Source organism: Toxotes jaculatrix, chromosome 17, assembly GCF_017976425.1.
Source record: "Toxotes jaculatrix isolate fToxJac2 chromosome 17, fToxJac2.pri, whole genome shotgun sequence".
Classification (NCBI taxonomy): Eukaryota; Metazoa; Chordata; class Actinopteri; family Toxotidae; genus Toxotes; species Toxotes jaculatrix.
The window spans coordinates 901,232-970,000 of NC_054410.1; the positions used below are offsets into that span (position 1 = coordinate 901,232).

Genomic DNA, 68,769 nt, shown 5'->3' on the forward strand with positions numbered 1-68,769 from the left:
ATGCTCCATGAGCAGTGGTCATGACTCACGAATTTCTGCTGACGCCTGTATGGAAAACCAGTCTGTATCCGAGACAGTCAGGGATTCAGCGTCTCCTCTGCAGCACAAACCACAGCAGAGGAAGAATCAAACCTGTGACCTCCACCTGCCTCAGGACCAGCTAATGTTTCCCTGTCAGTGCGTTTGAGCAGCAGCTCGTCTAAATCCCCCGACTCCTTCTGCGGAGCCCCGCGGAGCCCGGAGCAGCCGGTGTCAAAGTAAGCCGTCAGCCGAATGAATGGCCTGCAGCCTTTTGTTCTCCCCCGCTATTAAGAAAGACCACGATGAAATATTATTATTCTGCTGCTCCGAAATATGTCAGATTAAATCGTTACCTTCGCTGAGCCACACACAAAAGGCACAAACACTGAAGCACTTCACAGGCAAAGTCCAAGATGTTTTTTGAGTTTCCTGAAATATTATTGTAAAACCATTGTTAAACTGCTCTGCAACATGACAGCTTAAATCATCACCTTCAGCTGGGGAAAAATAAAAAGCGCAAATGTGCTGCCGAGATTTAAAGTGTAACGCCGGAGTAATTTGGGCTTTTGAATCGCCGTCAGCAGCAGGTTGCACTACTGCATAACCCAAGCTAACGTAACCTCTCTGACTGCAGTTTAACATCCACACAGACCAGCCTGTCTCTCTGTAACAGCATAAATAATAAGTTTAAGGATTTTAAGTGTCAGAGACGGAACAGGAAAGACTGTCTTCTCTTCAGTCATAACCAAAATGCATTTGGAAAGCATCCAGCTGAATAACGTGACGCGTTTCCCTTTTGAAACAGGATGCTGTCGATGCAGGAAGGACTTATTGACAGATCACATGACAACAAAGCATGTTAAACTACAGATTCAGAATAAACTTGCTTTAACGTACAGGAGTTTAAGATTTTCATAAATGGTCTCCCAGTCAAACGATTCCTCTCCAGCTAACAAATCTCTTTCCCAAAAACGACTTGGATAAGGTTCGAGAAATCAGGTTCGAGAAATCAGGTAATCGTGATCAGAGTTTACAGTCGTCATCGCTGTTTAAAGCGTTGGACCAGCACTGCTGTGTTACTATATCTGAAACCAGACACAAAACCAAGCGTTTCAGGTAACAACAACACCTGTCCTCTGGTGCCACTCGTCAAACAAGCTTTACATTAGTCACTTATCAGTGTTTTCATTCATCAGAAAGTTTAGTTTTGTGCTGTGTACTGAGCACTGCAGCCTCACGGTGCTGCCGTGGACCTCTGGTCTTGTTAAAGCTTGTATTTGGTGTTTTTTGTGTTCCTGGTTCTGTTTTCTGCAGCACATGTTTCTACATGAAGACCAAACAGCTATGAAAGGAAACAGTTCTTTTTTCAAAGCTCAGTGTTACGCCTCAGCAACAGCAACTGGCCTGTGAATGAGTCTGGATGCTGTTTGGAGCAGAAAGGCTCAGAGTTCGCCTGCAGACGGGGGTGTGGGGCACAAATTCACACAAACACGTCCTCAATGAAACTCCACAGAGAACACAGATATTACCACAGTTGGCACGAGCTGCATTTTCCGATACAGCTGTCTCTGCGAGAGCCAAGTTTTTAGTGGGAGCTGTGTGTCCAACTGGCTGCACAACAATAAACTCTTCTGCGTCAATCAGCCAATCAACAAATGTCACCTTGTTTTCAGCTGCACACTCTTAGTTCTTCTCTTCTGGGGGCGCTCACTGTCATTTTGCAGTTTTGAAATTGCCAGAATTCAGCAATAGCGAGCTTTGTTCTTTAAAGGAGCATTCACACCATTATCCAAAGCTCTTTACACTGACACATTAGTTTGTCTGCTGCCTCCCAGACTGCCAGTGGTGTCGGTTTATTGCAGCACAGTGCGACAGTCACGCAGAGAGTTGAAACTTGACCGAGTAGGTGGTTCTTTGCAAAAAGTTCAGTGTGAAATGGGGAAAATTCCAGTTTCATTCAGAGAGAGCAGGAGGAAGAGGTTAGGAACCAAAGGATGGATCAGGAGATTTGTCAGCATCTGGCAGAGCTGGAGATTCATCACACAGCCACACTGTGCAGGACAAATTCAAAGATTACAGAATGAGACTGAGAGTTTACGGCCATGCTAGTGTCTCCGTGGGGCCCTGAATCTTTACTGTTCGTCACGTGTGGTTTGTTTGTACCAATCCCTGATTATAGCTGAGCTGCTGATTATGTGTTAGAACCCAATGCTCTGCTGTTTACACAGGACAAGTAAAAGCTTTAAAAGTGCTCGTTTTAACTTCACCATACTGTTACAGCGTCGTTTCATTTCTGTATTTAGAAGGACACAATAATCTTAATCGTGATTCTGGGAGATGTTCTGAGACCAGCACAGACAGTCGATAACAAGGCGTCATGAAGAAATCAGCAGCACATAAACCACGCACAGCAACACGAAGCAACAAAACACAGCTACACAACACTGACTCTAACACACACCAGGTCAAAGTCACGTTGGAAAGCAAACACAAATGTTGGATGTGTTTCTTTTTCCAGTGACCGAAAGGAGACGGAGACAATGTCCGCCCACGTTAAGATGACCCCCACCCCCACCTTACTGGTGGCTGTAGGTTTTGAATGGATGTGAATGGGTTTGGGTTAATGATGTGAAATGTAATGAAGTGCAGAGATGCTATCAGCAGCTGGGTACAGCCCTGAAAGCACTTTTTCTTTTCATGAAACATTTTGATTTGGACATGAGACGTGTGAATCAACTTGTTGGCAAATAAATGAGCAGAGTCACTGCTAACAAACCCTCTATATCTTACTCTGGCTGCTGTGACCTTTGACCCCTGATCTTGCACTGATGTCATCTCTAACCTGTAATACGTGGTACTCTGTTTTTAAATGGTCCTCGTCTCGCCGATCTGCTGCTGTCTGGAATAAAATCATCTCTCACCACTAGTTCGAACGCTGATCTGAGAATTTCAGTTTCCTCTGCTGTTGACCCCCCCTTTCATAACTCTATCAGCTAAAATGATTGAAGTGTAAAATGTAAATTCAAGCGCTGATCTAGCACGCCTCTCTACTTGCAATTTGGAGGGAAAAATTTCTGCACTTTCACCATCAAAAACTCCTTGAAAACTCCTCGAACACACCGCAATCTTTTCAAATCACTGTACTTCTGCTGCATGAAATCAGTCTGATTAATTAAGTCTGCAGACAGCTTCACTGCTAACATCCACCGTTTGTCACGTTTCATTGCCAGAGAATCCCAGGAAACAGCAGTGAAGAGTTAGGGTGAAAAAGTATGAAGAAGTGTTTTGTGTGTTTACAGTGAATGCATCTGTTATTTCAGAGGCCGCGGGGAGAGAGACACACTGGGGCTTCAGTTTGATTGATTCACAGACAGAACCGAACATTAAGCGTAGAAAAAAAAATCTTTGTAAAACAAATTGTATATTAAAATGAAAAACTTTTTTTTTTGCTTTGTTGTCGTTCTGTTTGCCGCTCCGGATGAAGGATCATGTTGCTCTGAAAAAACAACTTCCACTGAACCTTTTCCTGTTTTTCGAATCGTTACAGTCCGCTGACTGGACTCACATCACTCCGTTTATTTTTGTGTGTCTCTCATATCTTTAATTGTCATATTTGTATGTATTATATGCTGGCAGTTCATATTTTTTATTTGGGCAGCGTCATGTGCGTCATCTGTTTCATTTATCTGTCCTGCAAAGCCAAAACACAGTTCATCCAGAGCTGAGCTGCAGACAAATCTGACATCTTCATGCTTTTTCTGCCTCTTTCAGAATGTTTTGCTGGAGAAATGTGTCGTTTCTGTGGGCAAGTTCTGCACAAAACTTTCAAAATAACTACAAAACTGAGCTTAAAGCCGAGACAATGTGCAGTAACTGCACTCTGACTTTGCTGAGGTTAAACTTTGAATTACAAATTTAAGTGGTAAATTTAGATATTACATTACGTCGTATTATTATATATGTCAGGGTTTATTTTATTAGATGAACAGATGTGCAGCAAAACAGAGACATTTGATCCCAAAGAACAAAAAATAATGTTGATAGTTTTTTTGTATCGTGCAGGTTTTATGACATTTTGAGCAAAATGCTCAGAATATAAAACATAAAATGAAAGAATTAAAGAATTCTGAGCTTTCTCTCGATTTATTTGCTGTGCAGCCTGAAAACTTTCCTCCTTTTCTTTCCATGGAACTTTCCTGCCCCTGCAGTTGCTGCTCTCTGCCTCGTCTGTTTTTGTGCTGTTTAACATTTCAAACTAAACTAAACCAGGTCGCTTTGCTCCGAGCGCAGCTGATCCATCACGGCTTCAAGGAACAAGTAAATATTTCAACTGGAAACTGTGTGATGGAAAAATGCATCTAAAGGCCTCATATTCAAAGTCCCAGTCTGACCATTAACTGAACCAGTAGCCTCACTGGTCTTGTGCACTAAGTCCCTTTCACACTCCTCCACAAACACACACACAGCAGCCTGAGGGCTTTATTGAGTTGTCGGTTGTCAAACTGCAGCTCTGTACTCAACAGGTGCCTCCTCTGTATGTTAGAGTGTGTGTGTGTGTGTGTGTGTGTGTGAGACACACACACACACACAGTGGTCCTGAACACCTACTGCCCTCTAGAGGCAGATAACTGACGGGGCAGTCACTCAGAACTTTAAAATCTTCCACATTTGAAAAACTAACCCAAACTCTTCATGTCTTTGTTTCCACTGTGATTTCATGTTTTTTTTAACATTCATATTTCTCATCACGTTTATCAGGATTTTCAGCAGCTGACTGACTCGTTGGCTGAGACAGGACACAGAATTAATCAGAAAAAAAAACAAAATAAAATGTGTTTCACAGGAAGAGGAGGGAAAAATGAGGGCAAGGGGGGATGAGATGAGGAGGTGGAGGATGAAGAGGAGAACAAGGTGATCGGGGAGGAAGAGGAGGAGGATGAAATGAAGACATGATGTTCAGGGGGAAAAGAGGATGAAAGAATGACAGAGAGGAGAAAATGAGAGGTGCTGAATGCAGCACGAGTCAGAAGATGGTAGAAGAGTAGAACGATGAAGATGAGGAGAGGAGGAATAGAGGAAGTGGGAAGGTGATATTGTGGAGACCATAACAGAGGAGAGCTGAAGGAGAATGAGGAGCAGTTCTCATCCCTCTGTAATGCCTCCTCACCTCCTCGTTACACCCTTTCTTATTCCTCTGCTGCTTCCTTACTTCCTTTCCTTCACCCTCCACATCTCCTTCCTCCTCCTCACGCTTTTCCTTCCTTTCCTTCCTTTTGAGGCCTCCTTTCTCCCTCCCTAGCCTCCTCCTCTCTGTCTCCTTGTTTTCCACTATTTTCCATATTTTTCATCTCCGTCTATCTTTCTTTCCCTCGTCCATCTTCTCTCCCTGAGTTCTGCTCTCCTCACAGATCTCAGTATTCTGTGAAACAGACTCCAGCACTGGGTGGGTGGGCCTGTGTGTGTCGGCCTTCCAGTAATTTCCTTCCTGTTGATCAGCCTGAAATGTTTCATTCGCTCTGGTTCACAGTGGCCTCGCTCTCTGGGCTGACTTTGCTCTGACCTGATGTGCTCCCACTCTGCATTCCTCTCCATCTTTATGCAGATGACACTCGGTTCTGTGTCGCGGTAAAACCTGAAAACCTGTCGATGCTAAAACTGGATTTCTGAACATTTTCTGCAGTTAAATTCAGACAAAACTGAAATCATACTGAAACTGAAATTATAAATGCAAGAACAAACAGACTCAAACACAGTTTTTATCCAACCGCAATAACAACCCTCAATACTGCAAAAAAATAATATGCAATACTCTGTTTTTACGCAATGATTTGGTGCGTGTGTATGTCTGTTATGTATGCTGCTAATGTTACAATATGTTTTATTTATTTATTCTTTTTAATATTTTTTTCTTAATGCACTGACTGGAGAGCACTTTAAATTTCGTTGTACCTGTGACAATGACAATAAAGATCTATTCTATTCTATTCTATTCTAAATCCCTTTAAAGTACACCAGCGCAGTCTGCTCTCGTCTCTTCCTCCACAAATAATAAACCTTCTGTTAAAAACCAGGGTCGACTGTTGATTCCATTCACAGTTCTTTCACCTTGTTAACTGGGTTTCTGGTCCTGCTTTTATTATCTTAAAGATGTCGCCTCCTCCTCGAACTCCAAACTGGACAAAATTCAGCAGCTAGATCGTTAAAAGTGAAAAGGATGTGAAGGCAGAGCTTTCCCTGTCAGGCCACGTCCCGGTGAATTCAGATCAACAGGAGAAAAAAAGTTTGAGCTTAAGACTTTTTTTTTTTTTTAACTCAATTTGTTTCTGGTAAATTGTCATTTAAGCATTTCAGTGTGTGTGTGTAAAATACTGTTTATTACTGTTTCATTATCTTATGTTGCAAAGCTCAGGTTTTAAACTGCTCCATCAATAAACCTCATTATTCTTCTGATTTATTTATTTTGGTCTGCCTGCTCTGTGCTCTATCATCTTTCCTACCTTGTCACCTCGGCCTCTCCTTTCTTTCCTCATTCCCTGTCACTTTCTCATCCCTCCTTTTTCCATTTCTGTGCTGCTGAGTCTCCTTTCATCCCTCTTTCTGTCCTCTTATCCTTACTTTCCTCCTTCCTGGCCACTTTCTCCTCCTAATCTTCTTCTGCCTCCTTTCACCCTTTTTTTTACTTCTTTTCTCTCTTTTTTGCTCCCACTGCTCCCCCACTCCTTTCCCTTTCCATTTCTTTCACTTGTTTTTCCTCCTTTTCTTTCCACCTCTCCTTTATGCCCTCCATATCTTTTTCTCTCTTCCCCCTCATCTCTCTCCTCTTCTTTTTACTCCCTTCTCCCCGTATCCCTCCATCTCTGTCTCCTCTTTGCTTTCCTATCTTCCTCTCCTCCATTTCCTCCTCACCCCCTTTCCTCATCCTTCCCCCTTGTCCCTCTGTCTCCTCCTCACCTTCCTGCAGTTTTCCCTCTCACCTTTCTCTCCTGTCTCTCCTCTTTTCCTCCTCTCTCTGCTTTCTTTCCCCATCACTTCTCCCTCTCTCCCTGTCTGTCTCTCTCCACCTCTTTCCCTCCTCTCTTGCCCCCCCCCCCCCCCCAGTCGGGGGTCTGTATTGTCCCAGTCTCGGCTCTCTGTGGGAACAGCTCCTCTGTTTGTTGGCCAATAGGTCCAATTCAGCCGGGGCCTTTTTAGAAAGAACAGCACCACAAAAGCCAACGGGAAACAACCCCCCCGCTGCCGATCAACGTTTTCTTACCCCCCTGCCCCTCCCACTGAGGCCCTCTAAGTTTGTTTAAGAGATTGAGGGCCCAAAGAAAGAGACAGAAAGAGAGAGGGACGGAGAGAAAGCGTCCGCCCATTAAGGTAATTATATAGAGCCTGTGTTCCCGTGAGGGCCCTTAATTGATGTTAATGTTTGTCTAATTGGGGGGATTGGGGGGAGGAGAAGGAGGGGAGGGTGGGGGAAGCAGAAAGAAGGAGGTGAAGGTCCTCCTCAAAAGGTCCCTCTTCCTTACAGGACAAGGAGCACTTTTCAGTCCTCCCTCCTCCTCTCTTCTCTCTGTCTCTGTCGTTCACACCTTCCCACAATAGCTGTCACCTCCAGCTTTCTCACATTACCTTTTCTTAACCCACTCCCCCACCCCGCCTCCCCCATCCTCACCCCCTCTGGGCAGGCGAGCCAGCTCTCACAGCTCACAGATCTCTGAGGCCTCAAGATGACTTGATTAAACCGCAAACACCCAACCAAAGAACCAGGAACTAAACCAGACACAGCCAGATAACATTAAAGGGTTAGTTCGCTCAAGAAAGAAAAACGTTTCTTCACTTATCTTTAGTGCTAGAATCACTCTTTGGTGCAAAGTTTAGGCGCAGCTGATAATTGTTTTCATTATGGCTTAATCTCCAGATTATTTTCTTCATTAAATTACTGATCGAAGACTTGGTTTGTAGAAATTCAGAAAACGGCCGTCACAAACACCCGGAGCTCGAAGCGACACTGTCACGACGCTGTTTTAGTCCAATCACTGGACGAACTCAAGAAATAAAATTCTGAACATAACTGCAACAAAAACAGAACGTTGGAAACGCTGGAACGGTTTGACACGAAAAATGACTGAAAAGTGATCAAACTGCTTTTTTGTCAATTAATTAATCAGCTAATTATTTTACCTCTCATTGTACTGCAGTGTTGGATAATTTAATCTATAACCAAAATCATCAGATGAACGTGGAGTAGAAGTATACAGTAACATAAAATGAAAAATATAAGTACCTCAAATATTACTTACTCCTTCCTACTCCTACTCCTTTACTTTTCTAACTAACTAACCAACAAACACACCCAGGGTGAGAAACGTCTCATAGCAATCAACAATTCAGGAATGTTCATCTCAAAAAGGAGGCGGACAAAGGTAAAACATGAAATTATCAACAAAACATCAGATCAGATCCACCATCAGTCCCATCAGGACGTCTCATGGTCCAGATTCAACCTGCAGCAGGACAACGAACCCAAACACACAGAGTCCTAAAGAACTGTCCTCAGAGACCAGAAGAAGAAGAAGTCCTGCAGCAGATGGTCTGCCCTCCCCAGAGCCCTGATCTCAGCATCGTGGAGTCAGTCTGGGATCACATGAAGAGACAGAGACACTGAGGCGTGGAGGCTGAAATCCCTCATAAATTAAAGCTAATTTAAAAATTGAAACTTTGTGCTTAGAGTTGACCATCATCCACAAACGTGTGGGTCAGAGGTGGAGGTTCCACTCAAAGCTGGGTTAGAATCCCCCAGTTTCTAAAATGTGTTTTGCAATTGATAAGAGACAAAGGGAAAAGTCTGCTCCGAAAACATCACAGAAACATTCATTCCTTTAAACAGGGCTGACCAGGGCAAATCCATCCAGACTAGTCCAGACCGAACCGAACCGAACCGGATCAGAACGAACCAGATGGGTGATAAAATACTGCAGATGTTTTCATACAAGATACAGTGGTTCACTAAATGGTCTGAATGAAAAAGACGTCACTGGACAGATGTGGTCTTCACAGTCACTCAGACTCTACAGAAAAGGATCATTGGTGATTCTCATCACATGACAACCTGCCGACTGACCCCAGTCCTCCTGAACCAGGAGACCAAGCTAAGAATAAAACCCGTCCACGTTTAATCTTCCAAACCAAATCATCAAACGCTCCAAGGACAAAACGAAGCACATGACAACAAACAAACAAGTCGTCTTTTTCCAAACAAACAAAGTAAACTGAGTTGATCCAGATGAACTGGAGCTAACTGACAGCAGCCATTGTGCTACAGCGACACGCCACTCTGACACAGACTGACAGCGATTGTTGGTTTGTGTAGGCCCTGACGATGATGACGATGAAGGTGAGGATGATGATGGCGGAGGGTGAAAGCCACCGTCAGCCTCCGCTGTTCCTCCGCTGTCATCTCCACCACCGGCAACCACAACCACTGCCGCCGGGCCTCGTGCTAATTACCGCTACATCTGTCTTTCTGTTTTACTTCTTCCCTCGTTCCGCCGTTGTCTGCCGAACAAATAGTTCATACCACCTCCCTCCCCTCCTCCGTCTTTCCTCTTTACTCCTCCTGACACCTCCCTGCGTCTCCTCACAGCTGGAGGCAGTGTCAGCGCCGCTCTATTGTGAATTGTATTTGCATGTTTTTGTGCGACGCATGTGTGTGTTGCGAGAGAGTGCGAGGGAGAGTTTGGTATTAAACACTGGTGCATTTTTCTCTCTTCCCACATCCTCTCTGTATATATTTGTGTATGCTAATGAGGGATTTCTGTGCTGCCAGCCATAATGGAGCTGCTGGATAATAACCCTGCAAAACAAACTGAGCCACAAACCAACAAACCAATTATCTCTGCTCTTGTTTTTTTCAATCCCACTGTAATTACTGTACGCAGAAAAAAAAGAGAAAAAGCAGAAGAATTTGCGTTCGGTGTGTTTTCACCGTCAACGAGAGCGAGACGAAAACGGGGTGACCCAACACAAATCATGGGAAATGATCAGGTTTGATTTCATTTTTCAGTCTAAACTCCTTCTGCTTGGAGCAAAGTCACCCCCGTCCCCACCCTCCCCCCTTCTTCTTCTGTTCAAATTTACCCATCATTCCCATGGAGGGGGCTGCGAGGATCGACAGACAGACGACGAGACGGGCGTTAAAAAAAGAAGAAAAAAATGACAGCGCGACAAATAACCTTCCTCGCTTTCTGCCCACAAATTCGACCAAAGACAGAAAAAAAGCCTCTAAACTATGTCCTGCGGCCAAATGAGACACCTGTCCAAACCTCTAAAGACCTTTTGTGTCTTTCACAGATTCTTTGCGCTGCGTTCTAATTGGCTGGCTGGCCTGTGTGTTAGCGTGCATGGCATGCCCGGCTGCCGGGAAGGTAAAATAGGCAGGCGGGGGAGCTGAATAGAAATGTGATTGTGTTGCTGTCAAGCGCTCCCACATGAACTCCCCTTTTCTTTCTCCACCCGGACAGAGAGAAGTGTGAAGGGAGAGGAAGAGGGGGGGAAGGAGGGGGAGAAAGAGAAGAAGAAGAGGAAGGGTGAGAGAGAGTGAGTGAAAGAGACACACTTCATTTGTCATCCAGCGGCCTGATTGGAGTGGCAAAGCCAATTCACATCTCGAGTGGAGTTCCCATCACACAAACCCCCTATACCAAACCTCCACTCCTCCTCCATCACCCCCCCTCCTCACCCCCTCCTCACCCCTTGTATCCTGCCAATCAAGCGCAGCCTGTACAAGCTGCCGGTGTTTCGAGCTGAGAGCTTCATCATCATGGATGGGAGCAGTAATGACTCTCTCTCAGGGGCTGTAATAGCTGCAGCTAATGGGGAAAGGTGGGGGGAGATGGGTAAGGAGGAGGCCGAGGGTCATGTGGAAGGTCGGATGGGTGGATGGATGGATGGATGGGTGGATGGATGGGTGGGGGGGGTGCCTGAGGAGCTGCCGTCACGGCCAGAAGCACATAACTTATTTGGGTGATTTTGGTTGACGGCTTCACAGCAGCGAGCCGTGTCACGTTCAGTGCGTCTGACTGTCCATAAATAATAAAGAAACATATTTATTAAGTCTCTCAGAATCACTGCATGTGTGGTGCTAAAGATTCACCCACAGTAAGACTGAACACACTCCTACCGCAGAGCGAGGCCTGACAGTTACTGATGAAGCTTCAACACTGAGAGTTTTATAACGTTAAACAATCTGAAACACAGAGAATAGAACATTTTTACACGGAGCCTTCATGGGTGTGAAAACAAAACATACATTTTGTTGTACTGTCTAATATACATTGGACAATCAAGTTATCTGGGCCCATATTTATCATTCAGAAATGAGTCCGAAGCTGAAATCCTGCTGATTGTCCTAAATTTGGTCCAAAAGTCAAAGTATTTTTTCAGTTTCATGAGGAATCAGTCCTGTCGCTGCTGTTTAGGAAACTCTGACCTGCTGATGATGGAGCTCGAACAGAGAAACTGAGGAAACGATGCAGATAATGCACAGCAAAATAAACCGCATCAGTACAAATCGGACGTATTCTCCGTTTCCTTTTCATCAAACACCAAAGTTTTTCCTCTTTGATGCTGGGAACAGTTGGAAATGACACGTCTGAGACGTCTTTAGAGAAAACAGTCGCTGACTGTTGAAAGGTTCAACGGCTTTTAAGGTCTTTCATTTATGAAACTAAAGTTAAAGTCTGGTGCTCTTCTGTTTCTTATTGCCAACAAATCCCATGTGCAACACTTCCCGACTTCCCCCCTCCGTCTGTGGCTCTCAGATCAGAGCCCATCGGTTCCTACTGAAGATGCAAATCTTTAAAACTCCCTCACAAATATATATTTCAGTTTTTAAAAAGGTCCCAGTCATTTTCCTCAAACAGCTGCTCACTGTGGTTTTTACCAAACAGGAGGAAATGGTGCATCTGTTGGGGACTATTTTCAGCGGCGGATTAACCTGTGGTGAGTGTTCACGTTAATGAAGGGACGTGTCCCTCAGTGTAACAGTGTGGATCACTGTGTGTTAGTAGGAGACTGTCACTGCTGGTTTGGAGTCGAGGTTTTTCTAAAGCCAGTTAAAGCGAGTTAACCTCCAGAGCAGAGGGACAAAGATGGAGACGATTATTCTAACATGTCTTACACTGCAAATGAAATTCCCTGAGATTCAGCGTCTGGCCTTCGACCTCGTTCAAATTCTTCCCCGCTGTCAGCTCGACTCCCTGCAGATTTGGTTCCACTTTTGGCTTTTCTGCCTCCTTCCAAATACATTTCTAACATGTCTCTTTTAATATTCCTCTGTCTTTCTCTCTGTCACCTTCTCTTCTGTCTGTTTTCACCCCTGAATGATGCTGTCACTCCCATGGATGCAGTGTCTGTGGGCGCTGGATGAGTCATGTGCAGGGGTTTTCTGCAGGTCCTGCACGGCTGCTGGCTCTGCAGATCATCTGGTAAATAGTTGTGTTGTGTCTGTTGCTGCGTGTTTGTGTTGTTTGTGTGGGTGGAAGTGTGAGTCTCGGAGTCTTTGCAGAGGTTACAAGCAGTTTCTCTTTTTGTGTTGTGAAATGCCCCCCCCTCCCTAAAAAACATCATACTCTTATCTCTGAGACAACCAAGAAAAAAATACATACAGATCCTACAGAGAAATCTCATCCCCTCACAGACACCTCTGCAGAATAATCTTCATTCTCGTCCAAACAGAAGAATTTTCACCACGTCACTGCTGTTTGACACAAACCATCCTGTGATGTAGTTTTCTGAAGATTGCTGCTTAAAATGCAGAAAACAGCTCCACTTTTTTTGTGAATAAGCTTTACGTTATATCTGAAGCCTCTCAGAGGAAATCCGTCTTTACTTTCAGAGCGATACATGTTTGGTCCAACTTTTAGGCATGTGAGCATTTTAACAGTTTTCTTAATTTCGGAAATGACTCCTCTGTGTAGTGATGTCGCGGAGCTCGAACCGTGTCCTAATCTGTCTAATCTCTCGTCTTTCAGCTGAAGTAAGGTTTGGTTTTTCTCATAAAACCGTCAAAGCATCTTTACCTCCTGATTCTGGGGCTGCCAGACAGAGTTCCATCTCCTCTGGGAAACTTCTGAGCTCACCAACATGAATTCTCTGTCCTTTCTCATCAGTTGGGTGTCACTAGTCGCCGCCCCTGCCCTTGAGCAAGACACCTAATCCCCACCAGCTCCTGGACGCTGCTGCTCTGTAGCTCACCTTTGACCTCTGACCTCCCTGTGGAGGTTAAACCAAGAGAACCCTAAAGCATCCCATTATCACCTCTCAGAGGAACGCTCTGCAGGCTGGAGGTGTCCTCCAGCAGGATCCAGGGATCCTGTAAGAGGTTCTAGTGAAGAGGTTCTACACAGTACAAGTAGCCTATCAATGCTGACTCTGTCGGTCATGTGACCCCCCCGGTGCATCCACTGACTGCAGCAGTCCTTCCAGTGAGTGGAAGTATTAGAGGAGGTGGACACCACTCTCCTGCTGTGCTGTTTCTTATTTCACTGAGTTTGAAGTTCTTCCTCTTGGAGGTTCTAACAGTCCTTTCAGGGTTTACAGCAGGAAGGACAAGGTTCAGGGAGTCAGTAACGAGGTTAAAGACAGTTAAACATCATCTTACCGAGACTCACCATGGGTTTGATGTGTTTGCTGTCACTGATCACTGTTAAACATAAAATCAGCTGCTTCTTCCAGGTGATTTGTTCCACAGAGTTCTGCTTTGGTTCTGGAGGCCTCGCTGTAACCGAAGGTAAAGGTTCCCTGCTGATGCCTTGCTCTGTCTGTGAACCCTCACGGGGAATTGAACCTCGCTCGGCCCACACAGCAGCTGCAGAGGAAGTCTGAGCGCTGAGTTAAAACTTTTAAAGGATTAGTTCACAATATATTTAAAGTGTTTCTATCAGAGCGTGTAATCTCCCCCTCCACAGGCCTGCTGAGAGTCTGAACTCTCCTCTGCCCAGGATCTGTAGCTCTCTGCTCATCTTTCTCTTCAAAGACCTGAGAGCACACAGAGGTCATGACCTCTGACCTCTGCCAGAGCGTCCCACTCATTGTCCACCTCACCCATTAGGTCTACTTGTTCTCTCTGTAGTTTCAGAGTTAAGTCCATTTCCTGCTGCTGTAGCTGAGGATTTGAATTTTTGGAGACGTTCCTTCACTAAACTTCACGAGCCTGAGTCTCTGAATTGTCTCTTAATCGTCTCCGAAACGTCTCTGAATCGTCTCCGAAACGTCTCTGAATCGTCTCTGAATCATCTCTGAATTGTCTCTGAATCGTCTCTGAATTGTCTCTGAATTGTCTCTGAATCGTCTCTGAATTGTCTCTGAATCGTCTCTGAATTGTCTCTGAATCGTCTCCGAATCATCTCTGATTAATTCAGATGTTTAAACAAAGAGAAATCAAACTGGTTCAACCTGATATTCAAGCTAACAAAAGTTAACATTACAAACAGCAAACTTGTCAAATGACAACTTTTACATTTGACAGGAGATTAATTAAAGATGAATGAGATCAATATCAGGCTGTTAAATAAGATAAGCTAAGATAATGTTTTTAGACTTCCTTCGTTCCTTCCCTCTCTTATCCAACTTGTCTTTCTTCCACCTTCACAGCTTTCTTCTTGTTTCCATCCTTCTGTCTTTTTTCTTACTTTCTCTCCATCTTTTCTTAACTTATTCTTTTCCCTTCTTTTTTGACTTTGCGTTTTCTGTTTTTGTGTGTTTGTTTTTCTGTTCTTCTGCCTCTAACACGTGAATGTTGTCGTTCTGATGTCTGTATTTCAGTGAAAGGTGTGATGCTGTTTACCTGAAGCCTCCACAGGTACAGTTTACGAACCAGAAAAAGAAAACCAACAGTTCTCAGTGCCCTCCTCCTGCTCCATCCCTCTCTTCTCTCCTCCTTCCTTCCTCCTGTTTCCCTCTCGGAGGAGAACTCGACTCCTCGGCGGCTGTAATCACTTTACTACTGTTTTTGTTCGCGGTAAGTGGACTAAATATTTGGATGCTCATAAGCAAAGCAGAATAATTGAACGTGTGATTTGTGGCAGCTGGCTCTGAGTCTATGGGCTTGTCTCGGCATAATGAAAACAGCTAGCGAGCCGCTGTAAACAAAAGCAACTTGTTATGTTGCAAACCCCTCGCTGTGCTTTGCTGTGTGTGGGAAACAACTAATTTTCTTGATGGCGTACTGTAATCATGGCGAAGCTTTACCACGCGCTGTGCTGAGTACTGCACTGCTTATTAATACAGAGAGAGAGAGAGTCGGTCCACTCCTGGCAGAGCTACTATTACTGTAAACACTTTAAAGTATGAAGAGAGAGAGAACAATACACCAACCTGAATAATTATAATTATTAGCTGAGTCCAGAGCGGCGGACTGGGCAGCCTGGAGGACCTCAGCTTGTTTTCAGCCGCCGCTGGAGCTTCAGATTTGGATTCCAGGACTGAAGAGTCGCTCTGATGTGAGAGTACTCAGGCTTTTCTCAAGTCGCACAATAATAACAATTACAATAATAAAAATAATTACAGTAATAATAATGACACAGGTGAAAGAGACCCTCTCCATCAAGCTGTGAAATGGTGCTCATCGACTCGACACAAGGTCTGAGAATTTGGGATTTTTCACCAGAGTGAAGCTGTAGATCAGAAAACAACAGAACTATAATAATATTCAATACGAAATCATCTTCAGTCAGAGTCCAAGCTCTCAGCCTCCTCTCACAGCCTCACTGACAGGCCGAGTTTTCTCTTCACAACTAATTTTGTAAGTTAATGATACGAGTTAAAACAATCAGTCATAAAATAATTCGATCAATTAAAATGCTGATACATGACAGTTAACACTTCTCTGCTTTGCTTTAACGTCTCCGTCCTTCTCCCTACATCTGTCCTCTATCTGTCTCATCCTCTCGCTCTGAGGACAGCGGAGCAACAGACCCTCCACCTCTTCATCCTCTGCCTCATCTGCCTCTCATCTGTCTTCTTTCTCATTTCTCCTCCTTCAGAGGAACAAAGCTGCTCTCCACATCACTTAGGTCTGACCTGCACCTGTGGAGGGGCGAGAGACTAACACACAAACAGGGAGCCAGAGAGAGAGAGAGGGGGGAAGGGGGAGGGGTGCTGTTGCAGGCCGGTCAACCCCTGAGAGGGGTCAAGAGTCAGGGTCAGGGGTCAGATGTCAAGAGGAAGTCCTTTCTGGTGACGGAGAGCCACTTATCATTCTCATCTAATGGAGCAGCCATCTGTCAATCAGGAAGAGAGGGGAGGGGCCAACAGGTATCACTGGCCCCTGACGCTGCTGCTGCTGTCCCCCGAGGGCCTGACTTTCCAGAAGTATGGCTCCAGGGTCTGAATTAGGTCGTGGGATTGTTTATAGTGTCCCTCTGTCCCTCGACCCTGAACGATGGAGACGAACACCAAGTGTTTGTCGTCGTCTTTAATCAAGTTTCACTGACGCAGAAAACGTGAGACCTGACCTGAAGACACTCTGCTGAGTCAAACCGGAGCTGACCCGGGTGTGTGACGTGGCAGGAAGTCCAACGGGACATCTTCAGGCGTCATGTTTATTCAGACCAACAACCCAGAGATCAGAAACCAGATAATATTCAGATTCAGACGCTGTTTCCTCTGAATCTTTTACATTTTTGCTAATAACTGTCATCAACCTACGGAGTCACCGCCTGAAACAACCTGTGAGTACAGGTTATTTTATATCACATATTATTATACTTCACTTCCACATTATATTTTTTCCTGAGAGTTTGCAGAGAGCACTGGACCCACAGACCTGAAGACACTTTTCTTCCTGACAACATGAAATCCACCTTCCTGAAACATGTCCCTGTAAGGACTCCGTAGATAATCACCTCTTTCCTGAGTCACCTGAGATTCTCCATCTTCACCAAAAACAACCCATGTGACTAAAGTGAAAGTGATGACACGTCGTACAAATGACCAACGGTTCAGCTGGACTCATGTGTGACAACAAACCTGAGATCTTTCCCCGCCTCCTCCGAACCTTCTAACTAACTGATCCAGAGTCTGCACCAAAACACGTTTAATCCACTGATCCTTCAATTATCCCGAAACACAATCTGTTGTCACCTGGACTCGCACCGCCTCGGCCAGCTAATACCAAACATTCCCACTGTCAGACAAAGCTGCATGGGACTCCCTGTGGACCTCCTCCTCCTCCCCCTCCTCCTCCTCCTCCATCCTACACCTCCAGCCCACCAGGCACTCCCCTGGATTGTCTTTTTGTAACAAACCAGTTGTTTCTTTGGTTTATTATTATTATGCATTTCTTTGGTGCCAAACGTCTTTTACATGTTTCTTTGCAGCACTTCAGTCACTTTAAAACTTTGAAATGATGAAGCCTGTGTCACGTGAAAGACGCAGACGGAGCGCGGGGTCTGCTGCTGGCCTCTAATGATCAGATCAGTGATTTAATGACAGCCTGGTCGGTCTGGGAGAAACCTCTCCCCATGTTTCTCAGACCTCCGGGCCCAGGAGGGATTACAGAGTCAGGGGCTGCTGCGGTAGCGTGGCCCAAAACCACAGCTGGTCTGTGGGGAGAGCGGTGAGGCAGACACCCAGAGACCTGGAGGAACAGGTGGAGCATGGGAAAAAAATATCTGGAGAGGGAGACGTTTGCTGAATAACTGTACTGACTCACACACACTGTCCTGCTGCCACAAGTACTCACTGCAGTGTGGACAGATTTAGATTAATCCACCGCTGAAAATAGTCCCCAACAAAGTTACTGTTTCCTCTTCTTTGTTTGATGAAAACTACAGTGAGCTGCTGTTTGAGGAAAGTTACTGAACCTTTTTATAAACTACATGTTTGTGAGGAGTCTTAAAGATTTACAGCATCAGCAGGAACCAGTGTGCTCAGAGCTGAGAGCCGCAGACGGAGGAGACTCTGCTCCTGCAGGTCCTGCTGGTTTTAACTCAAATCTGAATCCTGATTAAATCCTCTCTCTTCTTCTTTGGTGTTCTGGGCAGTCTGCTCTATTTACACCACAGTGGAAATGAAATTATCTCTGCTGGAGCAGAGCGTGATGGAGAGAAGAAGGGATGAAAAACAGAATGATGAGTATTTTCAGGCCGAGCTGATCTAAATACTCCCGGCTCCGGGTTTGTGATGTGCAGATTCAGGGCGTTTGTTCCCGCAGAAACACACAATTCCTTTATTTTCTGAACGTCAATCATCGTCTTTTTTATTAAGCGATTAGTTAAGAAAAGAAAAACACAGTGATTCTGCGGCGGGATCTCCAGGAAGCGAGCAGCAGCCTGATTGCGGCGCAGCTCGGCCCCTCGCCGTCGACGGCCCTCGTCGGCTGAATGCCAGTAATCATTTGTCTGATTTGATATGAGGAGGAATGAGCTGAGCCGTGTTGATTAATGCTGATTTGGACGGATGGATGGTTGCATGGACCCCCCCCCCCAGCACACACACCCCACCATCACCAGTAACACCAGCACCGACCCCCCCCCCCCACCGAGGAAACGACGGCCTGCTGAAATATTATTACACATCGACAGCCTCCAATCAGCTGATGGCTGGTTAGCAGACAGGAAAGAGGAGGACCGTCAGAGCTCCGACCTCCGACCTGAGCACTCAGCTGGGCCCCTGTTTGGATCCAAACAGCCACAAAACACCAGGAAACAAGAGAAAAGTGCAGACGCGCCTGTTCTCCGACGGTCGGATGAGACCGATGGTCTTTGACTCTGCAGTCATTCAAATCAAACGTCTCTTTCTATTCACTGGCTCTTCTTTATTATCTGTGACTGCGTTATTTAAAAAAAAAAAAAATAATAATAATAATGCGCAGAAAATTTCTTTTTTCTTCTTTTCTTGAGAAATCCTGACTGATGTGATGAGCCCTGCATGTGGCTTTTGTGGGTTTTTTCCAGATGGTTTGGTTTGAGAAAAGACAAAGCAGCAGACTTTCAAAGCACTTCACAAAATAACATCATCTAATATAAGGTTTGAAATGTATTATACTGTACAGTACTGTACACTACAGGCCTTTCAAGATCACTCAGAACAAAACAGGTGCTCTGCAGATTTACAGAAAAACAACCAAAGCCTTTAAATACTGTGATATGTTACAGTGACCTCTCAGTTAATCCTGTTGTACTGGAAAAGTACTGGAAACAGCTGTTACCATGCTGTTTAAACTCTCTGAGTAATAAAACACAACATGTCTTCCTCATCCATGTTATTTCCACATTCTGACTTACAAGCACATGAAGAAGCTGAAGTCGGAAGAACAACAGCTCAACTCAGGAAATGGGACCGATCTGAGGAACAGGTGACTGAGACGCATCAGCATCATCAGCATCAGCATCAGCATCAGCTTCTGTTCACTGTCTCACATCTTTCACTGCTGCTCTGACGGCAAGAGCGCGTCAACAAATTCACACAGACGGGCAGAAATATTCCAAACAGACACACACTGACCTCAGACCGACGACCACTGGCCATAAAGATCAGCAGAACAACCGTGAAGAGGTGCCACACAACAACCACCACACAACAACCACAACACAACAGTGTATCTCATCATTAAAGAACTAAACACGCGGCGGGTTGGAAATCTGCTGGTGGAGCCCACTGTATTTTCCATCCTGTTAAATTCACTCTGCAGCAGTGGGAGAGCGTGCAGGTGTATCACTGTGCTCCTGTTGTTTAGCGTGGCCTTTGGGTGGAGCAGTGACTCCACTGACAATCAACAACAATCAAACACTGAATGAGAAACACTGAAATCGTTAGTTCTACATGTTCTGAAGTGAGATGAATGAAGTCGGATCTGAGACTTTCACTCAGTCCTGTTTGTCTCTCATGGACGGAGGATGGCAGGTGTAGCCATCCGTCCTCTGTCTCTTTACAAAACCCAGATTCTCATAAACCTGTTGTACGCGTTGGATAAAATCGGAGCTAGTTTTGTTGCTGTTTGTCACATTTCTCGCTCACATGGATCCACGGTTCAGCCTGAGCCTCAGTCAGCTGTCGGTGCCGCGCTCCGCAGAGCGGAATAAACGCCTTCATTTTTTATTCAGGAAACAACTTTGATGAAATTTGCTTTACCCAGTGGTGCTTGAATCAAAGTGCAAATCAGGGACACTGAGAGCAGGCGGCAGGTCGGCGACAGAGACGATGGAAAAGACATCAGATCAGGAAAAATCAAAGTCGCCTCTCAGAGACGGAGAGCTAATTCACCCTGCCTCCTGGAGACTGATGATCTAAAAATATCTCTTTTTGGTTCAGACTCACCTGCACTAACCTGCTTTCTGACTGAAAACCTCCATCAGTGTTACATGACAAACACACAGCACATTTCAAATACCTCTTTCCAAACGGACTCTTCTTCTGTTCCTCCTGCAGCTCGGTTCAAACGATGGCAGGAGTCTCACTTCCTCCAAGAGGCCAAATTAACCTGCCGTCACTCCGTCACACGCTGATTCATAATCCTGAAAAGAAAAAGAAATTTTAGCGCAGGTCTCCACAGGATTTCATGATTGTTTAACAGAAATTATTTTATTTTCACTGACGCACTAACCCTGAACATTATGTTTAGTTTCAGTACATAGGAACTGACACTGAGACAAGGATGAATCTGTCTCCTAACACAAATCACCAAATCTGAGGTTAGAGAGAGAAAAAGCCAAAGACCAGTGTTAAATATGAGAATGTTCTGCTTTTCTCAGTCCTGCAGTCGATTTAAAATCTTTGGGACATTTGATGAAGTCAGCCTGGATTTATGATGTTCTGTCACACCGAACAATTAACGAAGAAAATAACCAGCAGATGAATCAGCACCAGAAACAGCCGTTAGCTGCAGCTCTGCTGTATCTCAGAGAAAATCATCGCTTACCATTTTGTACAAACTGCCAGTTAAACCTCACAGACAGGAGAAGGCCCAGCGAGCCAGGTGTAGGCCACAGCAGAGTGTTAGCTGCGCAGCTAAGCTAGCTTATCTTTGAGGTGCTGTAGCCCAAGAGGCTAAGCATGCTAGCTTTACAGCTGAGCAATGCAACACGTGGGGTTTAAATCACACGGTTAATGAGGACGTCCACATACACGTACCACACACAGTCAAACTCACTCACTGATTCGTTCAGTTAACTGATAATCGGCTTCGTTTACCGAAATGTTTGTTGCACGTGCTCCTGGTCTTGTTACCTGCACATGAAGGTGCAGACTGTCAAACAGGAAGTGAGAGAATCCATCCAGATTTATAGGGAGGGGAACTTGGACTGTACCAAGTGGGTTAGAGTGCGGGGAGTACAGGTTGTTGTCAGGTGTCTTTTTTGGCTTTTAAAAGCAAACGAATGACTGGTGGAGATAAACAGCAGGTGGAGCTGCTTCTCTTTTTTATTGACAGATGTTATTTGTACTTTATTTTGAAGAAAAAAAAAACAGGTAGATGGAAAAAAAAAACAGGTAGATGGAGACTCAGTCAGTTGAAGGGAAACACTGACAGACTTAGCAACAGCAGGTTAGAGGCTGAACTTCCACGTTACACAGACTCCTTTAATTTAAGGTTCAGATCAAAGAGCTTTGAGTAAAGAGTTTTCCACAGCTAAGATTTTTAGAATCAGCATTTCAGAGCCTCAGCACTGTGTGTTTCCGGCATCTGAAGTTAAATATGACTAAACCAGATCATCATGTTCCCTCCTGGTGCATTTCTGTTTCCACCAAACCGAAGCAGTCCGGTGTGAGGACGGTGGAAGGCCCGGCTGAACCTGCCTAAGTCAGCTCCAATCAGCTGCTGGCTGACGGTTGTCAAAGCAGCGAGTTGAGAAGGTGTTTGATGTGGAGAAACACAACAGTAAAGCCGCCCTTATTTAATGAACTGACCAATCAGCTGCTGCCCCAGCCGCTGACATGTGACAGGGCTTAGCCCCGCCCGCCTCAACCAGAGACCTGTCTAAGTGTCACGAGACTTTTTAATCTGGACTCTGTGTGTGTGTGTGTGTGTGTGTGTGTGTTTGTGTGTCTGAATTTGACCAAACGAAAGAGAGGAGCACAGGAAACAAGCAGCATGAAAACAAGATGGAGGAGCTGAGGCAGGAAAAAGTGTGTTTGATGTAAACAGTGAGGAGGAACTAGAGGGAGCAGAGGAGGAGCTCCTGTCCAGCGTCTGCGTCCAGTGGATCTGGGTTTTGGTTTTCTCTGGTTTACTCAGCTCACTGTAGAAAAGCATCAGTCAAAGTGTTCAAAGCTCTTCAACTTCAAAATCCGAGGCAGTTTCAGATCAGACGGAGGAAGTACGACCTCTAACTGATGGTTTGTTGTCATATGGAAAAAGTATGTTTTAGTTTTGCTGGTAGTTTGAGGCCAAATGTGAGAAATATGATTTTTTCCATTATTTTGTGGTTAAACAAACCAACAGACAGACAATGAGACGGCCCAACCAGAAACAAGAAGCTGTCGATTTGAGAGTTTTGATAAATAAAGCACAGCTTATTGTTGTTTATTCTTCTCTGAAATCAACTGACTGGAGCCTGAGTCGAAACAATTTAAAGTCTTAATGTCTCAATTACATTTATTTTCCTGTGTCACCTCAGTTTCTTTTTATTTATATGTGCAAATAAAGCAAACTCTGATAACACATATGGGCGATGTCACATTTAATTATGTACAAAATGACTCCTGTAGAAAGACACGTTCACCACTTCAGAACGGAAAGTGTAAAAAGTAAATGTATAATATTGTTTCTGTGCTTTAAAATATTGAAAGCAGCAGTCTGATAGTGTGATTACAGTCTAATTTCCACCAAACATGCTGTAATTGAGTGAGAATAAGAGGCTGGTGGAGCTTTAATGACCGTGTTGTTTTTCTTCAACTCTTTTCAAAGTCTAAATTTGCTTTTGAAATTACTTTTCAACATGATTTTCAATTAAAGCTGAGAAACACTGAAGCATTGTGACTTCAGCTGTGATATCCAGTTTCCCCACGGGGATCATCGTCTCATCATCTCGGCCCCAAAATAGAACCTGAAAAACATCAACAGCAAACATTCAGCTAAACTCCACGTCTGACATTTATTCACAGAGATCTGGTATTTTAATCCCCTCTGTTTGTTTTTCTGTTGAAACAGTTCAACAGTTTCCTAAATTGTAAAAACTGGGAAATATAGAATGTGCAGTTCAGAATATGTCAGACTTTTCTCTGGTTGTTTTACTGCTGCCAGCACCAAACTAACTGCCTCGAGCATTCTCACTTCAACAGAGATCAAACTCACGTCACCGCTGTAAAAACTAAATTTAAAACTGCTCCACTGTTCACGTCCTGTGCGTCCAACTGTGACTGTTCTGCTGCCAGTCCATGTCTCATGTCACCTGACAGGTAACAGTGTCTTATCCTGATTGGTGCGAGGTTGATTGGCACGACCGGTGCAGGCTTTAGCTTTAGCTGTCCTCTTTGGTAGAGGTGTGCCCCTCGTTTAGTAAAGGCAGGTGCTGTGTGTTTCAGCTTCCTTTCACGCAGCAGATCAGCTGGGACCTCATCACCTGAACACAGGTACTCCAGGAACCACGAGTCTAACAGTTACATGTACAACAAAAGAGCAAATAAACCTCAAAAATCACTCACAAGCCCTTTGAACGAATTCCCAGATAAATTGTGAAACGAAGCAGTGTTTAAATTTCAATATCAAATTCTAATCACTGGTTAAATTTGTCGTGTGTGTGTGTGTGTGTGTGTGTGTGTGTGTGTGTGTGTGTGTGTGTGTGTGTGTGTCTGACAGACGCACAGACCGCTGAAGCGACCGGATGCCAGCCACTGTGAACTGACCCTCTGATCATAAAGTCACCTGACCTTTCTGACAGAGACGAATCTGACTCATCCGAACGAGGCTCGATTCAACTGAGATCAAACAGCGTGTAACAAAGCCATTTTCGACACACACACACAGTAACATGTAGACGTGTGACATCATTCAAATGTCAAAGCGCAGCAAAATGAGCCGAGGCCGCGGACGGCGTCTGATCTGGGAACAGTCAGTCCTGTTAATTCTCCTCCACTCTTGCTGTTTGCACCTCTCCTCTCAGATCACCTCCTCATCCATCTCCATGTTCTCATCGTCTCTCCGTAAAGGTCACATCCAATCGCTTCACTCTTTTCTCTTCTAAATCATTTTTTCACCTCGGCAGCCTCTGAGAACGGAAAGAGGAAAAAAAACCTCCTGAACATCTAATTTAATCATCCCAGCCGCCTTTGAATTTCCTTCATACGCAGCTCATTTGAAATAATGATTTGCTGTGCGATTTAGAGTCGATGCAACAAGTAGTGTGACGGTGAAGTAACCAGAGAAAGGTTCAGCGTGTGGAGCTCATCTGACTTTACTTTCACAAGTCGGTCTTTATTTATCTTTTCAAACATTTAATCCTGACCACAGTTTCTTCAGCTCAATCAAAGGTTGTTAAAGTCCAGATACTAACTCTGTCCTTAGGTCACACGGTGACAGATTAACAAAACAGCTGAAAAGCTCAGTAGATGGACTTGATGTTTGGACATAGATATAGATACAGGCTTGGTCCTTTAACACTTTTATTATAACTAAACTAGAGAGCTGGGTCAAAAATAAAGACCAGTGAGTGAACTGATATGTTGTCCTTCCTTTGCTCACATGCTGAAAGCTGATTGGTTGATCCAAAATCCTGTCGGAAAGTTTCTCTCTTGCTTCTTTCAGAATAACTTTAAATTTCAGCAGAGCGAACTAACTCTGTCCATCTGTCGTTGTCCTGTTGGATGTCACGCTTTGTTTACACAGTTGTCACGGTGACACTGGTTTTGTTTTTCCTCTGTTATTTTTTCACCAGGTATTATTGGCATTTGTTTACCTTTTCATGGAACCGGTCTCATCTTCACGGTGCAGTCAGTTAAATGCTAACGGCCTGTAGCATCAGTGCTGTGTTTACCTGCAGGTACAGTCTATACCTCCAGCTCTGGTTCAGAGTGATGGTGAAACAGAAACCTGCCAGCCTGAATCAGAGACAACTATTTTCTGCAGCCATGGTACAAGTTGGAAACATAATCCCCCCCAAATTGTTTAGCTAATGAAAACTAGTTGGATATGAAAGTAATTCTCAGGAGAAAAGGTTATATTAGCTTTCTAATTTAGCAGCTAGCATCTCTGATTGGTCGGGGGAGTGGAGTCACCCTGAGAGACAGAGAGACAAAGAGTGGTTTAATTCCCTCAGTAAAGGCCGGAGCTGCATGAGAAACCAATCTGAGAGCTATTATCTTCCCTTCTCTCATCAAATTGGAAGCAGGTCTGATTTGGCCTTAATCGAGCTAATCTCCCCCGCTGCTCCTTCACAAAACTGGCTGCAGCTCAAATCATTTCCCTGCCTGAGGAAGAATATTGGTCATTTTCTTTTAGCACCAGGGCTCTTATTAAGAGCCATCTCTAATTTTCTCTCTGTCTCACTGAGGGGTTCACGGGAGGAGGAGGAGGAGGAGGAGGAGGAGGAAGGGGACCGGGCGTCAGCACGGTGATTACAGTTACCTAGACGACGGTCCAGCAGTGCCCCCGGGATCACGGCCGGGCGGGGTGATGGAGAGCAGAGGGAAGAGATGAAATTGCATTCCATTAGTGCTAATACAGAGACATTAAGAGTCTGTCTAAAGCTCGGCCGCTAACGATTACGGTCACTAATTCATCCAATCAGCTCGTGAGCAGACGCTTCGTGAAGTCAGAACGACCTCGGCGCCTCTCCTCGCTGGCGATTACGGCGTGATTGACAGCAGCCAACGCTTTGTTTTAAACAGAGCGAGAGAGGAGAGAAAGGCCAAGAGGAGAAACATCAATGTCACTCTGACGTTTCCAGTTTGATTTCTCCTCCATCCTCACTCTTCTTCCTGTTAAAGGACCACGCCGGTGTTACAGACAGCGCACGTTACCTGTGCTGTGAGGAACTCCTCAGGTGGAGTGACGCACAAGAAGTCACAATAAAATGTATTACACTTGCTTTCTGTTCTGTTGTCCAACTTTTGTGGCAGTCATTAAATGCACCATGCCACACTCCATGGGTTTTTACTTTGCCCCGCGTCTCAGACAGCCTGTGCAGGAGATTTCAGTCACATGGTCTCAATCAGCAACCCGCAGCTGTCGTGAAATTGTGGTGGCTGTTGTTTTGCTGGGTTCGTGGAGGACGAAGCATCTGAAAAACTCACAGCCACACTGTGTCACGACTCAGCAAAAAAACTGAACCTGAAAGCACAAATCTGAGAAACAGGATCAAAAATAAAGTTTTTATTAACAAAGCAACAAATAATAATCACACAAATGGGGAAAAAGGCAAAGAAACAAAAATACAACAGAAGAACCAACAACCACTCGAAACGAGGAAAACACAAAATCACACTTAAAGAGGAAAACTAACAAACTAAACCAAAAGACCAAAACAGGCAAAGCAGCAGCAAAAACAACAAAGGAACAAAGTAAAAAATAATACGAGACCTGGCTTGATGAGCAAGGATGAGACAAACAACGCTTCACTGGACAAGAGACAAGACAAACTGCCACAGAACAAAGGGAGACGCAGACAATATATAGACACCAGGTAATGGGAAACAGGTGGAAACAATCAGGGCGGGGCAAACAATCAGACTGGCGGGAAACATGAAGGAAGGGCAGCAACCTGAAACAAGAGGAGATAAGATTTCAAAATAAAAGCAGAAATCACGAGTCAACATAGACACAAGACAAAAACATAACTTGACATTATTTATGGACTATGACAGTGAAAACTGGACCAACCCCGTCTGCTGATGAGGATCACATGACCTGGTAGAAAGTTTCAGCTGCTAAATGTACTCTGATGACGAGACTCCAGCTAAATCTGAGGGTTTTTTAAATTGATAAATGTTAAATCTTAAAATCTATTATTAAATCAGACAGTAGCTTTGCTCATTGCTGTCCTTGTAAACTCTGATTCACAGAGTGAATCCCCCCCCCCCCCCCCCCCCCCCCCACACACACACACACACACACACACACACACACACAGATCTATAGATTTGCAGTAGAGTTGTTGTGGTGAGTAAACAGCGTAAACTCGGCCGGTGTGTATTCAAAACGGAGAGAGTCCTTTCAGATCCTCCCCCGGGAGCCAAACAGCAGCAGTGACACAAAATCAATCCAGCTGACAGAACATGAAAGAATCTGACCGAGACCGAGACTGAGACTGAGACAGAGACTAATCTGCTTGGAGAAAGTTTGTCTTCACGGAGGGAAGTCGGATTGATGCCCGATGGAAAAAGAAAACTTTTAAACGTTTTCACGTCAGTTTGATTTCACAGGGGGAAACTTGGAGACACATTTAGCCCCGTTTGTGATGATTTTTGCACCATTTTTAATCATAAAAAGACAAAAACAAATCAAAGTGAGGTTTCATTTTCGTGTTCTCCTGAGGCTGTCCTCCTGGCTCATGGCTCGTGTGTGCCCGCAGCTCAATAAGACCCATAGTTATGTTTTATTGTTAGGCGACCCCAGGAGGCCTCAGTAATTATAACAGGAGGAAATCAGCTGATGTGTACACAGGAGGTTGGGCTGGTGAGCTGCTGCTGGAACGCTCCTACAAGTCACATACAAAGCTCATTAAAGTTTTAGGACTTGTTGATCTTCGTTTATGCAGATAGTTATATTATAACTATATGCAGGTTGAGTGGTTACGTGCTGTGGGCTAAAAAGTTTGTGAAACACTGACCTGACCCCCCCAACAAAGACTGAACCTGAACAGATCAGATCAGAGACGCTCATGTGAATCATTTCTGTAAAGGTGATGTAATAAATAAACGACCATAACTCCCAGGAGTCTGTGTGGTAAAGATAAACACAGGTCGCTCAGAGTATTTGAAGTCTGAAGCTGTTGTTTTTGATCAGTTATCAACAGGAAAGAAAAACACGGGAAACAGTTTTTTTTAACAGCGTTTCAGTGTTTGGGGCAGATTCTTCTTTTCAACATGTCCTATCCTGCCTCATTTATTTTCTGTCTTTTGTTCGTGCATCAGGTCGTTTTCTTTGTCTCCCTGCAGCGATCAATAATGTTTCATCTCAGCTCGATGGAACCACAAACAACAAACATCTGAGAGGAGAAGCAGCCGCTCGGAGATGAGAAACGACTCGACGGCAGGGCGATAATTGGGAGGCTCAGTTCATTTGTTTTTACTCGTCTGTTGTCTTTTCTGCCGCTGTGTGTAATCAACATGCGAGCGAGCATGGCGGACAGACGGAGGGAAGAGGGAAGGATGGATGGAGGGATGGATGAAAGGATGGAGGGTGGGATGTTCGTGTTGTCTAATCTCATTTTGTTTCCTAACAGACACAACTAAATCATGTCGACGTGGGAAAGCTGTTGTATTTGTGTGTCGTCATTGGGTGATGCTGCTGGTGCCAACAGAGCTGAATGAAGGAGTTACTACGGCAACAAACCCATCATCCCTCTGTCTGCCAGGGACAGAGAGAGAGAGAGAGAGGAAAAAGTGAAAGACGGCGAGAGGATGAAGAGGAGGGAGAGAAGAAAAGAGCAAGAGATGAAGACAAAGAGACAGTGGAAGAGAGAAAGAGTGTGAGACAGTGACAGTGAGTAAAAAACAGAGAAGTGAAGAGGCTGAAAGGTGCTGAAAACACAGATAAAGAGCCAGAGAGAGAACAGTTCAAGCTGCTTGTCATCATCCCTCTACCTACAATACGAAACATTAAAAAGCACTTCCTGTTAAACTGTGAAAGATTTCAGATTTCACAGACTTGGATGTGTATGTTTGTTTATTTTTATTTTGAATATAAAGGAGCGTGCAGGAGGACGTTTGTATGGATCTTAAGTAACATTAAGAGACATGTACGTGTTTCTTCTTCAGCCTCGTGCCCCTTAAATTTATGTCCAAATTTATGTCCATATCAGACGATTCTGCACCTCACAACTTCCGTCCAGTGCCAAAGTACCAGCGGAGAAAATGTGTCCTTTACACAGAGAGGGGGAAAGTAAAGTGTGTGGAAGTCGAGGTTGGACCGAAGTTGCTGTTGTGTTATAAAGCTGCAGTTACACTTTGTCTTTTTCATTAACACTGACCCTGATCTTTCTTTAACCTGTGTGTAAAATCATCTGCTGTCTCTCTCAGACTGTTTACAGTTTGTGATCGCTCTGATCAATATTTGTTTATTACCTACAGGGCAACCACGAGACCACATCTCTTTTATTGAATGGATGCTAATGCTATCAAATGCTGGTTCTGGGACGTGAACGTTCCCTGTCTTTATAACTTGCGAGTGTTGGTGTTTATCATGTGAGGATCAAAAACACTGTGCATTAAAAAAAGTAAAATTATTGTACAACCAGCGCTGACTTACAAGCAATGTGGGCCCTAACCCCTAACCCTAACCTCCTCTGAGCCCAGGAGGTCCTAAAAGTCCCAGGTCCACTGCTCGTTAATTAGTATTGGTATTTGATTAATTGTACATTTGTTAGCAAATGTTAGCAAAGAGCATTATTCCTGCCTGAGTCACCAGTGTAATGGCTCAGTGTCAGCGTCTAGTTTTACGAGCTGTGTTGTACTAACTTAGCATGTTCCTAATGAAGACGTGTTTGATCAGATTATCATGAACCCACACTGCTCAGGTATGATTTTATAGCAAAGCTCTGGTTTGTTGGGAACCAACCAACATTTTTTAAAAAGGCTCAGTGATTTTCCTCCAACAGCTGCTCACTGGAGGAGATGCTGCGTTTGTTGGGGACTATTTTCAGCGGTGGATTAATCCACATTTGGTGATGTAGTGAGTATTTGGGGCAGCAGGTCGATGTGTGTGTGACTGAGTCAGAATAAACCACAGTGTGTGTGTGTGTGTGTTGATGGTGATGAACATGTGACCCAGTGTAACAGTGTGTATCACTGATGTGTTTTAATAGTTTTTGGAAACAGTGGAGCTGAATGGCTCAGAGGGATCCGATCCATCGGGCTGTGACACACACTCAGCGCTCGTTAGTAGGAGACATGATTTGCTGGTTTGGCTCTGGGAGAAGACAGAAATACACTCACTATCATCACTATCATACACTGTACATTTCTGTTCATTTTCACCGTGTTTTGGTAAAACTGTACCAGAGTTTACAATAAAACACTTTGGAGTTTTAAAATTTGACACTGAAAGAAAGAAAGAGGGAGAAATAAATCAATAAAAGCAAGAAGGATGAAGAAAGAGAAAGGGAATGAAAAGAAAGAGAGAGCGAGTAATGAAGTGAGAAAAGGAGAGGGAGCGAGAGACATATGGTGGCTGCTGGTTTGCAGACTTTTATGCCTCGCGGCGTCGAGCTGACAGCTCACCTCAGCGCTCTGAATAACACGGGAACACAACATGTAAAAATAGAAATAAAAGGCAGAGACAATAGAATCAGGCAGCAGTGAAAAAGTAAAAGCAGCAGCAGAAACACACAGGGAACGATGGAGATGAATACAGATCTGTGTGAAATGTACATACAGGTTTGTGTGTGCAGACTATAACATGAGCTGCGAATACAAAGGAGGAAGGAACGGAATAAATCTGATCATCCACAAACTGAAATCCAAGAAAAAACAGGAATTAAATTAGGATTTAAAATTTAAGGAATTAAAATTAAATCAAAACTACCAGGTAAATTTAAATTAAGCAGCTGCAGAACTCACAGAGATGAAAGCAGGGACATTAAATCTGTTAATTCATCACAGTTAATGTTTATATTTGTAAATATACAATGAAACATTAGCTTTGAATAAATCACAGATTAAACAGTATTAATAAAATATCAGAGCAGGAAAAGACGAAAAAGTTCTCAAACTGAATCAGTAAATAGATTCAAAATAAAACTAAGCACAGACTGAATTTACACATTTAACAATCTGCTTAAGTTTCTTATGAATTATCGTTTTTTATTATTTTTCACGTGTGTATCCAAAAATTCAATGACAAAATAAATTAAAATCATAATTTTTATTTGATCGGTTTCAGAATTGAAGGATAAATCTTGTGCATTAATCATCTCGTGTTTTCATTAAATGACAACAAAGGCAAGAAATAAATAAAAAAGAATCTGAATCTAAAAATAAATCTATAAAATAACACTGAAAAAGAAACAGTACTTTCATCATAACGTTTAAATAACGTTAAAACAATGAGGAAAACTGGTCTCAGTTATAAATGTGGCATTGATCTGTGCTGTGAGCTGGTCTCTATAACTAAGAATAAAACTGTTTTATTTTTTTTTTAAACTTCAGAAAATTAAGAGTCAGAATCGTCATAAATGTGGTGAAAAACACAAAATAATAGAAAACTGAAAGTTGATGCAGTTCACAGAGGAGATGCAGAAATAAGCAGGTGCATACATTTAAACCTACATGGTGTGTGCTGTGTTTGATTGTGTTTGATGGTGAATTGAGCTGAAATCATTTGAAATTTCCCCCTGCTCTTTGTCTGCTCGCTCATTATTTTAATCTAATGAAACGATTCCCTCTGAACGACGATCTACTTCATCCAAACACTACAATGAATAAAAACCTGTTTTCCTTCAAATATTTGATTCATCTTATTTTCTCCTTAAACTTTTTGAGCTTCACCTATTTTTTAATCTCCTGATTAAAGCTGCATCGACGTTTCTGGTCCAACCTGAGTTCTCATGAATGCAGCTTTAATTCCCGTCATGAATTCTTTGTACAAGCTATAGAATAATTGATGAGGTGTTATATGTAGGTTTCTTTATGGTTTGGTAGCTGCCTCAGCAGGCGGACGCTTAACGAGAGTCTCAACACAAAGAATGTGTGTTTTTTTTTTTCTTCAGCTGAACAGACTGAAGCTTCTTTCTGCTCAACTGAAGGAAAAGAGACGGAGGAAGGATCAGAGCACTGAAATACTACAAAAATAAGTCAAATGAAAAAACACAAACAGCTGAATTAAATATAAAACGTGCTTGTTCAGGTAGATTTCATTTATTTCATTATATATTTTCCTGCCCCTCCTGATCCTAATGATAAACATGTTATTGCAAGTTAACTGTTAAATGTTTCTGTGTAAGTGTGGATCTAAATGAAAATGAATAAATAATCTGTGTGAAAGAATAAATGTGGGGATAAAGACTGAGGCTTTGATTTATTTATTATTTTAGTTGTGATAAATATAAACATACATGGTCTAAAAATATTTAAACCAACCAGGTGCAAATTTTCAGCTGCAGAATGAAAAAATACAAAATAAAAAACTGGTTCCTAAAAACTCCAGATTTACAAATTAAACAAATAAATACAAAACACAAATATTCTAATTATTCTAATCTATTAGAATATTAGATTATTCTAATCTTTGTTATACTGCTTTCTATTTATTTTGTATTTTATTTATTTATTTCATTTAAGAACAAGTAGAATAATTGTTCATTTTAACAACAAGCTTCTTGCTTTTTATTCATTTTTATTGTTATGGTTCTGATCAGAAGTGATGGCACTGTCATTAAAATCCAAATCATTTCTTCTGTTATTTGTGCTGGTGGATGTTTAAGTTGGAATTTTTCAGACCTAATTTATATTTGTTTTTTTTTTTTTCTTTTCACCATAAACAGGAAAATGAGCACTGACCACAATAACATGAATATTGGTTCTTTACAGATCAGAATAATTGTCTGACTCTGTCACATTTCAAACATGGAACAAATGTTCAAACATATTATTATTATTATGATTATTAAACTGTATTAATAATTAAACATAGTGACATAAAGCTATTATGACTCATATCACGACTTTTTTAATTGTGTTTTTTTAGCTCAATTTAACTAAATATAATAAAACAATTTAAAACAATAATACAAAAAAAAAATTACAGTGATAACATGTAGTTTCAGTGTTTATTTATTCATTTACAATTCAATGTGCATGTTTGTGGTTTGTAGTGTTTATTATATTTTCCAGTGTGTTTCTATAGTTTTTATCATAATAAATAGTCAGCATATTATTAATGAAAAACAAAAATGAAATTTTATTTATTTAATTAAAGCATTTTTTCACTAAAATACAAACAAACAAACAACAGCTCGTAGATTTAAGTTTTGAAGTCAAATAAATTCACTTGGTGTGAAAGTGAATCCACACAGTTTGTGTGTGTGTGTGTGTGTGTGTGACCAGGTCTTTTATTTGTGTGTCATATTTCACATTGTTTGGTTTTTATTGTTGTTGTTTTGTTTCATCACAGTATTTGTTGATTTTGAGCTGTATGTGTTTTATGTGTACACGAAGACAAGGAAGCTTCAGTTTAGTTTTCCTGCATCTGCTTTGATTCAACACACATAACAGGCTTCACTGTGTGTGTGTGTGTGTGTGTGTGTGTGTGTGTGTGTGTGTGTGCGTGTGTGTGCATCAGTGTGTGTTTTGCTGCAGAAAAACAAAAACTGAGCAAAGTGTCTGCTGTTTGTATTTGACTGGTCAGATAAAATTTGTGTCCCTGTCCCTGTGTCCCTGTCCCTGTGTCCCTGTCCCTTCTCTGCTCTGATCTTTGTCATTTTCTTGTTTCATGTTTCTGATTTTGAGCTGAAATCAGGAGGATTTCAGCCTCGACTCATGCTCGTTGTTCTGGAATCGCTGACTGAGTCTCTGAAATAATTCAGTTTTTGTCTTAAACCCGCCTCTCTCTCGCTCTCTCTCCGTCTCTCTGTTTTTTTAATTGGCATATAGGGAGGCTTGTTTGTTTTTGTTGTCTGCTGTTTCTTAAATGTGTGTGTTCGTGTTCATGTGGCCCCCGGTGTCCCAACAAGCACCGCGGTAGGTGTTGGGAGGCGCTTTCGGCGGCAACAAACACACACAACAAAACAACACCGAAAAAAAAAATAAAAAAAAACGAAAAAAAAAAACCACACACAGAAACACACAACACAAAATAGATGACAGAGACAGAAATACACATACAGGGACAGAAACAGACAAAGACCATGGACCCACACAGACACACACAACTCAGAGACAAAACCTTTGAAAAAACACAAAAAAGACACACATCTGCGCAGAAAGCACACACAAGTAAAATGACACACAAATCACACACACGCTCAAAAACAGTGTAAGTGAGAGTGAGACACACGCTCAGATGAAACCGGTTGCCTCTCATGGGGCGCCATCTTGTGGCGACATCAACCATCAGAGACAACACACAGTTTGGTTATTTCTTCTTTGTGTTGCTGTGTTTGTTGATATTTTTTGTTAACACTGTGAATGCAGTGACATTTGTGTGTGTGTGTGTGTGTGTGTGTGTGACAGTAAATGTGCTGCAATGTACACAAGATAAAAACACAAAGCCCTGAAAGCAACACGTTTCCACTGTGTCCCGCAGCTCTGAGTTTGTTTCATGAAAATAATCCTGTAACGTTTTATCTCGTTGTGTTTGTGTGTCTTCAGTGTGTGAACAGTCACACACACATGTCACAGCCAAACATGTCAAAGCAATTTCTTTTACATTAAACGTTAAACACATCACTCAAACCTACTGATCCTGTCACTATAGGAAATGTAATTGTCTCACTGTCAAAATAAAAGAATAAAATACATGTGCACCACGATACCTCTGATTATTTTAGTTGTGTGTTTGATAATGTTTCATTTTATCGTGTGTGTGTTCTGTGTTTCACACAGCAACAAGAAATTTAACACACGGGGACAATTAAATTAAAGTTGTTTTTAACTAGAGTAAAATAAAAAGTGCAGAGACCGAGGCGACTGTTTGGTTTCTACTGAGTCTGTTCAACATCAGAACAAAGTGTGCGTCAGCAGCGGAGGCAGGCAGGTAGTGTTACACACATCGTGTCGCAGCAGTGCTGGTGACATTCAGGTAAAACTTAGGAACAGATGATAACAGCAGCAGCATCAGTGGGAGAAGCAGCAGCTACCATCTAGTGACAGTAGTAAAATCACCACCACCATCATCATCATCACCATCATCATCACCATCATCATCATCACCATCATCATCATCAGCAGCAGCAGCAGCAGCAGCAGCAGCAGCAGTGTTAGCAGGTTGTTTTACTAAAAGGAGTTAATCACACACAATTTACAGTCCTTATACTTTTGTGATCTCGTCCTCAGTAGCAGGCAGCAGCAGAACAACCAGCCACAGTATGAGCAGTACTGCATGACGAGTGCTGCTGTGCTGAGCAGCTGCTGCACTGGAAGAACTCATCATGTACTAGTTACAGAGCTCGTGTAATACTTAGAATAGCAGCAGTGATGCTAACAGTTCCAGCAGTGGCAGAACTGTAATGCTGAACTGGGCTGTGTGGTTTCAGTAGGAATATTAGCAGTAACAGATACTAACAGCAGTATTAGCAGCAGCAGTAAAATTTAAAAAATCAAGTTGAGTCAAAATTTAATTCTACAACCAAAACATCACAAATCACTGAAGAGGCTGAAGAGTGTGAGCAGCTTCCAACCACACCGAGAAAAACCTTCCACCTTCAACAGCCTCAGAGGACGGACCCGTCCTCCAGGACAGACCCGTCCTCCGGTGACAGAGGCCTATCCTCTGTCACTGACCATCAAACCTGAACAAACACAAAACCTACAGGGAGAGTAACACAGTGATGTGACAGGAAATCTGAGAAAAATCTATAAAAATGAAAACAGAGAACGTGACCCTTCCTGAAAAACTAAAAAAAATCTAAAACTATCTGAAAATATTTGAGGAACAGTTTAAAATTTCGGAAATGACACTGATTCTGTGTGTGAGTGTGAGACGTGGAGGTGAATCGATCTCACGCCAGGGCGTGGGGAACGTTCTGCAGCTTCACTCGCAGGTTCTGTGAACATGTATGAGGTTAATTCTGTCAGAAAACGCCACTGAGAACATCTTCGGATTGCTTTAAAATATCTTTATTTAAACATGTTGCAGAGAAAAATACATCTTTAAAGTTCCTGCAGACAGCAAACACTTTGTGAACACATCAGGCAGGTTGCTGGGAGCACAGACGCCCGAGGAGTGAAGCCACATTAGAAACAGTCAACCACTCAGCACATAGACACACACTCTCCGCCTCGTCCCTCTGTGATCCTGAGCCGAAGCCCACAGCACACTGTCCACTGTTACTTCTATAGACACACATACGACTCTATAACCAACAAACCAGGCTGTGGCCTTACATCAGGCCTCATATCCACTGTTGGTGCATATTACAGCAAAAACATGGAAACATTCTGCTGCAGCAGAGGTGAAGTGATCGTTCTTTGAGGCTCCAGATAAAACTGTACCTATGTAAAACGAGCTGTTTGACATTTTGGGAAACACATGGCTCCTTTTCTTGATGAGAAGTAGACGAGAGGATCAGTTCTGTTCTAACCTCTGTGGGTTAAAGATGAAGCTGCAGTCAGGAGATGCTGAACTCAGCTAACACGTGTGCAGGACTGTTTCATGGCTTCATGTTAATGTGAGGATGAATGTGAGGAAGGCTCCAGGCACAAAGAAGAAAAATTAGCTCCGTTCCTTAGTCACCTGGTATAACCTCACCTTTCCCTGTCAGAGGCCTCACTTCCTGTAAACACTGCAGCAACACACGGCGGCTGCTGATCACCCAGAGCTCCTCTACTGCCAATCATTTAGTTTCTTTACAATGGATGACAACACACACACACACATTTTGCACCATTTATACACACAATTAGAAAATAACAACTGCTCGATAATTCGGGTCTTTACAAAGAAACACTTCCACGGCAGCAAACATTTCTGTTCCAGCTGAAGCTGAAATGTCAGAGGCATTAATCAGCGAGAGAGAGGCACGAAGAAGTCAAGGCCATGAAGGCTTCAGAGAAACAGCCCTTATGTTTCAGATCTATGGCAGCGTTATAATAAAATAACCTCGATGCATGCTGTTCTCCTTTGTCTCTGTATGGGAGCAGATAAAAATGTGGCAGTCCAACTTTGCCTTGCTTATCGGTAAACAGACATCTTGCGGAGCATGATGGGAGGCCTCCCCTGAACCATGAGTGTCCACTGAGCAGCACGTAGGGCAATAAACTGTAAACTTTTAAAATGAATATGCAGTGATCACTACAGCCGCCCACCGTGTGTTCTCATGGAAGAAGACTGTAGGAGGAACATGGACAACACTGACATTTTGCATGCTGAAGAGCCAAAGTGCCAAATAAACTGGAGAAGTCATGGTCTGTGATCTCAGAGCAGAAATTTTAAAAAACCATCGAATGTTTTTGGTTTTTACTGCGTGGAAGCCAGAAACACAGCAAGACAGAGGGAGCGTGACGATTTAAACACGGCACGCCTCACATGGAAACGGTTTTTAAAGCAACAGAACAAAATGACCTGATAGTTTCTCATGAAGTTGATCACAAATTAACTTCAACATGATCATAAGAAAACTGATTGTTCCCTGTTGCCCTTTGCAGGAAAAGAAAGACACACACTTCAAGCTCAGCGGGACAAACAGAGCGGCACCGCTCAGTTCATTCTTGTGTCCTCGTCAAAGAATTGGTGTCAAAAGTTTGGTGATGTGGTGACGACCTGTGGTGACGACCTGTGGTGACGACGTGGTGACGACTGTGCTGCAGCTGCCGGAGCCGTAGAAGCTAAAATGAACACGTTTCACTTTTAACGACAGCTGAGGGGAAACTTGATGCCACCTCATGTTGGATGGTAGAGATCTGTCGTCATGAGCATCCACCTGCAAATACTGCTCATTGCAATAATCAATCATATATTTTTCATTTGTCTTGTTGACTTTGGAAGGTTGAAGCCAGTCCACCGTGTTGCAGAGGAGACGAAGGAAACACAGAGCGTGAATGAAAGATCTGACGCGTTGGCCGTGGAACCTAATGAACCTGGGTGTTTTACCGGATCCAAAATGGAACCAGGTGTCGGCACGCATCCCTATCCGTTTATTCTCTGGCCTCCATACAACACATCTATGAAGGCCCTCAGCATCATGAGTGGCCCCGCCCACCTCAGCCACAGCCCTCTCGCCCTCCTACGACCTGGCAGAAGGAACCAGAGCATCGAGACCTCCTGCAACAGCTTCTCCTCTCAGCTGTGCAGAATCGTAGCAGCGCGAGCACGACATGGTCCATGAGACACAACATCCCGCTTCTACATACGTTATGCACGTCGAACATGCGTAGCAGTAACAACAGAAAACGCTCGGAGAGTTTCTCATGACGTCCACCTGCCAGTATGTTAAAGCCTTATATCTGTTCACTGACAACGTTCAGGTTCGATTCCAAACCTTTAGGCCAAAGTCTGAGATAAAATGCAGCACGTTCCAAAAAGCTTCCAGTGTGATCACGGCCTCCATGTTACGTCCCACACGAAGCTGGAACAGTCTTTAGGTTTGAATGAACAGTAATCAGTAATATCACACTGAGACACACACACACACACACACATCGGACCGTATGCTAGCTTTAGAGTTTTCCTCTTTTTTTAAATTCATTTCAGTAACTTAAGAAAAAAAAGATGTTAAAATACATTGTCTTTCAGACTGAGTGACAGGCGGCCATTTTGTTGTTCACGCTCAGTGACAGTGGAGCTCTGCTACTGTTGTTGCCTCCTTGTGGTCCAGACAGAGCCTCACATGATCTGTTGTTTTTTTTTTTTGTTTTTTTTTAATGAAAACCTGGTCCTGCTGGATCACTGTGGACACAACGTGAAAACAGAACCAGAAGAAGACTGACACCTAAAATATTTCTCTCTTTTTACTTTTTGGTTTTTTATTGACACTGATTTTTGAGCAATGGAGGATTTTCATTCCAAAATGCTACAGATCCATATGAAAACATGGATATCTGAACGATAGAGTCGTCCGTCACAGTCAGTCATTTTTCATGAACGAAGTCGGTTTATTATTGTTTGGGATTTCTACTTCTGGAATTTTAAAATTGAAAGTTTATGAACATTTAAATAATTTTTTGTCCGGGCTGAAGATAAACGCTGATGAACAGTTTAAAGCTCTAAATAACTATTGATTAATGTAGAAATTATTTTATTGACTAAGCACATGGTGGAAGTTTTGTCTTTTCTGGATGTAAATGAACTTCTTTACTTTTCTGATTGTCTCAAAGAAGAACTGCAGCTTCGGGCCTTTCCCACAGATCTTTGGCTCCTTGTTCTGTAATTATCAGGAACATTTCATATTTTTTTTCGGTTTTATTTATGTAGTAGATGGATAATACAGATAAACACTGGAACAAAGCAAAAGAAATGGTGAATGATCTTGTAAGTGCAAGATATGGATGTAATTATTTTATTCCTATTATCTTAATGTGAATAATTATTATTCAGCTTTTCACAATCATGAGGTTTGTGCTTCATTATCACAAGATCCACATCTGTAAACTACGAGATCCTTGTTTTGTAATTACAGGATAAGATGGTTTTATTTGTTCGCTGGTTTGTGGAGAGAAACAGCACAAATCAAAATTCACACTTTATTTATAACAAGCAAGAAAAGTAGAGAGAATCATTATGAGTTTCTTGTAACTGAAATTATAAAACTAGTCTCGTAAATGTGAGGTAATTATGAAATTCTTGCCTGATTTTTACAAAACAAGGATCTCACCATCACAAAATACAATAATGAGCTCTTGTGATAACAAAACAAGGATTTCCTAATTACATGATAAAAGATCTTTACCTTGTAAAAGAGATCTTGCAGTTATTAGAAATAATTACCAGATTCTTGTGTTATAATTACAAAACAACGACCTCATAATTGCAAGATCAAATAATGATGATATCCTTGCATCCAGATTTCATAAGTGGACACGTGTCTGTCAAACTTCTAACTCAAGTTTCTCTCATGTCCTACAGAAAAAGATCTGGGGGCAGTTTTCAGATTCAGAGTCATAGTTCTGAGATAAAGTCGTTGTTTTTTCTGCTGTGAGGAACGTGAACGTGCTTCTATAGAAAACAGGACAGTTTACAGCTTTAGTTAGCGAATGTTCTTTGAAAAGGACGCGTCTGTGGACTGTGAGGGACTTTTACTCCTCTGTCTGTCCCTGTTTGTTTGAATGTTGTTGTGTTTTTTTAGTGCGACTCATCTTTTAAACGTCTCACTACTCGTTTTAATCCTGTGTTTTCATTCATTTTGTTCCTGTTGCTGTTTTGTGTCTCACTTCAGAACAAAGCTCTTCACCCGCGCTCTCGTCGTCAGAGTTCACTGACCCTCTCGCTGAGGGTCTCCAGCTCTTTCTCTTGCTCTTGGTAACGCTCCGCCCCCTGTCCACCGTCACCACGTGGACCGTTGCCGAGGTGCAGGGGGTAGTCGAGGCCGCTGAGTTGGGCGTGGTGATGCCAGCGCAGGTCGTCGCTCTCGTGGGTGATGTAACGCTCGTTCATACGGGACTCCAGGTTCCTCAGGTCCAGCCACATCTGGTAGTCCTGGTGAGAAAACCAACACACAGTCAGGTTCATGATCCCAGAGGAACACGGTAAACGGACGTTCAGTTAGATCAGTGTGTTCTTTATTTTGTCTACTGAGTTTTTGCCCACAGTCGAATGGAAACAGACCAATCAGCCACAAGATAACAGCAGTTACTGGTTTTAAGCTTGTGGCTGATTGGTGGATTCTGAAACTGACACTCTGCTCTGATCTGGATTCAAGCCAGCCTTAACTTTTAGTCTTGAATCCAGTCTTTAATTTCATCTCAGTGACATGAACTCTGGTTTTCATTCGTTAGTCAGTGTGTTGAATTCTGCTTCAGCTTCCTGCCTCAGTCTTTGGTTCCAGGTGACGAGACCCGTGTCTTCTGTCGTCCTCTTTGTCCCTCTTACTCTGTTCTTTTCTCTTTCTTACATATTGACATAAATGTAGAAAGGACCAAAAATGATTTTAAAAAACCCAAAAACCTCTGATCTTATTAAAGTCGTACCTGTAACCAGGGGTGACTGAGGGTCTTGTCAACACTGTACCGCTTCCTCATCTTCACTTGCAGCAGGTTGTTAATCAGGTCAATCGCTACGAGGAAGAAAAGACAGAAAAAGACAAAAAGGGGAGGAAGAAGAGATGAGAGTGAAAGTTTTGAGGTAAAGCCAGGAGGGGTGGTGGGGGTGTAGGGTCGGGCCCCCCCTGTGTAAGGGGCCAGTCGGGGCTAATGAGCAAAGCTAACATGATGTTAACATTTCTTCAGGGGTCAGTGGTCTGAACAGCTCTGGGACCCTGGGCCCCTCAGGTCTATAGGGGCCTCCATCGCTTGGCATTATGCACATGAATGGACCACTGCATGAATAGATAGCCCCCCCCAGGAAATCTGTCTGTCTAACTCTCTTTCTAAGAACTGCCTGGCTCTGAAGCAGCAGCTCATTCCTGTTTCTCAGGCGTCACATGACTCATCTTTAACCTGCAACATCCTTTTTTTTGGGGCCCCGGGGCCAAAGGACGGCGATGTCAGTCTGTCCAACACTGAAGCTCACAGCGTGGAAAAGCACCGGTTTCTGTTTGCTCAAGAAAGGCTCAAATTAAATTCAATTTACAAAGGTCTGAGATATTCTCTCTGTCCTGCCACAGTCAGGAACTGGCTGAAAAAACAACAGTTATAAAATCAACAGTTTTCCTTGAGTTAGCCCTCTGTGTGTGCGTGCTGCTAAACACAGCATCTGAAGAGGTAAACAGTAAAAGGCAGATCTGTTTGAACTGAAATCAAAATCTCAGACCACAAATGTGCCTCAGGGGCTTCACCATCTGTGCAGCACACCCCCCTTTAAAAAAGACATCTGAAATGGGAAATAACAAAGACAAAACCTCAGGATGAGCAGCTTCGTGTAATGGAAGCCGTGTGATCGTGGAGCAGAGTGTGATGTTTGTCATCGCAGCGTGGGGATGACAAACACTGAAAAAACTTGCTTCGTGTGGGCAGGAGACGAACGGAGTTCTGTAACAGAGGCCTTTAAAGCGTCCTCTTCTGAAGTGATCTTTGAAAAAGCAGACACGTTGACGCACTAAGAGTTTATTCTCCGACGTGTAATCCTCCTGCGGCTGACAGGAACCACCTGCATTTACTCTGAAGCGCAGCCGAAGTCGCTCTGGCAGGATGAGGAGGTGGAGGGAAGGTTAAGAGCTCTTCGGGGATCCGGCCGACGAGCGAGCGAGCGAGCGAGCGAGTGAGTCAGGCCCATTTAAATCCGTCTCATAGTCAACAGGACAATTCCAGCACAGCGACACACATGGATGCATTTAGAGACAATGACGACAACAACATGAGTCACACAGAAGCAGAGAATGGCTCAAACTGACTTCAAGGACGCGTTGGAGTGATCGCACTGCAGCGGGAAAAAATATTCACCTGTGCTGATGTTCGAGGAAAAAAAAGAAACGAGTGCAGAGCCACCGAGAGGTGAAACAGAGTGTTCAGCCCTGATCCCAGTTTTACAATAAAACAACCATCTGCAGAGAGAATGGAAATTCCAGCCCCGCAGCCAGTGTCCATCAGTTTGACTGACGTGAAACTCTGAATCATCAAAGACACGGTTTTCTTCCAAATCCAGAACAAGATCAAAACCAGGATTCTCATGGACGTGCAAACACACGGAAAACGATTTGATGCTGTTGTTCTTCAACCTCAGACCTTCTTCTGTCCATTCATTCATCTTTTTTATAAAAATTACTAAAAATGTCTCCTTGATTTTGTCTTTGTGTTGTGGACATGTTGACCCGGGTCCGGTTGTGTTAGAGACCACAGATGAGGCTGTGGTCCAGGATTTTACTCACCTTCCTGAGAGATTTTCTTCCAGGGGTGAGGAGGGTACATGAAGGCAGCGTTCTGGATCTGATCGTTGATGTCTTCATCTTCATTGAAAGGAAACGTCCCACTGAGACTGCAGCCGAGACGGAAACAGTTTTATATCGAATACATAAACAATATCAATAATAGAAATATTATGTGTTTATTGTTAAGTTGGAACTAATGAAGTCATAACAGCAGAAAAGGACTCACACTGAGACCGAAATCTAATAAGACTAAATTCTTCGGCGGCGTGCGTCTCATCCTACCTGACGTAGATGATGACTCCGACCGACCACATGTCCAGAGAGCGGTTGTAGCCTTTGTTCCTGAGGACCTCTGGAGCGAGATACGCTGGCGTGCCGACCACCGAACGCCTGAACGACTTCTCACCAATGATCCGAGCGAAGCCAAAGTCACAAAGCTTCACCTGCAGCCGGAGGATAAAACATCTGACACAAAAACAATCTCAGGTGTCCGGAAATGTCGTCAACCCCACTGCTTCAAAACAAATTTCCCGGAAAACACCATGGGATGTCCCATGTTCGAGGGACAGCGTTAATTTTTTAGGGAACCGAATCATCAATCACCATCATGGTGTTCGACCAGAAACACGGGACAGAGGATGAGTGTAACGAAGCCGCTGACAGTGACGAGCTGTTGGCTGCTGTCGTTTCACTCAGGAGGACGTTGGCATGCCTCTCTCATCGAATCGCAACTGCTGCATAACATCAGAGCGTCTCTCCATCCAGGTACTACATACTCACCTGTGGGTGGGCTGACCCTAACACCTGGAAAAGGTCGTGGAGCAGGCTGTCAATCAACAAACAGCTCCAGTGCTAACTGCTGCTCGATTCAGACAGCGCTGCTGTTTTCTCTTTTGACAGAGCGACGCTTAACGGGTCCTAAAATGGACGGACAAAATCACCTTCGCAAAACAGCAACAGGAAGACGCTGCAAGACACGGAGACAGTGAACGCAGCACAGGAATGTTCGCTGCTGCTTCTGCTGAACACAGGGCCATGAAAGCATCCAGCACACGGAGGAAAGAGGTGAAACAGGAAAACACATACAGACAGTCCATTAGCTGTTGTCGTGGAACTATCAGCAGCTTTCTGCAGATCTCAGTCTCCTCTCCAGAAATAGCTGTTTATGTCAGACAGTCTGTTATCTCTAATGATGCATCAGGTCGGCTGTTGATTCCGCACACACTTCACTTACTGTGTGTCACAGCCTGCGACTCTGAAATATCAGGAAACAAACCAAACGCTGAGAAGAGCTAGTAAAGAGGTAGTTTGCCGCGTAATGTTAGAGAGTAACTCCAGTGACTCAGCAGTTTGTTCCAGAGAAATTAAATGTCAGCTAATTCATACATTTTAAGAAACAACCTGTCCCTTCTCTCACTGTTCCCCAGAAAACAAACAAACAAACAAACAAACAAACCCACAAAACTTCATGATTCACTTGGAATTGATTCATATTTTCAAGCAAAAATGTAAAAAACTTTTGTTTCTCAAACATTTGAAGATGTTACGTCGGACACACACGCACACGCACACACGCACACACGCACACACACACACACACACACAGTACCTGTGGAAAGGAGTCTGCAGAAGCCAGCAGGACGTTTTCAGGTTTCAGGTCACAGTGGACAATGTTCTTGAAGTGGAGGTGACGCAAAGCCACCAGGATCTGATGATCACACACACACACACATCTCATCAAAGGAATCTCATTAATTACACACACAGGTTGGAGTAAAGGTCAGTGTAATTGAAACCAACAGGGATCATCCTGCTGAGGAGCAGGAATGTGATCAGGACATTTTGTGTAAATCTGATGAGGAGATTTATTTTTTCTTTGTACAAGTGGATTTTTAGCTCGATGGTGATGCAGGACATGAGCTCAGGGGTCATCAAAATTATTTCTAATCATCCTCATAATTAACAGGAAAGGTCACGAAACCCAGGTGTTAAAATAGGAGCGGACCACTGGGCTGAGGAGACAGAGCCAAGTCGTGCTGTGAGTGTGAACGTAGCACGTGAAATTAACGCTGAGCTTCAGATGTTTTCTGGCTAAAATGACCACAGTGTAAACACAATGACACAAAGGTCGTAGGCTGTGTGTGTGTGTGTGTGTGTGTGCACCTGAGTCACAAGGAACTTGGTGATCCTCTCGGGCAGTCGTCCCTTCTCACTGGACAGAATCATCTCCAGCATGTCTCCGTGAAGCTTCTCCATGACCACAAACACTCGCTCCGGCGTCTCGAACATGCAGTCCAGGTTGACCACACCCGGGTGGTGCAGGCTCTGGAGGGAGGAGGACAAACGATCTGGAGCCATCTGCAGCTGCTGCTGAGTAAAGCTTCAGGCTTGGTTTATCCAGTCAGCACAGCTTCAGTCTAACTTAAGTCAGTTCAGCAACAGGTCAATCAAAATTCTAAGAGCGCCCCCTACTGGACGACAAGTTAAACTACTTCAGATAGTCTGACTCACATTTGGACAATACCTTGAATTTTGAGGGTAAAGCAACAAACTGGTAGTTGGCTGCAGTTTGTGTTGTTCTATAACAACTAAACACCACGACTGACACAACAAACGATCTTATTTATACTGGTGCATCAACGCTTAAGCAGCATTTTATTCACTTTAAAAGTTAAAGTGTGTTGAGCTGTGAACTGAAGTTGGAGTCGAAGCAGGAAGTGGCCTGAAACAGAAAAACCTGAGTGTAATACTCAGCTGCATTTCACCACTGGAAAATGGCAAAAACTTTAGAGAGCAGATGTTTGTTTTTTCAGGTCTGTCTCGATAGAAAACTCTCACACCACACATCTGTAAACAGAAACAATGGAGAAGTGACACTGAAGGAAATCTTTTTATTCTCCAACCCCCCCACCCCCGGCAGAACGCACTGGATGTAAACTCTGTGTTTTCTGTGCAGGTGTGTGTTGCAGCAGCAGCATCTGCAGGTTGAGCAGCGCTGAAACATTACAGGATGTCACACCCCCACAGTGTTGCCACGGTAATGAAGTCGTTCTCGACAGGAAATCTCACTCACTGCCAACAGGCTCCTGAGCAGCACCGCTGTGTGTGTGTGTGTGTGTGTGTGTGTGTACCTGCAGGATGGCCACCTCGTTGCGCAGCTGACTCTCCTGTTTGGTGGGGAAGCGGAGTTTGTCGATGATCTTGATGGCGACGTCTCGGCCGGACTTCCTGTGTTTACCTGCACGAAAACACACAAAACACAAAACTTAGCAGAGTAAACACACTAAACATTACCCGAACTATATGTGAGGGTATATTTTTAGAGTTGTCTTGTTAGAAACTGCACAGAAATCTTTCCTGGGGTGAAGTGAAAGGGTCCAGTTTCCTTTTAAACTGAATCATTTCATTGAAACAGACGTTCGGGCATTTTGAGCCCACAGACAGAAGACTGCAAATTCAGACTTTTACAAGAGAAATGTTTCCTCCATATATTCTAACTTTATTCTCAAAATACTGATCCAATTAAAAAAGGGACCCAGAAAAAAGAAATCATTTTATACAAATATTAAAACTTAAGACTTTTAGGCTTTTTTCTTGTAAATTTTGTGAGACGGGTATTAAATTACATTCCATTAAAAAGATCTTAAATTTAACTTGATGAACCATGTAGAGACCTTGATGTTCTAGCTTCTAAATAACTGAGTGATGCTACATGTGGACATTGTGTTTAATGGCGGCCCGTGTCTCTCCACTTTGTGCTTGTGTGTTTTCACCTCCGTAAACGATGCCAAACTGTCCAGAGCCAAGAACTTCGTCTGGGAAGATCTGATACACGGAGTTGATGTCCTGAAAAACAAAACAACGCGCTCAAGATAAAACTGCAGGTTCTGATTGAAAGGAAATGACTCAGGTCACTTAAGGAGACTTCTTCACCTGAGGGGGGTCCTTGCTACATTCAGAGCAAGGACCAAACTAAAGCTGCAGGTCTTCAAACGTCTCAGAAGCATCTTTTATTTTGAATTGACGCTTTAAATCATATTATCTTCTTATGTCTCAGGAACAAAGGAAATAAGCACCTAAAAAAATATTAAACTATTTCTTTAACTAGCAAAGAAACGGACTGCGTTGTTGGATTTCGGGCCCTAATAAGAATCTTTGGGACGAAGAAATCAGCAAAATGAAAAGATGTAACCGAGGAAGCAGAAGAAGTGTGGTCTGTGCAGCGCAGCAAACTGCAAAACAAGATAATGATTTGATGCAACTACTTGTATTTGCACATCTCAGGTTTTAAACTAGAGTGAAAAGGCACAGAAACACCTGAAGCCATAAGATCACAAGCTGCTGCGGGTTTGGGCCGTGAAAGCGTCAGGTCAGCAGCCGTTAAGCTCCTCTGATGGAAAACCGCTACAGCTGAAGCAGAGGAAGGCGAGACAGGTTGACAGAAAGTGGGTCCAACAAAAAAGGGAATTGCATCAATTCATCACCTGGTGGAGGAGCTTTCAGGAAAGGATGTTGTGGAGGAGAGCCTACTGTGCACCTCCCTGAGCGTAACTACACAGCGTCAGTGATCTGCCACCGCTTTGACACCAAAACTGCAAAATATTTTCTCCTTCATTTGTCTGCAATCACGTCTCCCTTTTCTCCCCTGTTAGCTGACAGCCTAATATCACACCTCAAGCAAAGAGGACAGAAATACAATATTATAAACCTCCTCCCCCTTCCCCGAGCTTGCTGCCTAATTACCATCCGTCGCTATGGAAACCGTTTGGCTGAGTGAGTAATCATAGTAATCTCCATTTGAGGTGCTTGAAGACGTGCTCACCTTGGAGACGGCGAGGTGCACGTCTGCATGGAAATGGGACTTGATGTTCTCTGCAGTTACATTTGCATGAATGGAGTCTGTAGACATGTGAGCCTTATGCAGATCTTTGTGATGTACAGTAAATGTACGGCGTGTTTGAAACATACCAACCTGCTCTGGGAAAATCTGTCAACATGAACATGAAGTCTTACAAATGAAAAGTGACAGAAAGCAGAAAAGGATCAGACGGAGGAGAAGCAGGATGTAGATGAGGTGGAAAGTTTGGAGCGTAGACGTCAGAGAGGGCTCAGACATTCGTCATCATCTTAAATCATCTCAGAAAGTTAAAGGGTCCAGAATCAAGACCTGAGGCTGACCTCAACCAAAGGTTTTAGCAGAAGTACACCAACTGTAGTCTCCACACCACCGTGCCTTAGGGTCAGATGCACCATGCTAGAGCCCAACCGATATATACTGGCCAACATTTGATCACTCCAGATATATTGATTGATAGACAAATGACACGAAACTGAAGTACAGAAATGCCAGAGGCAGCTTTGGAGAGCAGTGACATGTCTGTGTCTCAGCCCAAAACATTTCTCAGTCGTTAAAAACGCTAATGTAAGGAAACATGTGGCCACACCAGAACAACAGAGACTAAACAAACCACCATGAGTGTGACATACAGAACAAAGCTGCTGGATTCGTTGTGGTGGTTGTCTGAGAAAAGGCACTGCCTTAAAGGCAAGAGTCAGGGGACAAATGTCTTCAGTGCACAGTAAACACCACAGGTGACAGACATGAGTGGCAGCAGCTTTGCTCTGAATGAACAACAGTGATACGTATATATCACTATCATATCATATATCACTGGAAACGTGGCAAATCCCTGAGTCTGGGTGTGTGTGTGTGTGTGCGTGTGTGTGTGAGTGTGTGTGTGTGTGTGAGTGTGTGTGTGTGTGAGTGTGTGTGTGTGTGAGTGTGTCTTCCTCACCACATTCTCCTGGATCTGGCAGTTGGAGACAGAAATACTGATGGAAACTTCCTCTGTTGATGACACAGAGAAAGGCCTCATATACACACAATCAGCAATATCAACAACTTAACGCTTGTTAAAGTAAATTAACCTGTTCATTTACTCTGCATTAATAATAAATGTTTTACATTTGAAGCTCGCAGCCTTCTGGTTGTGGAGATGCTGTATTATTTTAGTGTAATTTCCCCACAGGTGAACACAGGGAGTCAGAGAAGGTACTGCAACCACAGTGTTAGTCATGATCAGTTTGACGTCAGTGAAGGTCTGAAATATCTCTGATGGGTTTCGTGTGGGCGTCGACAGCCCTGAGGGGATCTGAGAGTCTGCGGGAGAATTCAGCAGCAGCATGAACATGAATACCTGAGCTGGAGATGTGTGAGGAGTCCGTTCACAGGCCGGAAGACGCTATAAGGACATTTATATTTGGCCAGTTTCCTTCTAAATGGATTCTAACACTGAGTGGCAGCAGAGAAAGCGAAGCATTCTGGGTTCATATTCACGTGATTATAATTCATTCATATAATTGTACATAGAGATAGATTAAAGGACAAATACTATTAATATTATAGCCGCGTGGACAGGTTTTAAACTGTGTCTCGGCTGAAATCGTGTCTTACTGTGTCCACCGCGGTGAGAACTTTGGGAAACTCCTGTAGAAACAGCCGGCATCAAAGCGTGCTGGATGGCCATCTCCCACATCCGAGCCACATCCTGCCCGACCCCACTGACCTGAAACCAGCAGCAGAAACAGGTCATACAGCACAGCTGCCCTGGAGAACCACAGCTTTTTACTGGTTTCTTCAAACGGCACGATGTCTGTAACTGCATCAGTCTGACAGGTGAATGTCTGCTTATCTGAAGGTTCATACAGATGTGATGTGTTTGATCCAGCTCAGCATCTGATGATCTAGATGCCAGACCAACCACTTGGTCCATTTATGGGGTTTTCCAGAGATTTCAGCCACATCTCACGGGCTGAATCATGGCAGGAAGTTTGCTCACTTGTCATGGACATAGATCAGTTGTGACATAAGCGTGGAAGGTGATACGTCTGTCTGTGTCTGTGGCTGAGATGAGACTTTTCTTTGTTGAACGAGATGTTTCTTAGTGAGGAGCAGCTCCACTCGTGCAGCAGATCAGAGATGGATGAACACAGCCAGGTGTAAGCAGGAGATCAAACTCTCTCACTGCGCAGAGCAAACAGAGCATCATTAACTCTGTCTCACCAGGATGCTGCTGCCGGTCACAGATGGCTCCGCTCTCTGCAGGTGCTCTCCGACGTAGTACACCAGCGATGCTGTGGCGATCTCAAAGCAGTGAGGATTAGCTCCATCAGGAAGCAGAGAGAAGGTCTGGGCCGGCTCCAGAGATAAGATCTCTGACAGAGGGATCTCCTGCAGACAGAAGAGGAGGAGGAGGAGGGAGAGAAGATGAAGAAGAGCAGAGCAGATCTCAGTACACTCTCACAAAAAACAATAGAGTAGAACAAATGCATGCATCAGCTCTACCTGTAACTGAGTTCACTAACTGAACCTTCAGTTCAGACTGAACTGGTCCATTTGTACTTTGAATTACAAAATACTCACAACAAATCAAAACCTGCGTCTCATTACGACGGTGTAAAAAACAAACAAACTTCTAACAACAAATAAGCAAAAAGTGAAGTGAGTAAATAAAGCGGCAAATAGCAAAGGAAATCCAAGAGTGGCGCAGGTTTTCTTACCTTGTAGTATTTACCTCCTGTGTCGTTCTGAAACAGTGTGATGCATTTACTGTCCAAACGCCAGTAATGTCTTTTCCTCTGAAACACCGAGATGAAGAGGACAAAAAAAAAAGAGAGAGGAAAGAAGGAAACAAAAGATTAGATGAGACAGCAACAAAGGAACTATGGGACAAGGCAGACAGGTAGACAGGCAGAGAGGGAAAGTCAACCGACAGGTAGCCAGATAAAATGACAGAGTGGTACCAGAGTGTCCTTGCTGGTGTAGTGGACCATCCAGCCCTCCTTCATCACATTGCTGCTCTTCCTCTTTGTGTGTTTGACGGACTGAACGACTCGCATCAGTGGGATGTTGTTACTGGTGGATGGGCTGCAGGGGGCGGGACAAAGAACAACCTCAGATCTACATGTGTGTGTTTGTATTGATATGTGTGTGTGTGTGTGTGTGTGCGCGTGTATGTTGTTGTACCTGATGGCCCGGTTGGACTCATCCAGGTCGGGGTCATGCAGGTCGCAGAGGTCACTGGGCCCCGCCTCCAGCAACAGACCTCCCTCTGATGTCAGCGCTTCATCCATGTCGTCCAACAAGCCGCCGCCTCTGTCAATGTCATGGTCGTCCAGGCAACCTTCCACCATGATGACATCTGACTCCGCCCCCGGGCTCAGAAGCTCTACTAGACAAAACCAAGAATCTGTGTGAGTGTTTCAGACATGAGGACGTTTTTGGAAACTAAGGACATTTGGACTTGGTTTTAAAGTAGAACTAGGTTTAGGTTAATGTCTGCGTCACGTAACGCTTGTAGTGACATTGGTCAGGGTCAGTGAGGGTCCTCATATGTACAAGCGAGTGCGTGTGAGTGAGTGTGTTGAAACTTGCCTCCGTTCTTCGAGACTTCTCCCAGGCAGTTGTTGGGCACTTTGGGAGCACATCGTTTGTGACAGTTGAATTTACAGTCTGAGAGAAAAGGAGAGCAGCCATCAGGTCACAGTCCAACACACTGTGGGTCCTCCAGTGCTTTTACACCGGGGATGAACGTACAGCTTTGACTGACCAGCTTCTCCAGGTTCAAAAAAAGTTTCAGTGAATTTGAACAATAATTTGTTCAAATTTGATCCCAGTTGACGAAGCCTGTGGGAAATGGGATCCCCCCATTTCCCTATTCATTAATTTACCCAACAGCTAATAAATGATAAAAAGGATTTTACTTTGAAAGGTTGTGAAAGATGCTCACCTTTACACTGCAGTCCCTGTCTGAAGAGGCCTTTCAGCAGCTTCTTGCAGTGCTGGCAGACGGTGGGTCGGGTGTACGAGTGGATGAGAAAGGTGTGGGGAACTTTGACCTTCGACAACAAGATCTTGTCCAGTTCGATGGGACGGCCGACGTACGACTGGGAGCTGGAACGACGCTCTCTGCCGGGGAAGTAATCTAACTGGTTCTTCTGCTGTGAGAACAGAACGACACAAAGCCCGGTTACACATGTTCAACCAAAACACTCACTCCAGATTCACTGGAGCACATGGTTTTACAAGCGACTCCAATTGTCACTGATGTTTTGAACTGGTTCCAGATGATGGTTGGTTTTAGGCTCCAGGCCACATTTAGTTTTCCACCATGAACTTAAAACAAGTCAAACAAACAATCTGCAGCCTCTTCACCAACTTTACTGACACGAACATATACGTCTCAAGCCTCTGATAGATTCGCTGATCTGTGACAAATGGGCAACTCACTGCATTAAAACAGGAAACAAATTTCAGATTTAAAATCCAATGCACTGTTACATAATTAGAAGCATAAATTCAACTCAAGTTTGAATCAAACCTCATTGAGTATTATTATGGATAAAGTGGTGGGACTTACCTCCATACTGGGACTGACTGGAGACTGGATAGAGAGAGAGAACAAGAGAAAGAAAGAAAGAAAGGCAGTTAAAGTGGAGTTTGAATGTTGAATAAGATTTTATCTTATTTTTCTTCTGAAACACATGTACAGTTGTTGAGTGGAACATCTGACAGGCATAGCAACAGTAACTAAAGGAAGCTTATGACCTGGCGACCTGGAGAGTTTGGTTTGGACGTCAGGTGTTGGTTCTTTAAACAAGACGAACAAAAATCCTCATGCAGATGTTTTTAGGATGTACAGTCTATAATGAGCCTGAGCTCCAGTGTACTGACCAGCAGAGCATCATCAGTGTAGTGGGGGGGTGAGGGCTCTGCAGAGAGGGGGCGGCCCATGTTGACCAGCCCCCCCGTCAGGGAAACGTTGGACGGGCGACGCCTCCTCACCCCGCTGCAGTTATTTGGGATCTTAAAGGCACAACGCTTGTGATAATTCAGACCACAGCCTGGACAGAAAGAGACAAGAGGAACCTGCGTGATGGAACTGTGTGTTGATCAGCAGCAGTTTATCCATCTGAGCTTCATAAGCACAAAACTACGGCAGCATGTAAACACACATCCACTGTTTGTCATCTGTACCTTCACATTTGAGTCCCTGTCGTACAAGTCCCCACAGCATCTCTCCACAGTGGTCGCAGAAGGCCGGGGCTCTGTACGAGTGGACAAACAGACAGTGTGGACGGATCTGGAAGTCCTCCACTGTGGCTGAGGCTGCAGAAATGGAAAAGACATCAGCAGCATGTGAGACGAGTAAGATGCCTCTGATAAACTGATTCAGCTAAGCATTTTATTTGTGTCCTCTTTTTTCTTTGTGTTGTCTCTTTATTTTTCTGAATTGCGTGCACACTCCTCACACACACTGTTCTCCCTTGTCAGAGCTGAAAGAAACTGAAGCAGCAGGTGGATAATACAAAATATGATCAACAAATAAAAGCTAGATGTACATAATTTAAATTAGTAAAACCACAGAAAACCAAAAGTAAACAAATCTGATTTCAGTAAATCATCAGTCCAGTATCATGCAGTTTGAAGCAGAGCAAACATCCAGAGAGCGTGTGTATTATTCTGAAGTGATTCTTCTTTTCCACGTTTGCTAAAATGTATTTAAAGCGGCTCATCAACGAGCATCTGCTGATCTGGGGCGACTGGGCTGGCGGCCATGATGGCCATCTGAGACCAAACACGCTCCAGCTGTTTTCACAAAGACCCAGTTGGGTTCACTGGCAGCACCAAGAAATCCTGCTGAGAAACCCACAACACTGAAGGCGGAATCAACTCTGGGGAGTAAAGAAAGCTTAAAAACTACACCCAAATTTCTCAGTTTTACAAATCCAGGTCAGAAATTCACACTGCTTCACCTTTGGACCTCCTCGTTTTCCAAGCTGGAACACAGAAATAAAGATGAACCAAGGACATTTACAGTGAACTCTTCGAAAACGAGATCACATTTGGATTTTTTTCTCAGAGACAGGTGAAGAAAAGCGTCTGGTTTAAGGTAAAACCACTCTGTCTCTGATTCCTGAGCATCTGTTTGGCTGTATGAAGTTTCAAACTGAAACTTGGTGATAGCTGAGGATTTATCATAACTGAAGTTTGTGGCAGCTGAGAATCTTTGCAGTTTTTCCTTGAGCTCTTCATGCAGTTCAGCCTTGCCTGGTCACCATGGCTACAGGGCTTGTCACCTGGTTGTCGTTGGTATTTTTAGATTAGTGCTGACACAATACTTTTGTTTTAGTACTGATACCAAAATCATACAGTTTTTCATACCTACTTTTGAGAAACGTGTTTTTCTATAACAACTCTTGCAGATTTGTCCAGAGAAGCCAAATTTCCCAGACGTTGAATATGCTGTCTGAGGGACCTACACAGGTGTTTTCACCTACAGTGCCTGATTAAACCTGTTCTGAGGACTAGGGCAGACAGGTAAAGACTGTGCTTTTTTAACATTACCCTTCACACTGTTGTCGTGCTCTGCCATGGCCTGTGAGTTTGTGTCTTGTCCTGGACTGATGCTTGTGTGTTGTGTCTCCCTTCAGGTCCTGGTAGGAGCAGATTAACTGGCTACACCTGGCCACTCCATCGGGTTTAAGATGAGCTGTCTCCATTCCAGCTCACTCTCTGGTTCTTCCCCTTACACCATGTTATCTTTTGTTTGTTTAGTTGTCTTTTTTTTTTCCCCATGCGAGACTACACCTTCACACATCTACTGACCAACATTACTGATGCGCTGACGAACCCTTTCATACCTTTAGTTACTCTAGTTTGTTGTAATGCTGTGGTCTAATCAGAGAGGATAAATGAAAGCACCTGTGCAGCAGTGGCTCTACTCCGAGCTCCGTCCATATGTCTGAGAAAACTAGACAGAGTTTAGACTGAGTCTAAATAAACTACAGTGTGTGTGTGTTTGTGATGATGAAGGAACATGTCACCCAGTGGCAGCGTGTGCATCTCTGATGTGTTTCAATAGCTCTTAGAAACAGTGGAGCTCTGCGGCTCAGAGGGATCAGGTGTGTCAGGTTTTGGATGCACACACAGTCTCGTTAGTGGGACGCATTTAGTGATGGTTCAGAAAAATGCAGAACATCATCAGAGTTTTCCTTCAACCAGCCAGAGACGGAGAGAGAAAGAAGAGGGGAGGGAGATAAACACAACAACACAGAGAAAGAGTAATGAATGGGTTGTTAGGGGTATTTTGTAAATGTTTTGGAGGTATGAGAGGCTCTTAGTGGGCGCAGATGGACCGAGTGTTTGTTTGGTTGGCCAGCAGGCTTGGCAAGGCATGATGGGTAGTTTGGGATATGGTTTTCGCTCCATTCTCTCTCTGCATGTTATTTCTGAATCTCTCTCGCCTTTTCGTTTTCTTTCACACACACACTTTCGCACACACTCTCGCCCTGTGCTGTGGTCCTCCAGCAGAATGCGGCTCTGATTAGACATTCTGCTGCAGGAAATTACCTCCATTTATTCAAATTATTGTTTATGCCTTTTGTTTGGAGGGCCAACATACGTTTGGAAGTCTGAACAAGCTCCCGAACCGTTATTATATGCTTCAGAAAATGACTTGTGCGTGTGTGTGTGTGTGTGTGTGTGTGTGTGTGTGTGAGGGTTTCCTAGGTAGTCCTTGTCTGAATATAAATGCCTGTGTTTATGTGTATGTTCTCTGTGGTGGAATTAGGGGCATTAAGGAGCACTCGCTGCTAGCTTGTTAACACACAACCAGAAAACAAACACTGCGGGTGCAGAAACTGTAAACCAGCGGTTACATTCATGTTTTAGATGTTTAGCTCCACAAATATCCACAACAACAGACTCAACTTTAATCGTGGGAAAAATTCCCACGTTAACCACTTGGGAAAGTTCATGTCATCGAAAAAGCCCAAGTTTACTGCGGAGTTTCAGCACTACATTAGAATCAGAACCAGATTTGTTGCTTGCCTGTATGCTTGGGGGTGGGGGTAGGGGGGTTTCCAGACCCGCCATCTCGGATGAGTCCAGTGACCTCCGTGTCGTCTGCAGACAGCTGGGTCCTTGGAGGTGCCGTTGCTGGCGTAGAGCAAGAGGAGCAGCGGGGAGAGGACACATCCTTGGGGGGGCACCAGTGCTGACTGTCCGTACGCCAGCAGTTTAAAAAAATGAATTTGTGTTTAATTACCCTGAAAGACGGACATTGGCCGATATGTTGCTTTTGCGTTTCAGGCTTTTGCATGTCACTAAGCGCAGGGATAAATCGCAGTTTTGAGCGGAGAAACTTTCACAGTCCTAATAGGTGGGTTTCACGTGACGTCACGACGCAGCGGCGCGAGGGCGCCAAATTCAAATGGCGGACAGGAAGTGTTTCAGCCGTTAGCTGACTGACACACTGAGAATCTACCGTGTGGAAAAACGCATATGTTTCGTGTAGTGCACCGGCGCTCAAATCGTGCGAATAGAGAAAAAGAAAAAAAGCTAGGGTACCAAAAGTAGTCACCCACAAAGGTGATAAATATATAAAAACGTACAGAACAACGCCGTAAAGGTGGATCTTAAACGTCTGCGGTCGGGAGGAGCAGTCTGCTAATGCCCGTGTCTGCAGTGACCACTTCGTCAAAGGTATGTTAGCTAGCTAACTTGGTTTTTGTGGCTGTGTTTATATCGTTAGGTTGTCGCTTAATGCTCATTTTCATAGTAATAATTATTAAGTTGCCGGTAGTCTAATATGGACTTCATTGGTACTTTGTATGCTGCCCTGGTGTTTTAGGGCACGTTGACTCAGTAGTCCAAATGCTATTTCGCTGTCATGTCATACATTAGTATTTCTATGTAACTGACAAATAAACCCCCTTGTATCCCTGTAAGATGTGTTTGTTGACATTATAGCCGCTATTGCTAGCTGCTAACTATACATAACCAGTATAAGAATAAACACTCACCCTGGCGAAGACCAAACAATAATCGTCTTGGAGCCGTTTGGTACCAAGGTTGTGGACCCACCCGCTCACAAAAAAGCTATACGCCTCCAGGCTTCTGTAGGCTTTTATTTGCTGTTTCGTATAATAAGAGGTCTGAAGTACGAGATAATTGGTGATCTCAACAGCCTCGATTGTCGGCAAATCTTTAACGTCCGTTGAAAACTCGCTCATCTTCGAGGTGCGGGTCACGTCCAACATATTGTTTGATTAATTGCGTGTATATCCGTCTCGACACGGGATCTAAACCCGTAAAATATTTTCCTATATGATGGGTAGTTTGGGAATATTTAGAAATATTTCCTATTTCTAATATTTCCTCCATTGGCTTTGACGTGTAATTTACTTCCTGCCGTCCAGGTTGAATCGCTCCGCCTACGTGCGTCATCACGATCACGTGACTGAAACGCAGCTATTACAACCTGGACGTTGATGTCAATGTTATTTACAAGTTTGGAATTGGTAATTACCTGTGTGTGTCTATCTGTGTACATATGTTTGTATGCATCTTTATTTTGTAGTTTTCTTTCTTTTTCCTCATGACTAAATTTACTTAAAACAATAAATCAGAGAAAAAGTGCAGCTGAGTTGAACTCCCATCATCCTCAGGGTTTGTTGTGGACTCTAAAAACCTTAATCAACATATACGCTGATTAAAAAACAGGAAACAACAGAGTTTGTTGTTTCCTAGGTAGAAATCACAGCCAATAAAACCTGTCTGGCTGCGTATTTCAGGAATTATCAGGATGTTTTTTACAGGTCGTTTGTGACCAATCAGTTCGCTTGGCTGGAGCTGCCTGTTACACCATTCAAGCTTAATTTCCTGTTTGTTTCCTCCACACTTTGAGCTGTCACTGGGACTGGCAGAGAGCCGTTAATAAAAGTGTTTTTAACTGAGTGTCAGCATCCAGAGGGAGGGGGGGACGAGGAGGAGGAGGGAGGAAAGGTAGAGGAGGTGGGAGAGGGAGGAGATGAAGCGGAGCAAAAGAGGAGGAAGGAGGCAAAGAACTGGTGAAAGATGGAGGGCGAATGTAAATGAGGTGGGAAATTACAAGAAGGATAAAGAGGAGGAAAAGGACAGGGAAACTTTTAGGGAAGGAATGAGTGGGAAAGACAAAAAACAAAATGAGGTGGTAAATGGAAAGAAGATATAGAAGAAGATGAGCACAGACAAGAAGGAAAAGAAGAATGAACGTGGCTCAGACGAAGAAAGAAATGGAAGAGAAAATAAGTGAAGAAGAAAAGAAACTGTTCTCATTTCCAGCTTGACCAAAAAGATGATGAGGAAGGTGAAGGGGAGTAGTGTTGGTGAAGGTGACAAGGTAAAAGAAGAGGAGAGGGGGAGGAGAAAGAGCAGCTGCTGACCCCAGTTCAGTGAATCAGTACTTTGAACTGTAATTTTTCAGTGGACATGAAATGAAGACATACACATAAATTTTGTGCAGAATATTTAGTGGATCTAAGCCATTAGCTAGAATAATTAATTCTTCTTATTACTGACTGAAATTAGACCAGAATTATACTTTAAACAGTGGATCACACTCTAGACATGTACATAGAAAAAATGTATTCATTAAAACAAACACACACAAACTCAGACGAGCATTATGCAAATGTCCACCAACTCACACACACACGCTGTACTGGGTGGTGACAGAGGAGCAGGAAACTGGGAAGCAGCAGCTGTCATGCCGTTAGCGTAGCATGGTGTGAACACCTGAGTCCTGAGCTGGACGGCAGCCAGATAGACGAGTCTGACAGAGACGGTGAATCGTTATTTTCCACATCTGGAGACGTTAAGCTGCTTTCCAGGCTTTTTACTCGTCTGCTTAAACAATTAACCAGTGAATCTTTACCTGCAGGAGCTTTTCTTTGGTTGGGTTTGTTCAAACTGTTCAGGCAGGGCAGGTTTTACCCAGAATCCACTTGCGGCTTCAGCTGACTGTTTGTTCTTTTCATGGGATTCATTGACAAAAAGAAAAATAAAGAATAGAATAGAAAGAAAACTGGAGCAGATGAAAGAGGAATGAGTGATGAGATGTTTGTGTGTGTGTGTGTTTTATCCATCCAGTGAGGTGAAGTCTGACCTGCTGAGCATTTGACACCTTTACAGAGTCAAACACACGACTCCCCACAGCTCAGCCAAAAACAGAACAACACTGAGACACACAAACGCACAACTTAACCTGTTTTCACTGGATTTTCATTCCGTTTATTTATCTGTTTGGCACAGTCACCACATGCTTCAAGCCCCATTCAGACTAGACTTATGTGTCAGGGGGAGGTGGGGTAATTTCATCACATATATGGGTAAAATTTATAAACTATAATTCATAAATGATATGAATTAAAACCATCAGGACAGGGAGATCAAAGCTATGTGCTTTGAATCTATAAGTCGGTCCCGGTTTTCTGTTTCGAGCCTTGTGTTTTTTTTAGTCTATGGTTGTTTACACTTCAAATCATCCCCATTAACAGCAGCTGAATCATCTGTGATCAGCTCCTGTTTGCAGTGAACACCTGAATGTACAGACAGCTCACAGGATCCCTGTGACACTGAGGGACTCTTTGGTCTTTGTCCTGCTGAACGTCCGTGTGTATTACAGACCTGATCCTGTCATTTCACCAGGGTAAACATGTTCGTCTGGAAAAGTCGTCTCAGTGAAGGTGTCATTCATGTTGAACACACAGCAGGCTCTCATGTAGTCTTGTTGTTGTGATTTTTGTTTCACATGTTACTGGACATGCTAATAGACAGCCCCTCCCACCTCTGATGTCGCCATCAGCCCCTCTCACCTGACAGCACGGCCTCCACCAGGTCTCCCTCCTGGATCTGAGAAGCAGAGCGCAGCAGCTGCAGCACGTTCTCCGACGTCTGGTCATGACGAAACAGCAGGATCTTCTCATACATCCCATAGAAACCGCACTCAGGTAACTGACAGAGACAGAGAGCAGAGCACTGAGCGGAGAGTGTAGAGAGGCACCATGGTAAATACAGACTGAGCTGCACTGGGTTTTGTCTTTCAGGCTGCCTGTTTGATTGGTACAGTCGGGTGGATGTGTGTCCAAGCTGACATAGACCTGCAGGTAGAGTTCAGGGTTGAAAAAGCTACTGTGCCACTGCTGTGACTTTGCCATAGAAAAAAATATTGTGTTTCTAGACTGCAGTAGTTTTTCCAGTCTACTATAATTTGATTCAGTTTCAACATCAGTCAGTGACACTGCAACATGATGTTTGATTAGAAAATTATTCAGCACATAAACCAGATAAAACAAACGAGATATGAGATGTTAGTCAGGAAGCCTCAGAGCTGCTGGTTGGTTAGATGTTTCCCCTCGTTTCCAGCCCCATTCAGCTGTAACTCCATATTTATCGTACACGTCTTACTCAGCACTTTTTCTCTGTTCTTTTTTTACTTAGCTGTCAGTACTAGTGAAAGTAGTACAACCAACCTGCCTCATTTTATGGATTTAGAAATGCAACATTTTATGAATTAAATACTGTATAAACCCATTCACAGTTTTAGAAAAACAAACAAACTTTCTGACTGTATTTTAGTATAATGGAGTTGCTGGTAACACCTTCTCATCAAAACCGTTTAATTATGGTGAGTAAAACCGTTTGAATGTGAGCCTGAGTGAAGATCAAGCAAAGAGAAGGAGCGAGGGAGAGATGGAGGTGAGCTTTGATCTTCATCAGCAGATGAATAAATCATTCAAATAACTGAAATTATCATCGTGAAGCCACGGACAGAAAAATGGAGCCGAATAAAGTCACACTAATGTGATAAATTTACAGACTGAACTCATGTTCAGGTCATGAATGCCACGTAATTTACTGCCAACAGCTGTGATAATCCAATCACGTTAATCAAATAACAATAAACAGCAGACTGACAGTCTTATTACTGTCTCTGAGAATGAATCACATTCACAGGATTTATTTTATTTTATCAAAAAGTCATTTTCTAAAAACACATGACTGAAACTGTCACAGCTGAAGGAGAGAAGGTGACACTGGAGCGTGGATTCAAACATACTGCGGCACAACTGGGAAGCTTTTACACTCCAATCATGCAGAAGTTTCAGAGGATTAAATTTTTATTAAAAAAAGACTGAGACAGAATTGAAATCTATTCCGACTTTAAGCTCTGCTCTCAGTGAAGGGCCAAACACTCAGGGCCGGGTGGAGCATCGCTGTAAAACACATCTTAGGTCGTTATCTAAAATTTAATTGTCTTCACAAAGACAGAACACACACACACACACATACACAAACACACACTCGGTGGAGTGAAACCACAGGAGGTTAAATGTGCAGTTCGCTGTTATGTTGAGAGGATCGATGGTGCGTTGCTGAAACGAGCAACACATCGACCAACTGCAGAGCACCACTGAGGCTGCTATTGACCACACACACAGACACACACACATATCTGTTAAGAAACACCACATACACATGACACAGACAAACACAAGCATAAACGCACACAGGAAAAGTACCCTGCTTCAGAGCGCTGCTAACTGCCTTATTATTTAGATTTATCTGTTTACCTGTTGTGATGCTCAGTGTGCGTCCTCATTATCAGCAACACAAACTGAGGCAAAGCAACTTTAGGGATTACATTCACACATGACTAATCTACAACAGCAAAAATTCTGAATAACTTGATTTAAGAAAACATGACGACAAATGATAATAAATGAAATGTTTTTAAAGAGGAACAGAGGGGAAATGGCCTGAAGCAGAGAGGCCAAGCATCACTGAGAAGAAGGAGAGAGAAGGGGGAAAATAAAAAAGTGATGAAGACCATGATGAAGAGGAGGATGTCCTCACTCAGGCCTTCACCTCTCTCTCTTTCTGCCTCTCCATCAAATCCTCAACACTTCATAGATGCATCTTTGTGTGTGTGTGTGTGTGTGTGTGTGTGTGTGTGTGTGTGTGTGTGTGCACGCAGTGTCTCCATAGCAGCGGCGCCACTCTTGTTGTCATGGCAGCCAGAACTCAAGGCTGATTCCCCTCCTTCTTCTCCATCTCTCTCTTTATTCTCTTCAGTTCAGTCTTTCTGTACTGAATGTACTGTACAGTGTGTTAAAGCACAGCTCTGTGGTTACTCTGCAAGGCATCGTGGGTATTGGAGTCACTGTGCAGTCAGTCAGACGAGAGCAGAGACGTCGCTGACTGGTTTTGATCTTTAAATCTGAACAGATGTCTCCAAAACAAAACATTTCTGATCAGAGTGTGAACTGACTGATGTATTGATCACTGTGTCATATAAACAGCTGAAGTCATGATATCACTTCCTGTCTAGTCGCCATTCTACTAGCTAATTTAATCTCTCCTGTGTTTTAGCTGTAATCTCTGATTCCTTGGGCTTGTGGGAAATGTTAGCCACTAAACCCAGGAATAATAAGAGAGCGGACACTGCTAACACGCTGATGTTTAGCAGGTTCAACCTTTACCATGCTCAGCGTCTTATTTTGGTGTCGTTTGTGTTTTCTAGTCTGGGTGAGAGAGGTGGACCTGCTGACTCACAGACCACCGGACCAGACCAGTGAGTTGTAATAATGCGGAATTGTAATTTTACAGTTGTGTTTTCTTAAAATTCAACAATTCTGCCCAGGTCTTCGCACCTACCCAGAATCAAATCATAGAGGATTCATAACCCTAATATTCAGTGGAAAATCCTGAGTAAAACACCACTAATGGATCTTTTTCACAGCAGAGAGTTTGAAAGTCACAGCGGGAAAAGCACTGCTGGAATCAATAACAATAACAACCGCATTCCATTTAGATTGGCCAGTTCCAGGGTCCTGGCTATGTGCATGCTGGCTCACGGTCATGGTTTACTGGTGCACTTAATGGAACTGAGCTTAATGTCTTTTCCTGCTATGACCAGTCTGATCCCAGAACAGCTGTAGGTTTAATGAGCAGAACCGTGATTAGAGTTAACAGCAGCGTGCGCGTGTTCTGTGCAGCTGTGAGGTGCGTCCGTTATTTAAACGGCCACATCGTCGACAGACAGGAACACCACGTCATCGCTGTCGTTTAGACGGAGGTAAAACTTATTTCAGTTCGACCACCACGTGTTTTTTAATCTGAAGCTTTTCACTGCAGCTCAAACACCAAAATCATCCAAACTGGAGTTGTGAGGTTTTCACATGACATTCTGGTCTTTGCTTAGAACACCTAATGGGTATGAGAGAGGGCTATCACCATGACAACAGGACATGTTGTATGATGCCATTTATAAAGGTGTGTGTGTGTGTGTGTGTGTGTGTGTGTGTGATCATTACTTTCAGTTTTTTTGTGGTCACATTGTATCTGTGTCCGTTTTAATGTGTGTAAGAGCACAACTCAGTGTTTGTGTTAAAGTACGAACCTGAGACACTAACACACAACAGAGAGAGATGTTACCTGACAAAAGGCTCTGATGAAAGGAGACCTGATGAATATTCACACACACACACACACACGTTACAGAAACAGAGATGAAAAGAGATGAAGAGCCGACTGATTGCTGTTGTCACTGTGGAACTGTTCTGTTTATCTTTGTTGTTCCACTCGTTTATTCATTTACTTATTTGTGACACATTGTCCTTTGTGTTTATTTGCACCTGTAACCTGCATCATTGAGCTTATAACTTAAACTAATCATAGTTAAATGTAAAGAACCATCAGACTGGAACACTCGCTCACATCGTCACCTCCTCCGTGACGGACTGTTTCTTGTTTTTGTCTTGACCTTCATTTTAGTCTCATGGGAAACTCACGGCTTTGATGTGACATTATGTCAGCTGATTTTATTTCTCATTAGTTTCGTGTCCTGTGGACTGTGAATGAATCCATTGTTTGGTCGACTCTTAACAGTTAGGATGTAAACTACGTAAAAACACTAACGCTATTCCAAACTAATCTCTGATTATGTTTGTCTAATCATGATTCAAATGAAGAGATGTGAACCTGACTTCTCTGACTGAATTTTAAACAACAGCAGAATTATTATTTTAAGAAAGGAAAGCAATAACAGACAGAGAAGAAGATGAGCAGAACAGAAAGATGAATAAAGAGACATGAATGGATGAAAAAAGTGAAGATGAAAGAGAGAGAACAATGAGACGAAGAGAGAACACACACACACACACACACTCTCCTCTTCTGCTTCATTCAGTGTGTGTGTGTCTCATAATGGCCCTCAGAAGGACACTTCACAGGCGCAATCATCATCAGTTGCCAGGCAACAAGGAGAAACCGCTACCGACAGAAACACGGCACACACGGCTTTATTATTACTGTTAGAGTGGCATAGGTGTGTGTGTGTGTGTGTGTGTGTGTGTGTGTGTGTGTGTGTGTGTGTGTGTGTGTGTGTGTGTGTGTGTGTGTGTGTGTGTGTGTGTGTGTGTGTGTGTGTGTGTGTGTGTGTGTGTGTGTGTGTGTGTGTGTGAGTTAGAGTCAGACGTGGTAAGAAAACAGGGATGCTCAGTGAAGCTCAGAGTCTCTGACAGTGTTGTGGTCATTCATCGTTCCTTTAGCTCAGAGCTCTGAGGCTGATTTTAGTTTGTTACACTACATTTACCTAAATGAAAGAAATCAGTATCTCACACTGAAATAACAGCTGCAGAGAGCCTGAACCTTCAGCTCTGATTGGGCCTCAGATCTGTCCGTCACACATTCGGAGGGAAGAGAAACTTTGATCCTTTCAGAGAAAAGTTTGGTTGAGTTCTGAAAACACTGAGGAACATTTGTAAAGAAGCTATTTCAGAAGAACCTGTTTTCACACATGTACACACACACACACACACACACACCTCATCTTGTTAATCAGTTCATTTGGTGCTATTTGAAGTGTTAAGCGTTGCATGTTGCGAGCGATGTCACACGGGTTTGGTGTGTGAACAGGTGTCGAGGTGACCTGCTGTACTTTATATTCCTCTATAGAATATAAAACAACCTGCAAACAAACACTTTCATCAACAACCTGTGTGTGTGTGAGAGAGAGAGAGAGAGAGAGTGTGTGTGTGTGTGTGTGTGTGTCACACAGTGTCAAGCCGTTAGCATGCTGGCTCTCAGGTTTCAGGTGTGTGTGTGTCACGTTCAGGTGTAACAATCTCACTGTGGGGAAATGAGATGATTTTCACCTGAAATGAGACGATTAGTGGATCAGAGCAGAGATAATGGACACGTCACACTGTGTGTGTGTGTGTGTGTGTGTGTGTGTGTGTGTGGGTGTGTGTGTGGGTGTGTGTGTGTGTGGTGGAAATTGTAGTTTCTAATCCTGTTCCAGTCCTGTCTTCATCCCATCCTGATCCCTGTCCCAGTCCCAGTCTGATCCCATCTTACCCGGTTCCAGTCACATTCTGACACCATCCCAATCCAGTCTCGTCCTGATCCCTGTCCCAGTCCCAATGAAGTCCAAACTGTACCTCACATCCATCTGAGTCTCAACACAATCCTCTCCCAGTTTCCTCTCAGTCCAATCCCAGTCCCATCTAGAGCCCATCCCAGTGCCATCCCAATCCTGTCCTTATCTTGCTCTGATCCTGTCCAGATCCCATTCCAGTCCAATCACGATCTCTTCACAATTAAATCCTGATCTAATCCCAGTTGAATCCCGATCTCATTCCTGAACCCATCCCATTCTGTCCCAATTCCAATCTTGATCTTGATCCAGTTCCGATCCCATTTCAGTCTCATGACTAATCCTATTCTGATCCCTTCTCTGTGCCATTCTGAACATGTCACAATCCCATCAGGGCGTCCAGCAGAACCACGAGTGATTATAAAACAAATAAATCAATGGATATTTATCCTCCTGGGCGTACTGAGGGTGTTACAGGCAGGAAAAACATGGTGGGTTTGTGGAGATGAGAGGAATCACATTCACAAACTCCACACTGATTTTTCTCTGCTTGTCTGTGTGAGAAAGAGGACATCTATCACATTCATAAGGACACTGACACTGTGTGTGTGTGTGCGTCTCTGTGTATTTTAATTGCGAGCGCTTAGCAACAGCTTTTCAGTTCAGTTCAGTTCATAAAGCAAAAGCCAGAAAACAGAGAAACCCCTGCAGAGCGAGCGAACAGAGGCAGAATTCAGCTCGTTTCCAACGAGAAGAGAAGCAGCCTCAGAGTGACTCACCGCCCTGACTAACACTGGAACAGATCGCAAACACAGTGTGCTCCACTCATGGAGGGACATGCTGCTAAACACACTGCAAGCCATCAGAGAAAGGCGTTCATGTGTCTGTCTGTGTGTCCTGAGGTAAAAGCTTTGCAGCTGCGCCTCAGATCTCCTGTCAACAGTAACTGATGTATCTACATCATAAACTCAGAGATCTGCCCATCTCCGCCTGCTATGAGCCTGTAATCTGTGCATGTACGTTTTAGTCTTTAGAGCAGAGCCTCCCCACAGGAAACATGAGTACCCAGTCAAATCTGAGACATCTGGTCTCCACACGTCAAACCTGCAGCCACAAACCTGGGTGTGATTGTCATGAGCTTTGGTTTGTCGTTCTCTTACTCGACTGACTCGACCTGATCTGCAGAAAGTCCTACGTGCTTTTATATGATGTTGGTTAAATGGTCATAATTCATCATGTTTGAAGTCTCACATCTTCATCTTGGACAGTACACAGCTGCTCGGCTCTGAACAAATACTGGGAGACAGAGTCATATGATCCTGTTTTCTCTTCACTTCTTCACCTGGTTCAGGACTATGAGGATTTATCTTCTATCACTGAAATTTAATGGTGACTGGTATTAGAGTTCGAGAGGGAAGAGCTGCTCTGTGAGTTCTCCCCTCGAGCTTTAATACCAGGTGTTTTCCAGTCGTAATGAATCACCTCTGAGTGGCTTCTGTAGTGTTTCCTTACTAGACCTCCGACTCTGAGCTGTGGTCAGAGAGAATTAAACCTGACTTGTATCTGGAAACACTGACACAGCTTCACAGATGCAGCGGGAAAAAAAGGCAGAAAGATGAAAAAGTGATGTTTTTCTTTTTTGTGGCACTAACTCAGCACGTGGCTGCACCGATGGCGGATATAACCTGAGCTGAGTTGTTGTGGGCTGCAGACTGAACTACTCTAAACAGCTTGACAGTGACTGTGTTGGCGCTCTCAGACACAGGTACCCACAGTGACTCCCTGTTGAAGGGCATAAATGTGCTTTTATCGGATGCCAAAGTGCCATCAGCCTCTTTGTCTTTCCAGCAGACACCCGGAGGGCCCGACGGAGGCTGCTTCTATCTGCTTAGCTTTGATTACCAGCACCACAGGAAGGCACATTGCCGTCACCTTAATATACTTTGTCTACACTCGGCCACATTCATGCATCTCTGCTCGCCAGATCACAAATCTGATGGCAGTCTGCCTCGGTTTTTCCTGGGCCACATTCAAACCAGGGTTGACTCTGCTCCAGTCCAGAGAGAGGTGATAATGCACCTGAAGCTGTTTGGTAAAAGCTGAAAATACCAGAATGCATAACATGTAGCATTTTTCATATCAGAGAGCTGTGCGATCCAGCCAAGATGAGAAGAGGCCAAGTGTAAACTGGGTATTTGTTTCTGCTGAAAAAGCAGTTCAAGTTCAAAAGTGCAGAACGGAGATCAAAGCAAAAATGTCTGTAGAACTTCAGGTTTCATTAGGATATAATGATGCTGACGGGTCTGGGCCACGGTGCCTTCATCAGAGCATGAAAAGAGTCAACGCTAACAAGACAAATGCAGAGGGGGACATTGTGCTCAGTCTAATAAAAAACCATCCATCAACATGTGTTCTGTAGGCCGGTTTATAAGCTGCATCTATACAAATGTAAGTCAAAGGCATTTGGAGCATGGCCGACACACACCTTCATTTCACAGGTGATATTCCAAAATATCTCTCCCCAGGTGAGGTCCCCACATGGTCTCAATGATAATTTCACTTTTAACCTCTTAATGTTTGGATCTTGTTGTATTTCAGTTCTCTGTTAAAGTTCTTGCCCTTTGTGACTATTTGAGTGTGTGCTCCCCCTGTGGGCGTGGTCTGCTGCACACCTGTGTCGAATCAGGTCATTGTCAGGTCATTGTCTTCTGTTCACCCTTTCATGCTCTGAGTTGAAGTCCCACAGACACCAAACTGAAGTGAATTTAAAATAACTTCTTTCCTTTTGCACGAGTTTTAGATGCTGGGGCCACATGAGAGTCCAGCAGGTCACAGAGTTGAACAGCGAGCGTCACTATAAACAGCATGACCGCCACAGGCCACTGCACATTATCCATACATGTTATTGAATATTCCTCTCTACGTCTAACACACTAACACGTACGTAGCTGTGTCGTTCTCTTAGAACATTTTGCTTTTCAGTACGTTCCAAAATGTTCTACAGACACACACACACACACACACTGCATCTGCTCATGCTCATACTGAATACCACTGACAGCGTCGGCCGCTGTGTCTCTGACTGATATCAAGCCTGGACTCCAGAGATGAAATACAATAAACCCCACAACACCAGGTCTCCCTACATCTGCAGTCACACTTCGGCCATGTGATGATAACTCAGCCGTCCCCACGACCACTGGGCAGACTATTCGCTGACGAAGCCTGTAACGTGCATCTAAACGCTGTGTGAGCTCGTCAGAGGGTCCTGGCTCAAGACCTTTTGGTTCAAAAAAATATTTTCAAGGTCAGAAATGAATTTTCACCATGGTGAAACAGTTTAATGTTGAAGTATTTGTGGATGAATAATCAGTTCTGCAGCTCCTCTCAGCTTCATTTAGCTTCACAGTGACTTTCAGCTCATTGTTTATCTGGTTACTGTCCTGCTTCACTCTCTCTGCTCTCAGAACGCTGCAGAGAGAAACCGGTCTCGGATTCGTCAGGTGGACTCTCACACCCCTCCAGACGAAGGGTCACGCTGATGTGGAAATAAGCCACTGATTGACCAGTGGGACAGAACAACTCAAAAGGTGACGACCTGTTTCTGCTGAAGGTTTGAAACAGGCCCCTGTGCTGGAACATTCCAGATCAGCCTTTAGAGGGTGATCACTCCCAGAACAGGTGACAACAGTTAAATCTTAGTTCAAATCAAAGTTTGTTCTCGTCATCCT

The 68,769-nt window shown here is 43.7% G+C and overlaps 1 protein-coding gene across 1 annotated transcript; it reads right to left on the reverse strand.

The window, feature by feature from the left end:
- Positions 1–40,219: 40,219 nt before the first annotated feature.
- prkd1 (protein kinase D1) lies at positions 40,220–59,604 on the reverse strand. The gene is made up of 20 exons (XM_041060708.1): positions 59,475–59,604; positions 52,813–52,944; positions 52,510–52,679; positions 52,196–52,219; positions 51,566–51,773; positions 51,211–51,288; positions 50,803–51,004; positions 50,580–50,703; positions 50,337–50,414; positions 49,840–50,007; positions 49,231–49,342; positions 48,572–48,624; positions 46,550–46,622; positions 45,908–46,014; positions 44,940–45,101; positions 44,386–44,484; positions 43,059–43,219; positions 42,777–42,883; positions 40,942–41,027; positions 40,220–40,450 (listed from the first exon to the last, which is right to left on the reverse strand). The coding sequence occupies exons 1-20, from the start codon at positions 59,587–59,589 to the stop codon at positions 40,220–40,222; spliced, it is 2,490 nt and encodes an 829-aa protein (XP_040916642.1). The 5' UTR covers positions 59,590–59,604.
- Positions 59,605–68,769: the final 9,165 nt, after the last annotated feature.

Bases quoted from the DNA above. Each gene is read 5' to 3' on its own strand.
- prkd1 (XM_041060708.1), bottom strand. From the start codon at position 59,589: ATGTATGAGAAGATCCTGCTGTTTCGTCATGACCAGACGTCGGAGAAC. The intron at 50,008-50,336 runs GTAAGAAAACCT...TTCTGTCTGCAG, and splicing joins CAGGAGGTAAATACTACAAG to GAGATCCCTCTGTCAGAGAT. The intron at 46,623-48,571 runs GTGAGGAAGACA...TTTGTTTTTCAG, and splicing joins GCCAGATCCAGGAGAATGTG to GACATCAACTCCGTGTATCA.